The 70,832-nt window shown below is 43.8% G+C and overlaps 4 protein-coding genes across 4 annotated transcripts in view; 3 read left to right on the forward strand and 1 right to left on the reverse strand.

Moving 5' to 3' along the window:
- The window catches only part of LOC123030854 (calcium/calmodulin-dependent 3',5'-cyclic nucleotide phosphodiesterase 1A-like), a 41,267-nt gene extending 37,600 nt beyond the window's left edge, over positions 1 to 3,667 (reverse strand). Inside the window, exons 1-2 of the mRNA XM_044445142.1 lie at positions 3,615 to 3,667; positions 1 to 173 (exon numbers count right to left, since the gene is read on the reverse strand). The exon at positions 1 to 173 is cut by the window's left edge and continues 10 nt beyond it. Coding sequence (XP_044301077.1) covers positions 1 to 173; positions 3,615 to 3,667 — 226 coding nt within the window. The remainder of the gene's footprint in view (positions 174 to 3,614) is intronic.
- Positions 3,668 to 7,214: 3,547 nt separating this feature from the next.
- Positions 7,215 to 12,242, forward strand: ANKRD66 (ankyrin repeat domain 66). Its single transcript, XM_044445143.1, has 3 exons — positions 7,215 to 7,362; positions 9,452 to 9,680; positions 12,068 to 12,242. Exons 1-3 carry the CDS (start codon positions 7,224 to 7,226, stop codon positions 12,240 to 12,242), a joined length of 543 nt encoding a protein of 180 aa, XP_044301078.1. The 5' UTR covers positions 7,215 to 7,223.
- Positions 12,243 to 24,602: 12,360 nt separating this feature from the next.
- Positions 24,603 to 46,152, forward strand: LOC123030856 (meprin A subunit alpha-like). Its single transcript, XM_044445144.1, has 13 exons — positions 24,603 to 24,662; positions 24,765 to 24,789; positions 24,905 to 24,961; positions 27,397 to 27,437; positions 27,522 to 27,597; positions 29,903 to 30,020; positions 32,511 to 32,686; positions 34,220 to 34,441; positions 35,561 to 35,707; positions 40,690 to 40,905; positions 41,611 to 42,078; positions 44,291 to 44,458; positions 46,124 to 46,152. The coding sequence occupies exons 1-13, from the start codon at positions 24,603 to 24,605 to the stop codon at positions 46,150 to 46,152; spliced, it is 1,803 nt and encodes a 600-aa protein (XP_044301079.1).
- A 2,968-nt stretch (positions 46,153 to 49,120) lies between these two features.
- MEP1A (meprin A subunit alpha) overlaps positions 49,121 to 70,832 on the forward strand; it is a 25,750-nt gene continuing 4,038 nt past the window's right edge. The window contains exons 1-11 of the mRNA XM_044445145.1: positions 49,121 to 49,175; positions 53,981 to 54,028; positions 55,147 to 55,187; positions 55,285 to 55,360; positions 57,011 to 57,128; positions 58,690 to 58,865; positions 62,523 to 62,744; positions 62,922 to 63,068; positions 64,198 to 64,413; positions 68,494 to 68,967; positions 69,776 to 69,949. Of these exons, the coding sequence (XP_044301080.1) occupies positions 49,121 to 49,175; positions 53,981 to 54,028; positions 55,147 to 55,187; positions 55,285 to 55,360; positions 57,011 to 57,128; positions 58,690 to 58,865; positions 62,523 to 62,744; positions 62,922 to 63,068; positions 64,198 to 64,413; positions 68,494 to 68,967; positions 69,776 to 69,949 (1,747 nt within the window). The remainder of the gene's footprint in view (positions 49,176 to 53,980; positions 54,029 to 55,146; positions 55,188 to 55,284; positions 55,361 to 57,010; positions 57,129 to 58,689; positions 58,866 to 62,522; positions 62,745 to 62,921; positions 63,069 to 64,197; positions 64,414 to 68,493; positions 68,968 to 69,775; positions 69,950 to 70,832) is intronic.

Genomic DNA, 70,832 nt, shown 5'->3' on the forward strand with positions numbered 1-70,832 from the left:
AAACACCAGTGTGGACTGTATATGAAATAGCTCGCACACTTGCTGTTTCCTCCAGATTGTTTCTGTATGGGTTTTTTTTCTTTGCAAAAGTGCCAGTCAACCACTCCCGCACGTCCACAGGCATAGAATCCCACTGGATGTTGCAAAGTTCATCCTCCGTGTCCAGAAGGCTCCTGCAAGGAACACACCATTTTCCCCCCTTGCTCCATTCATTCAATTAATTTCAAAATGGCTAACAGAACAAGCAAAACATGACAGCTTTAAAAAAGTGTTAAGTAAACCAAATATAAAATGCAGGACCATCAAACAAGGAAATAACCTAAACATCAGAAGTTGATTTTAGAATGCCCTAGGACACAACTTATGGCCTCCGGACATTGTCTTGACGTTAGAAGGCCATGATACTAGTTAGAGTACCTGCTCCAAGATCCTGCAATTTTGAGCAGGATCCAAAGGCCAAGCCCCCACTTTGTCCCTTGCCACCAGCACAGAAAGAAATGCATTGGTGCCCCCAGCCCAAGGTTGTAACTGGGTGTTGGAGAGGGCAAAATGGGCATGTCACAGGTTGGGAAGGGGAGGAGGCTGGGGCCAAGTGCTTATACCAGTTCCTACTGACGCCGCAGCCTCCTTCCTTCCCCTTATCTGGTGCTTTATATAGATGGCCCATAATGGCCGTCTAGATAAAAGATATGGCATTCCACGCACAAGATGCTCATAAACCTCCAAGTTCAGAGGCTTGGTTGCACTGAAGGCACAGGGCACGGGACTGCACCCTTACAGAATGTTTTGGAAAAGAAACTTCTTGAATGCCCTTTTAAAGGTGTGAAAGGAAGGAAATGCTGAAACCTCATGGTAGATAAGGCTCCCAGTGGCTGCTAGTCATGATGGCTGTGTCGCCGAAGGACTGTGCTTCTCCAAAACAAGTGCTGGCAAATACAGGCGGGACAGTGCTACTACATTCTCAGTGTCTGAGCTTCCCATTGTGGCATCTAGTCAACTGCTGTCTGAACAAAACTCTGGACTAGACAGGCCTTTGATCTGATTCAGCATGGTTCTTCTTACGTTCTTATGATCTATCCAAAGACAGAAAATCCCACTGCTGTGGTGGCACTATGAAAAATCCCACCAAAAGAATTAGAAACCCAGTGACAAAAGTGCATCCCCAAATTTCTCACCTCTCTTGATGCAGTGTGCATTAAACAGGAAGGCATTGCCACCAAATGACCGAAGAACAGTGCTGCTTTTTATAAACCCCTAAATGTTGACTATGCAAATAGGAGTTTAATAAGGTGGATCTGCAATCTGATGTGGAATTCTATCTACAGTCTTTGGACTGGGACTGCAACACTGTGGGAGGAAATTTTTCCAGTGAAAAGCCTTCCTCTCAAAGCTGATCTCCACGTGCTGGCAGCAGTGACCTAGGCAGAACTCTACTGCCACTGTGTTTTCGCCCAAAGCATCCCTTGCATTATACTAGCAGCCTGACTTAAGCTTGACTAGGCTAGGCCCACACAGGGCAACTCATGCCCCTCCCCATTCTGCCCTGGCTCTGTGGAACAAAAGGAAGGGAGACACAGCCGGTGTGACTGCAGCCCAAAGGCCTGCAGTGGTGGCAATTTGGGGGGCACAGAACAGGAGCTCAACCTCAGTGCAAGGACTAATGCTGGCTCCTGCCCCCCACTGGCTCGACTGCCCTCCTCCCAACCCACGATCCCTTGGTGGGGTTCCTTCAGGTGCTGCTCAGGGGAGGTCAGGAGAATGGAAACTAAGCAGCTGTACTTTAAAATGATTGCACTTTGATCAGATGTTATAGCATTGGAGGTGTTGCACATTGCTCACATAGCATTGGCTACTGGGAGGCATAGAAAGGAAAATACGTGTAAGTCTAATGATAATGATGATCATAAAAGCAGCGCAGTGCTGTGCTTCCCCTGGAGGAAGTGCAGCAGCAGGTGTCCCAGGACCTTTCCCTCCTCTGTGCAGCTGGCACTTACCTGAGGTGTGTGGGAAGGGAAGCCAAGCTGCCTGGCACTGTCTTTCCCGCTGAGGAAGCGCAGCACAGGGCAGCTTGGGACTTCTCCCTCTGGGCACCTGTGCTTGCCCAAGCAGCAGCTGTGCACTGCGAGGAAGGCAGGGCTCTCCCCTGGCCTCCCTGGATGACACAGCTGGAGGAACTGCTTCCCGCTCTGGTCCCTTGCCTGCCCTTGTGTCCCCTTCCTGCTATTTGGCTGAGCCACACAGAGCAGCGGGGAGGGGACCCTTCCTTCCCTGGGCTCCGCTGTGGTGCCACATCATGGCTTAGTGGCGATGCGAGAGGCATGGCCTTCGCATGCCAGGCTTGGAAGCACAGCATGAGGCAGCCCATTCCTTCCCACAGCTACCCAGGCATGGCCTAGCTGAGCTGCCGCACAGCTGAGCGATGGGAGGGTGGCACAGGCCACCCAGCCCTTGGCCTCCAAACAGCATTAGATGGCCTGAACACCCCGCCCCCCGCCCATCTTTTCCATGCTCCTGCCGCTGCTGAGAGATTCCTGGTATTGTCAGGAGCACAGGGCATGGAAGCAGATGACAGCCGCTGAAAGTGATCACCTTTGACCCCTGTCATTGTTGCACCCCCTGGTGTTCCTGCATCGTCCCATGGGATACCAATATGAAGACTTGGGGGGAAAAGGAGGAAGCAGTGCCTCAGGAGCGATTCTCTCCCTGAGCATTAGCTGGGCTCAGCAGGGATCTGAGACAACTTTTCGTCCAGAGTCTTTGTGTAGGACGGCTTAAACTATCATCTGAACCCACCCAAGGGATTGCTGATGTTTGCCATATCATGTGCAGTAGTGGCTGTTTTATTGGAACAGTTTGTTACGGTAGTATTCCATTCATACACACACACATTGTGAATTTTTGTCTGTCACTGATAAACACAGTTTACAACTTGAGGGGCACTCTTCTGGTAGAGGTCTCAGCAAGCTTACAAAGAGTTCAAACACAGAATCAGACATTTTTTATCAGTCGGACTGTGAAAAACACAGAACCATACTGAAATACCATGGCAGGGCAACAGGACAGACGATCCTGCCCAAGAAACCACCATGCCTTGTTGTGTCATGCAAACCCTCCCTGTGTCCCTTAACAATTTGAGTGTCCAGGGAAGGGGAATGCTTTACTGGAGACCTTTCACCACACCCTCTCAAACGTAATGTTGCTGTACTTACAACAGAGTGGCAGAAAGTTTCTTTTTGGCTCTTTGATCACAGGTTTTTGATTTTGCTGAGTTGTAATTTGTTCTGATACCACTCTTCCCTCTTTTATCTTGTGTCATATTTGCAGCTGTCTTTTGTGCCTTAGTGTAGTAAGTTGCTACATTTAAAAATAAATAAGCTAACAGTAGCTCCCTATTCCTGTGTGTGTGTCATTCTTACAAGTTCCTGTTGATGTCAGTTCAACAGAAAAAGTCCTTCCAGAAGTATTGTGATGTCATTCTGACATAACCACTCACAACCTTTGGGTGATCGGTAGCCTGATTTTACATCATGGGACTGTTTCCCTCCCCTGCCCTTATAGCTTATCGAAAGCCCTGTTTGTGGTCATGAGTACTAGGGGTGAGCCCTGTAGGGTACCTGCTAAGGCCCATGCCCCAGCAGAGGGGGCTCTGCCAGCCCTGGAGGCCCATGGTCCTGCCATTCCTTCCTCTTGCTGTTACTGTCCATTCAAGCATCCCCTCCAAAGGACAAATGGCAGGAACAAGGAACGGGGAAGGGAGCAACAGCCTCTGCCCCCCATTGCTCATCCCTCTAGGGGCCTTGCCTGGAGATAAGGGAGGAGCTGCAAGGAGGTGGGCGCATGGATTAAGACTTGCAGAAGCTAAAACTGGCACTGATAACAGCAAATACACAAATGGTTAAATCCACGTATTCAGAGGCCCCTTGACATGTCCTGGATGTTAAGGTTTCCTAACCCTAATTCTAAGTGGACATTTTCATTGAAATGAGAAACCATAGAGAATTCCATAGAGAAGCCATAGAGAATTCAGGTGTACTTCCCATTTGAACCATTCAGTGTGAACAGTTTGACTGCTACATTCAGCAGCCACCTCCCATTGAATTCCAGGCCCCTGGGACTGTCTGTGGACCACAGTTTTCTGGATCCACCCCTAACCTGAGATTTTCACTGCAATATTTCCCTGCCATTCCACTGCATGTACAATCAGAGAAGTACAACATGCATCCATCTGGCCCTCCTTTTGGTTCATTCTAGTCCTGTGCCCCTGAGCAGGAATTCTGAGACCCCTGTACCACTCCTGGATGTCAGGGTTGCTTAACCCTGTGTGGACATTTTCAGCAAACTGAACAGGAATAAAGAATTCCCATGAATTCAGGGATTTGTGCCGATTTGCACCTCTCCATGTTGTCATTGTGGTGCCACCTTTGGCAGCCCCTTCCCATTGATTTCCAGGTCCTTGGCCCTGTCTGCAGAGCCCTGATTTCCCAACTATATCCCTAGCATTAGACTTCCCCTGCTAGATTTCTATGGTGTTTTAATGTACAGTCACTCAAGTGCAGATCTGCATCTCTCTGGTTGTGCTTTTAGACCATTCAAGTTGCAGGCCCCTGACCGGGAAACATTAGGCTCCTGAAGTTGTCCTTAATGTCAGGGTTTTCCTACCTGAACCCTTTGTTTATGCTTCTCCAAAACTAGCAGCCATAGAGAATTCCCATGTGTTCAAATATACTCCCCACTTGCAGCTCTCACTTTCATAATTTTGGCTGCTACCTTTAGTCACCTCTTTCCATTGATTTTAACATCTCTGTGACTTTGTAAGGAGTCCCATTTTCCTAACATGAACCCTAACCTCAGATTTTCCCTGCAATATTTGTAAGCCATTCTGCTTTTTTTTTTTTTTTTTTTTGGATGGCTCAAGTTCTGTTTACTGAATGTTTACTGAATGGATACATAAACTTATATTTATGCCCCTGCACCTTTCCTGTATGTCAAGGTTTGCTAATGCTAATCCTGCACTAGCCTAATCCAACACAAGAGATGACATATATGGTTTTTATTCTCAAGAATTGTCCAATCAGAAGCAAAAGGGCAATTTTTGACCTATAACAATGGGGCACTCCAGTTTTATACCTTCACTGACCAGGCAATAATGACAAAGGTTCATTGGTATGGATTTCCTGTCATGGATGCTGATTGGTGCATTTGAATTCAGGTGATTCCCATCCTCACCTGCTCAATCGTGCCTGTGTTACTTAACTCATTTTCCTACATGTCACCAGGATGAAGTAATAACTCCTTTATTCAAGGGATCTGGCATGCCTGGGCAAATGTGGGCACCCCCCTACAATACCTACATGAACCCTAAGCTGAGATTTCCCCTGCCATATTTCCCCTCCCCTGCAGCACCAGCCCCAAAGATGATCTTCGGTCTTTGGGTTCTCAGGTGATGCCGAAGGAATTGTGCAGACTGAGAGGGGCAGAGATAGAAGGCCCTATAACAAACCATGACTTATCTGGATGTATAAACCAAAGTTTAGCCTCCCTGCAAAAACATGCCAGGTTGGACAATACACTAAACCTCTCTAGCTTCAAAGCCAGCATGTTCTGTGAACTCAGTCTCTCTCTGCTTTCTGCTCAGTGTTTCTTTTATTTTGCCAATATCCCTCTGCAGCTTTAACATGGGAGGAGCCAGTTTCCATAGAAAGTAACAACAGTCTTGAGGCATTAGGCGTCACTCAGTTGACCCTGCTTTCTTTGTTGCAGGGGCAAGATTTGGTGTCTTATTCCTCTAAATCCTGATATGAATGGGACATGCTTCATAGGGCTGCAGCATAAGCATAACTGGTAGGCAAACAACTGATTTATAGGGAACACTGTTGCTTCATTTGGAAATGTCTTTAGTTCTCCTTTTCTTCCTTGCTTCCAGTCTTAACCACCAGAACTGCCTCTCCTTTAGTAAAAATAATTTGTACAAGCTATGCCATGGGGTACCACAGGGCTCCATTCTATCCCCTCTGCTATTTAACATCTATATGAAACCGCTGGGAGAGGTCATCAGGAGGTGTGGGCTGCGGAATCATCAATACGCTGATGATACCCAGCTTTACCTCTCATTCTCCACTAATCCAGGTGAGGCAGTGGCTGTGCTGAACCGGTGCTTGGCCAAGGTAAGGGAATGGATGAGGGCCAATAAACTGAAACTCAACCCAGACAAGACGGAGGTCCTGTTGGTCGGGTTTCGGAGAGGGTGGATTTGACCTGGTCCTGAATGGTGCAACACTCCCTCTTAGGGATAAGGTCCGCAGCTTAGGAGTACTCCTCGACCCGGAGCTTTCTTTGGAAGCTGAGGTGACAGCGGTAGCGAGGAACGCCTTCCTTCAGCTTTGGCTGATTAATCAGCTGCGCCCCTACCTGGAATACGACTGCCTGGCAACGGTGACACACGCGCTGGTGACTCCCCGCCTAGACTTCTGTAACGCGCTTTACGTGGGGCTTCCCCTGAAGACAGTCCGAACACTTCAATTGGTGCAAAATAGAGCTGCCAGGTTGCTGACGGGGACGGGGCGTTATGCTCACATGACTCCAGTCCTCCATCAGCTTCACTGGCTTCCCATTGAAGCCCGGGCCCAATTCAAGGTGTTGATTATAACCTACAAAGCCCTAAACGGCTTGGGTCCTGGCTACCTGAACGAGCGCTTACGTCCGTATATGCCCGACCGCCCTTTGAGATCTGCGGGAGAGTCCCTTCTCCGGGAACCCTCCATGAAAGAAATTAGGAGAGTAAGTACCCGGAGGAGGGCTTTCTCTGCGGTGGCGCCCAACCTATGGAATTCACTCCCCAAAGAGGTCCGCCTGGCACCATCGTTACTGGTTTTTTGGCGCCAGGTAAAGACCTTTTTATTTAAACATCATTTCAATTGTTAAAACATATGATCTGGCCTGGGCAACTTCTTCTTCCTTCTCTTTCTCCTCCTATATTTTTATTTTATACTGATAATTTTAATTTTGTATTTGTAAATCAATGTATTTTTTGTATTTTTATATTTAATGGTAATTTATTATGTACTATTGTATTTCAATGTATTTTATCATGTTGTAAGCCGCCCCGAGGTTTCGGCAAGGGGCGGCATAGAAATGTTATAATAATAATAATAATAATAATAATAATAATAATAATTTTACAAGATAAGTTATTGTTATCTTGGTTTCTATTAGCAGATTACTGAATGATGGAACTTCACGAAGCTGCAGCTCTGGGTGACTATCGCATAGTAGAGGATATCCTGAAGAGGGGGCTGTGTGACCCAAATTGCAAAGATGTGGATTGGGGTGACAGAACTCCTCTCCACTGGGCAGCAGCAAAAGGTAAATAGAAAGGCTTTCGCTCCAAGTGATGTGGTGGAGGTAGAAGCAAAAGAGCCTGGGAATGGGAGAGTCAAGGCTGGAGCCATTTGCCTCCCCCATATATCCCACTGAAGACATCTCATGACCTTTGCATGGTTGAAATGACTGGACCAACCCCATCATCATAGTTAGGCTCCAGAGTCTGGATGGAAGAGGGCACTAGTTCCATTGTTCAGCTATGAACAGTCATAGAAGAATGAGCAGGTCTCATTCTGAGGTGTATTCAGTAAAATATATGCAAGACACCACATCAGAAACCCCTGCCTAGAAGTCTTCTCTTTCAGGTCCTGTATTGGAGAGATCATGTTATGAGTTGGGACTATTCCAAAACATTTGATTTCCACATAAGATGTATTAGAATCTACATCTTATATTCTAATACTGATTCAAATCTCCCTGTGTTCACAGAGTTGAAATAAATAAGAAAGCATAAGAAAGAAGTATCAGTTGACTTGGGAAAACCCCATGAATCCATGCATCCATCCACCTAACTATCACATTAGGGTAAAAAGATACTTGAAAATAATTCAGGGGGCGGTGCTAATCTCCCTTTCTAAGGCCATGAGCCAGCGCTGTCCGAAGATGTTCCCATGGTAATGTGGCCAGCGTGCTGTTTCCTCCTCACCAAAGTGGTACCTATTTATTTACTCGCATTACATGCTTTCAAATTGCTAGTTTGGCAAGAGCTAGGGACAAGGCAGCAGGACATCACCCTGTCACTCAGCTTTGAACTGCCAACCTTTCGATTGCAGCTCAGTGGTTTAACCTGCTGCACCACCGCGTCCCCTCAAGTGGGTTAATGTCGTAGATATTACCTGCTTTCAAAGTACAGCAGGCATCGGGCCTTGGACAATGACCCAAAGGGGCTCCCAGCAGACTTTTATTTTTCCCTTTTGGAATTTACAGCAGGAAAAGTGAGCTTACCCTTAGTTAAAGAGGGGAATTAAAAGCAGGGCGGGGGAAAAAGTAGCATCTCACTGCAATGGGAATGTAAATCACTTTTCACAAGCAAATGAAACTCACATTTTGGGTTTCCAGGAGAAGCCCCTGCACCTCCGGAAGATCAGATCAACGTCTGCTCAGATACAGAGCTGGCTGGCTTTTGAGGAAGCTCAAAAGCCTCCCGGGAACTTCTTTGGCTAAATTTAGGGGAAATGCTTTCCTCCCCAACTACAGGTGTCAAAACTAAGATGATTGTCACAAACTGTGCCCCTTGCCTTTTCTGGTCATTTGACCTCAGTTTGTACAGTTCCTTTCCCTTTTAACAGGGTCCTGCCAACTTCATTCATACAAGGAAGAGAACTCTTATCCATGAAAGTTTATGTCAGTAAATAATTTATACCTGGCTGTGATTAAAAAAACATAAAGACTTTGTTTCACAGATGTTGGGGTGGTTCCTCCTCTTCTTTGAAAAGCATGCAGCTTTCACTCAAAGAGTGTGGATTTGGCTTTCCAAATATTATATGCCTGGTAGGACTTATTTGCTGACCAGTTCCAAATGTTCACCTTCCCCATTCAGATTAGATATACACATCCTTCTAAATTATCTACCTGGTGCATGGAACTTATCACAAGGTTGGCGTTCTGCTTCTTTTTAAAAGTTAAAGTACTTCTATTACTTCACTGGAAACACCTACCTACTGTAACAGAGTGGATTGAGGATCTAACAGAGTTTTCAATATTTTAATGGGTTGTAATGAGACACTATCAGCAGATGGAAAAATGGATGGCTCTTTCTTCCTTATTAGTTGTATAACACACACATTTATACCTATGGATACACATTACATATACACTTATTGTGAATTATTCTAATTGCTGTAAGAAAATTGTATTTTTCCCATGTATGTGTCTTCTCATTTTGCTTTGTTTTGATGAAATGCGCACTGACATTCAGCTTTAAAAGTTTGTAACAGATAATTTATAAGATGCCAAAAGGCTTTTTGTGGCAGACTGACAGAGTCCCTGGACCATGTCTGTAAGTAAAGCGCTTCCACTGTCATCTGCTTTCTGCTTTACTTCCGATGTCTTGTGTTTATGTTTCCATCAGGACACTCAAAGACGGTAAAGCTACTTGTGGAGCATGGTGCCCAGCCTTGCTTAAGAACTGAAGCGGGATGGACCCCGGCTCATTCTGCTGCCGAATTTGGGAGACTAGGAGTGTTAAAGACACTTCATGCTTTGCATGCATCTATTGATGCTGCAGATTTGTATGGGGACACACCAAAGAGGATTGCAGAGATCTATGGGCACAAAGATTGTGTTAAGTTCTTGGAAATGTAAGTATTGGTTAAAGCATTAAAACAGTATTTAAACGTATCATTCAAGATACAATGAAGTTACAAAAAAGAATGTTTTAAAACATTACAGGTCAGAATAATTCAATCTAAAGGAGCCATTACAATAACAATAGATTAGAAGAGAAGTAGATTGAAACGGTTCCAGTCTATTGGAAAAATGTGTTTCTCTCCAGGTCACAAAAAAGAGGCAGGGAGAGAAAATGCTGCCAAGAGCTGTAGCACTACCTCTGGGAAGGCCCTGTACTTTGGCAACTTGGGCTGAGGGCAAGTCCTTCTGAGATAATTTCTAAAGCCTTCCAAACTCACGTTTCTTTGAGGCTTTAACGGTAGATGCTGGTAGAAAAGAATAGGTCACCAATTCACTTGAAACAAAAATAGAAGTGTCTATGTCTTATATGCCCATCACATTTCTTAAACCTCATTGGTAAGAAAAGAGTTTGCAACTTTCAAAATTTCACTCCTGTAAATTTGGGCTGCAAGGCATATGACAGATGTTAGGGAGCAGTCCCTCTCGTCTAACTCCCTGAAAGCAAATCATTGTAAGCAGAGGCTTTGTTGTGATGGGGGCGGCATAAAAATGTTTTAAATAAATAAATAAATAAATAAAATGAAGTTTGCAAGGCTGAAACCTGACCTGGGAAAAGGAAGGAAAGAAGGGAACTTAAATGCTCCTGGACAAAACAGAGGGCTCCTTCAAAGGCAGCTCTCAGCTCCATTGTCCTGCCCATTACAGAGCTTTCTGCATTGTGCTGGCTGGTAAAAGCAGTGGGTTTCCCCCATGGGTGTATCTACATGACAGCCCCTTCCATGTATTAGGTAGTGCTGCCGCGGTATTTATGGAAATGCATTTACCACTGTGGATGCTAATGAATATAATGCAGTTTCCTCAGCTGAAAATGTGATCCTGTGTCACACAGAAATGCAGTTGCAGGACAAACAGGAATATTTGGAAGTAGAAATGATCCTTTACTGAAAGAAAGGCTTTTTGCTTTTTTAAAAAATTCTTTAAGCCATGTGGAAGTGCAAAGGAGTGAATCAGTGGACTTAAAATGGAAGAGGAAACCACTGGTAGGGATGGGGGAGACAGAAGGGGAGGCTGTGGAACTGCTTGCTGCTGTTCTCTGACATCCCATGGGGTAAAGCCATAAGGATCAGTACCCCCATGCCCCTCCATCCCAAAGTAATTCCTGAATGCAATTGAAGCTCAGGCTGTTGTGCTGACTTTCTGAAGAGTAAGTTTCATGGAAAATAATGTGATTCACTTCTGAATAGGTATCACTGATGATAGTGTGTGCCTCTGAGTAGAATCCTGTCCAGGCAAAACTGTATTTTATATGCTGGTTTAGAATCTTGTAAGCCTCCTAGAGAACCCTTGGGTTATGGGGTGGCATAGAAGCATAATGAAGTAAATAAATAAAATGTGTATAAGCACCACTGAAAACAGTGATTTACTTCTGAATGGATATGTCTGTGGGCAGTTCTCAACTCATTGTTCCTTATGGGGCATGAGGGGCAAGTCTGAGAGAGAGAGAGAGAGAGAGCGAGCGAGCAAGTGAGCAGGGAGTGGGATGAGAGGGATGAGACAGCAACTGAGGCCTGATCCAACCTGTCTCCTTCCCAGAGTCCCTGCTGTTTTACCAAAGCCTGCAGCTTTGCTCCCCTCCAGCTCAGCCCCGTTGAGCCAGACCTTTCCACATTACAGTACCACCAGCTTAGCACACACTGGAATGTACACCTTGGAAAAAATGCAACATCTAGAATCAGGCTGAAAAAATCTGGGATTTCATCTCTGAAACAGGGCAAGCAGAACAGTTGGAGTAAGCATCATGAGACAAGCCAGTGGTGGGTAAGGCCTTACAGTTCCTAGTGTAGGTTCCCCTACCATCTTCCAATCCAGTTACAAGTCTCATGGGGTCTTGAGGTAAGTATCAGCAGTATATTTTTGCATTTTTGCATAGCTGCTCTTTCACTGTTTTACTCCAGCAACTCATAATTCAATTTCAAGAACAGAAAAACCAGTAGAAAGATATTCATTCCAAAATCTATCAGCATAGCTTGGCTGTAAACACTTATGTAATGCTTCTATATCTAGTAGAAGGCCATCCACTGCAAAGCTCTATAAAGATGCAGGCATCAGTTATTTTTTTTTACTGGGAATTAAGATTTTATAGTATCACAAGCAGATAAATTTAAATAAACTATAACCTAAATCTGACATCAAATATGTATGCCATAATCCATAATGTGAAATAAAGTGCTGAACACATTACATTGCTTTACTGAGGGAATGTGCCAGATCAATTTCGTATGCTGTGAGAAATGTTGCTGTATTTTATAATGAGGCTCTTTCTTTCCCTTTCATCTAGGGCTGAAGGGGAGCACAGGAGGTACTGCCAAAAATCAAAATTAAAGGGAATTCAGCTGGATGAAGATGATGACGACTGGGAAGTTAAAAAGAAAGAACTATTGAAAAATAAATCCTATGCTCAGAAGAAAGAAAACAAAAGAAAGTATGCGGGAAAAGATGGCAAAGTGAAATAGAATGAAACAGAATGGTGCTTAGCTGATAAATTCTTTGTGTTGTTTGGCAGATTATGGATGCAGGCTCATAGGACATACATCTGCAGGTGCTATATATGCAAATTTAGAAATGATCAATAGGATGCATTCAAATTTCACAAGAAGCAAAGGTAGCCAATTGATTTTGCAACCAATACATTCTTAATTTGCACCCAACCTATATCATCTCAAATCAATCAAAAAAAGTGTTTTGCTAACCCTAATTGCCACATGGTGGGCAGGTTTTGCAGTATGTGCAAAGGGGAAAATAACTCTTCCCTCCCCATCTGAAATCCCCCTTGCGAAGGGCCCAATCTGACACTTAAGCTGAGAAGATTTTCAGCTGGCACCAGTGCACACTCAGCACTTTGTGGAATAGTCCGGGTAAATAGATCCAAGGCAAGGAACCATGGAGCCAGGCCTAGCAATACCATTGTCCTGCAGTAGGATACCTGCTATCTTGATTCCCTTTCCTTTCATCAGCTGCCCACATAATACAAGTTTTCATGCCTGAAATAACTCATGTTCCTATTAAGCTTGACTCTCAGCTGTCAGTCTGCCATAGACTGGCATAGGAAGATTCTAGAGATTATAAATGCTCCACCTGTTGGAATCTTTTCATTAACACAGTGATCCATAGAAGCCAGTAACAAGCCCTTGTCGGACTAATGTTATTACATTTCTTTTTTAAGGGTTTTTTTGGTATTCCTTTTAATATTGTGGAAAACCTGCAGATTTAAAAGCTCTTTAAAAGATTTCAGCAAGGCATTTCAGAAAGTGCTCCATGATGCTCTGTTTCGCAATCTAGTTGAGTGACGCCTAGGAGCACTTTACTAGGTAGAGCTACAGTTGACTGGAGAACCATACTCAGAGTGTGTGTCTTCATCAAGCTGGAGCTGGGCTGCATAGGGTTTGGCCTTGGGTCCTGCATTCTTCAATGTTTTTGTGTATGGTTTAGAAGAATAGATGGGGAAATGCTTATCAAATTTGTAAAGGATACAGTTAGATGAAATAGGTAATATCTTAGAAGATAGAAGCAAAATTAAAAATGATCTTGTTAGAAAACTGGGAAGAAAAGAAAATAAAGTCTAACAAAGACAAATGCAAATGTCTTCATTTAGGGAATAAAAACCAAAGCATGAATATAAGACAGGGAATGCCTGGCTTCACAGTAGTATGTATGAAAAAGATTCTGGAGTTGTAGATGACCACATGCTGAATACAAGTTAGTCATGATGGCAAAAAAGGCAAATACCATTTTTGATTTCATTGATAGAAACAAGGCTTTTAAATAATGGGAAATCATAGTTCCATTCTACTCTGCAGTGGGCAGACCTCATTTTGCATATTAAGTTCAGTTTTGGACAGTACAATATAAAAGGATTTAGATAAACGGGAAAAGTTCAAAGAAGAGAACTGTTAAGTATCACTCCCCGTTTTGGTTCATCTGCAGATTTTGGTTTCCCTGTACTTCCTCATCTTAATCATTCATAAAAATATGGAAGAGCACTGGGCCCAGGACTGAGTCCTGCGATGCTCCACTTGTTGCCCCTCCCCAGTTTTAGAAGGTTCCACTGATGAGCACTCTTTGAGCCTGATTCTGTAGCCAACTGTGGATCCACCTGATAGTTGTTCTATCTAGCCCACTTTTAGCTAGTTTGTTAATCAGGATATCATGGGGCACTTTGTCAAAAGCTTTGCTGAACTCAGCATAGATTATGTGCACAGCATTCCCACAGTCCAACAAGGAGGTTAATCAATTAAACAAATGAAATCAGATTAATCTGGCAGGATTTGTTCTTGACAGATTGATGTTGGCAGATGTAGTACTCTTGAACTGCCAACAGACCTTGACAGATCTAGTAATCACAGCATTGTTTTCAAGGTGTTTGCAGAATGATTGCGTGATAATTTCCTTTCCTGAAGATGGGGACAACATTAGCCCTTCTCTACTCATCCAGCACTTTCCCTGTCTTCCATGATTTCTCAGTGATAGGCAATGGTTCTGAGAATGCTTCCACCAGCTCCTTTATGACTCTAGGATGGAATTCATTGGGCTCTAGAGATCTGAACTCATTTAACACAATTAGAGGATCCTTATTTGCCTATCAATCTTGAGCTGCCATTCTGTTTGTACTTCATCAGGAGGGTTGTACATCTTTCGAGAGCAGACTGAGCCAAAGTAGGAATTGAGCACTTCCGCCTTTTCTCTGTCATCTCTTATTGTAGGATCTTCTGCATACAAATCATTCGCACACTCACTGCTCCATGGCCCTGACCTAGACATGCCTGTATATTTGTTCTACTCCCTTTAACAACTTTAAATAGTTGTTAATGTCAGTTTAGTTAAGATGAATAGAGTTATGTAGGTGGCTAGAGTTAAAATTGCCTTTACCATCGTAAATGGTAAGCAAAGGGAAATTCAGTTATACAAGATTGGAAAAATAGGTTAGTGAATAAGCAGAAATGGTAAGACTAACTATGTAAAAAGATAACCAAACAGTAAAATTAATAAGTGTAAAAGGAACAGAATTTTTGGGAAAAGTATTGGAGACTGATGTTTGCATTGAGGCTTCATTTAGGAACTGCAATTTAATAGAAATGTCAATGAATGTTAACGAAGTGACTGATTACAGAGGATAATGATTATTGACTTTCAGCAATTTAAAAAAATGTGTATTACTTGAAGTTCTGTGTGGAATCTGTTTGAGTTCCCTTGGTGTTTCTTTGCTACATTTTCTTTACTGTTTTTCTTTTTATTTCTTAAACTGCACTGTTATTTAAAAGAATACTAAAAATAGGAGCTCGGTGTTAATGGTTATTTCAGTCCACCTGTACTTGCTGAGAGCTGCAAGTCATTCTTAGGCTTATGAAGTTGCACCCCATCTCGCCTTCCCAGCGCTCTGGCCATCTGGCTACTAGTCTGGGGCATCTGCACCTGTGCTGGGCCAGCAGGATAAACTGCTGGTGTTCGCTGGCGTCCCCCCAGCTGGCCCCTGGCCTTGGACACTGAGATCCACCAGACAGCTGCTCCTGGGGGCATCAACATTTAGCACTGTTCAATATGGCAGCCTGTTGGTTTTCCTCAATCTTTCAGCCGTTTTCGATGCCACTGACTGGAGTGACCGCCTAAGCTGAGCATGGGGGACAGTGCTGTGTGGGCTGGCTCTGCTCCTACCTGGATGGCAGGCTCCAGAAGGCCATTCTTTGCAGATACTTGCTCTGTTCCACCCCATAGATTTCCTCAGGCATCACTGTCCTCCCCCATGCTAGTAAACATGCGTGTTAAACTATTAAGTGGCTGCTGGAGCGTGTTGCCACCAGGGTGCTGATGACATTCAGCCCCACTTCCCATTTCATCTTCACTGTCAGGATAAGAGCCCGACTGACCCTGCAGGTGCCTACAGAACCAGGAGCTTCACAGGCCCTTTCTGGGCACAGCCATGCAGTGCAGCTGGAGGGCCCGGAGACCAGCAGGAGAGGCCTCCCTGCACTGCTGCTCTTTGCCCTGCCCTGCCCACCGGGCTCCTGCCTTGCTCCATCTGCTCCTGCTGCAGTCCTTGACTCCAGCTCAGCCCTGATTCCCAAGCACCTGCACCCATCTTCCCTGCTCCAGGACAGTACTGTCCTTCTGGAACTTGACCTCAGGACTGTGCTGGTGGGTTCATGAGATCCTGGACTGTGTGGCTTGACTCTGTCATCTCCCTGGCTGTGGGAAGCTACACAAACGTGCCCCTTGCTTCTGGCCCTCTGGGCCCACTGCAGGAGTCCACCCACACCTGCGCCCTGCTGCTGGCTTTCCAAGCACAGTTGCCTGCTAGCCATGCCCCTGGCCTTCTGTTCATCAGAAGAAGTGATGAAAAACAAGCAGCCATCCATGACTGGATGCTACAGTGACTGCGTGAGGGCTGATACACTGACCAGATGAGAAGCTGTGCTCTCTGACATGCCTAGTGAGCTGTAGAGTAAGTGCCATGCTGTTTCCCTTCCGTCGTTCCTCTGAAAATGTCCCCATAAACCTGTCTACTTAGATGTAAATTGCATTGCCTTCCACGGCACGTACTCTTGGAAAGCGAAGATAGCAGAGGGGTTCTACTTGTTTTCAGGAGCAGCTTTTGGGTGGAGGGGGATGGGGGTACGGATCCTGCTGGCTCCCTGCTGGCCCCACCCCACGGGGTGGGAGAATGGGAACATGCAGCACCACAGCTGCCCTCCTTCTCTCCATCCCCTCCTTCTCTATGCATTTTTTGTGAAAAGGGCAGGAGGAGCTTCTCTCTCAGTTTGGTGGGGAAGAAGAAAAGGGAAGAATTCCAGGCCGTTCGCAGGAACTCTGGCTGCTTTATTGCTTCGTTTTCTGTGACATCATCATTGTCATCATGGTCCCTTACAAACATATGTTTGACAGGGTTTGCAGCTGAAGATGAAACTGAAAGACACAACAGAAGGAGAATGAAGGCATGGTGAGGCAGGGGGGAAATATGTGATTGCTTCAGGTAAATAAGGTGGTTCAGCATATGTAAGTGTACAGTGAGGCATATTAGCGGGGGAGGAAATCTCAGTTTCCCACATATATAAAATCGATGCATCACCCTTTGGCACTCATTCAGCACTGGTTCAACACAGGTTTGGGTACCAGGCCCTTTTGTGGGGACAAGGCCAATTATTATAGCAACGTAATACTTGTTTTATTAATGTATTGTTGAATGTGTTTTACTGTAGACCACCCAGACGGCCCTCTGGGCTATGTGGTAATGTATATGTGGTTAATATAAATGTTAACCATAAATAAATAAAATACAGTTTTGTTTGGTTAAGATGGGGTATTGGATGTTTCAAAGATGCTTGGACAAGGTGAGTTTTTCTGGAAAGCCGTTCCATGTACAGGGGGCAGCGAAGGGGAAGGTATAGGGCAGTATTGGATAGCTGAGGAGGGTGGAGCTGGAAGAATGAATGTCCCAGACCAAGATGTGTCAGGTTGCGAGAGCAGAGAGGTGTGTGGGCAAGGCATTGGAAAGCTTGATGGTCAGGATGAAGTACTTGGGCAGGTTTTGGTGCAGACAGGAGGTGGACAGAAGTGATGAGAACAGTGAACAAAGTCAGCAGAGGGCTGGCTGGCTCAGAGGAGAAACGGGTGAGACAATGGAAGGCCACTTATTTTATTTATTTATTTATTTATCTATCGATTTATATCCTGCCTTTTTCCAACAAAGGGCTCAAGGCAGCTTACATCATTCTCCTCCTCCATCTTATCCCCACAACAACCCTGTGAGGTAGGTTGGGCTGAGAGGCTGTGAGTGGCCCAAAGTCACCCAGTTGGCTCCATGGCTGAGCGAGGACTAGAACCCAGGTCGTCTGAGTCCCAGTCCCAGGCTCTTAACCACGACACCACACTGGCTGTTTTCACATTTCACTGTGTTGGCCAAGCTAGCATGAGACTTTCAACTCAAAGCTGTCTGTGTTTATCCTGAAGGAAGCCCTTCTGCCTTCCCTACTCCCTATCAAGTGCGATTAACACTACATCCAAATAATCAGACAAGCACCTAACACAGAGAACCACACAAGAGTTGCTAACACAGCTATAAACTTCACAGAAAAATGCAATCAAAACAATTTTGGAAAGTACTCTAAAATGCAAGTCATGTTTCCTCCAAACTGCTGTGCATTGAAATGCCACGTTTTATTTAAGTGGGAATTATACCTTTTTCCTTTTGCGTGTCATAAATTTGAGGTCAAACTTCCTTTTCTTCTCTATGTTGCCAACCCAGGCAAAAGGGTTCATATAACTGCTGACATGATCACACTGCTATCTGCTACCACTAACATAATGTCAGCAATACTTACTTTAGCAACAGTGCTATTGATATTTGATAATATAAGATTAAAGTCCATTTTACATAACAGTTTTAAAGAGCAGCAACAACCTTCCCCAGGCCTTGCACGTGAATGTGAAAGAGGCACTAACAATGGATATCCCCACACTGCCAAATCATCTCCAATGTACGGAGGTCTTCTGAATGAAAGTCTCCTGTCCTTGGCAGCCCTGCTCAGCTCTTGTAAAGTCAAGGTTGTGGCTTGTTTTATGGACTCAATCCAGCCTAGCGCTGGACTTCTTCCTCTTCTTCTTCTTCTTCTTCTTCTTCTTCTTCTTCTTCTTCGACTTCAACTTTCCCTAGCATGATTGTATCCTCCAGGGAGTTTTTCCTTCTCTTAAGTAGGACAGCTCAGCTTTGCCATTTTTGCTTCCAAGGAAAGCTGTGGCTTAATTTGACCTGGAACCCACTTGTTCACCTTTCTGTTGGTGCAGGATATTCACAAAGCTCTCCTCTAGCACAATGTTTTGAAAGCAGCTGTCTGCTTTCTCCACTGTCCAGCTTTCACACCCACACAGTACCTGGGAAGATGAAGGTGTGGATGAACTTGGACTTTGTCTTCAGTGAAACATACTTGATCATCACTTCTATTTCCTTCATTGCTGCCCTTCCAAGTCTTAGTCTTCTTTGAATGTTGTGGCTACAAGCCTCCCTTTGAACTGATGATTGAGATAAAGTACACAAAATCTTTCACAATTTCAGTTTCTTTGCTGTTGATATTAAAGTGTCACTTTTCTGAAGTAATGATTTAGTTTTCTTAATATTCAGTTGCAGTTCTGCTTTTGCACTTTCCCTGTTATTGCTGCTTCCTGCCAATAGTAAGGTAGCATCTGCATATCTTAAATTGTTGGTGCCAATTTTCACTCTTCCTTCTCATCCTAATCCAGGTTAGGGTTTGGATTAAACTAAAACCACTCTAATGGCAGAAAGTGAAGAGGAACTAAAGAGCCTCTTGATGCAGGTGAAGGAGGAGAGCACAAAAGTTGGCTTGAAACTCAACATTAAGAAAACTAAGATCATGGCATCCAGTCCTCTCACTTCCTGGCAAATAGATGGGGAAGAAATAGAGGTAGTGACAGATTTTATTTTCCTGGGCTCCAAGATCACCGCAGATGGGGACTGCAGCCAAGAAATTAAAAGATGCTTGCTCCTTGGGAGGAAAGCTATGGCAAATCTAGACAGCATACTAAAAGCAGAGACATCACCCTGCTGACAAAAGTGCGTATTGTCAAGGCTGTGGTTTTCCCAGTTCAATGTATGGCTGTGAAAGTTGGACCGTAAGGAAGGCTGAGAGCCGAAGGATTGAGGCCTTTGAATTGTGGTGTTGGAGGAGACTCCTCCGTGTCCCTTGGACTGCAAGGCGATCAAACTGGTCAGTCCTAGAGGAGATCAACCCTGACTGCTCTTTAGAAGGCCAGATCCTGAAGATGAAACTCAAATACTTTGGCTACCTAATGAGAAGGAAGGACTCCCTGGAGAAGAGCCTAATGCTGGGAAGAATAGATGGCAAAAGAAAAACGTGACAGCAGGGTATGAGGTGGCTAGATGGAGTCATTGAAGCAGTCGGTGTGAGCTTAAGTGGACTCCGGGGGATGGTGGACGACAGGAAGGCCTGGAGGAATGTTGTCCATGGGGTCGCAATGGGTCGGACGTGACTTTGCGACTAAAAACAACAACTGGAATCCACCCTCCCCACACCCTCTTCCTTTCATGCCCTGCTCAGATTTGCACAGTGAGCTGCAAGAAGTCCACGACTGACTGCAGAATGAAGACTGCACAACCAGCAACGTTCCCCCACATCAGGGGCAGCTGCACAAAGGCTGCTGCGGGTGGCACAGAAGAGGGGCGCTACTCATGCAGCGGTCATTTGGAACTCTGTCCCTGGTGAGCACATCCTTTTTCCACATCAGGTGCAGCAGTGATGTTTCCACAGCAAGGATGCTGCTTGGTCGCACAGGTCTGGCCAGGAATGCAGCCCCCATGGCCATTGCCCAAGCAGCACCCCTCTTCTGCTTCAGGCGCAGCACCATAAAAGGCTGCTGCATGTGGTGTGGATGCTGCTTGCACAGCATGGGGAGCTCCCAGCCTGGCAGCGTCCTGCTAATGCTCATCAAGAACCTGGACCCAGGACTGTGACAAAGCAGACCAGAATCTGGGGAGCTGAGCCCAGGGAACCCAGTGGATTCCCATGCCCAGTACGGATCCTTCCACCTCCCTAATCCACCTTTCTTTATGATGTGTTCTGCACACAGAGTGAACAGATAGGAAGGGAAAATATAATACATCCATGTCTGATGCCTTTGCCTATAGGAAACCATTCACTTATGTGTTTACATGCATTTAAAAAGGTAAAGGTTTCCCCTTGACGTTACGTCCAGTCATGCCTGACTCTAGGGGGCGGTGCTCATCTCCGTTTCCTAGCCGAGGGAGCCAGCATTTGTCCGCAGACAGTCTCCGTGGTCATGTGGCCGGCATGACTAAACACCAAAGTGCACGGAACGCTGTTACCTGCCCACCGCAGTGGTACCTTTTCACCTACTTGTATTTGCATGCTTTCGAACTGCAAGGTTGGCAGGAGCTGGGACAGAGCAACGGGAACTCACCCCATTGTGCAGATTCGAACCAGCGACCTTTTGATCAACCAGCCCAGCAGCACAGCAATTTAAACCACTGTACCACCTGCATCCCTGCATTTACAAGCATGTAAAAATGTAGACAAAAACCAAACCAAGTGTTCAGAGTGTGCAAATATACAACAAGTTGCCAACATAAGTAAATCACAGTCCTGTTAATGGGGTGTATACACAAGAGATTCGGAGTCTGTCCATTTGAAAATCATGATGAAACAGATCTTTCCTAGATATGGCTCCTCATATTCTGTGGAGTGGACTGACCCCACTTCGTTCAAGGGAATAGATTTTTTTAAATGACCTGTCTAAAGACATCCATGTGTATTTTGAACAACTATCAGGGCTGGTTTAAGTCAGGGACTTGACTTGCACTCTGAAGAGACTTGGAAGGAAATGCACTTTGCATATGGTCTTCTAACCTCTCTGTGTGTGCACACTTTTTTGTGGTTTCACTTGCCTGTGAAACATAGTCTGAATGCATAAGGAATAGCCTATTTGCAGTTCCCAAAATCAAATCTCAGTGGAGCCATGGAAAGAGAGAGAGGTGCTTGGAAGGATGCTTACTGACCTTCCCAATGTGGAGAAAGACAGGCCTCAGGCTGAAACTTGCAGAGCCTGAGTGAAGAAGATGTGTGCAAGTGTGTGACTTATGTCTTCTTTTCTTGCTGAACTGAAGTGCCCCCATGCCTCAGAGTAAGCAGAAGAGGGAAGAGTGTGGTGCAGGGGATGTCTTTCTCATGTGGAGATTGGCTGGAGAAAAGAGAAACTTTCTGCAGTCCTGCAGAGGTTTGAGAAAGGTTTGTGAGCTACGTGAATGGGTTGGAGTCTTGGGGGAAAAGGTATACAAGCCCTGGACACAAAGCAGACCCATAGGAAAAACTCTACTAGCAATCTCAGTGATGGACCAGTGAGCAAAAACACGTGAACCCTAATGATAAAAACAGGACACTATTCCTGTTGCAGAGCCCCCTGGGATATGTGCCACTCCCTCTCTGGAGGTCTGGGGGAAGGAGAGGGCAGGAAAATACAGGCCCAGGATAAACTGTTGTGCACATGGGAATTTTAACCACAGTGCATGGTTAAAATTCTCAAGGGGTTAAAAGTGTTGTTTAAACCCAGTGTGTCTTGCCTAAGATCACTTTGTTATCATGTTACTTGAGTGGAAAACCACATTAGCTCAAGGTCAATACAGAACTCAAGATCCTGTGCAGTACAGTGCCGCGAGTGTTAGACTGGGAGTCAGGAGGCCTGGGCTAGCTCCTGCATGGCCCTGGAGCTCACTTTGGGCCAAGCAGTGGTTCTCACCTCAGCTACCTAATAGGGGAGGAGGAAGACAATGTGAGCTGCCCTGCGTTCCTTGCAGGAGGAAGGGTAGGGTTATAAATGTAGTAAATAAAATTTTGCAAAATTTCTGGACTCAGAATTAGCAAGGCTATACAGAGGGCATTTCACTGTGGCATTTGTAGCTTGCACAGCTCTTTCTACACTTCCTCCTATATTGCATCTCTTAGCATATACTGCACAAACTGCAGGATGATAGCATATCTTTGCAGGGTAATATCATATTTTGCTGACAGTAAAGCAAGGGTTCTGTTGCCCTTTCAAAATGAGCTGCATTGATATTAAAATCAGGCAACTATGATGGAGTCCAGGACAGTAAAAATCCCACTATATCTCCCCTCTCTTCTACTTGTGACAGAACTGGTTCAGGTAGCATGATTACTCTTCCAAAGTTGTTGGGTCTGTTTGCCATTTTGATGTTACTGAATGTGTGTTTGTATGTTGCCAGGGGAGGGACAGTCATTGTCAGCTGCCAGACTCTTTCACTGCATCTCTAAAGGGACGCCTGCTTCCATATTTGCCCTCCCGCCCCCTGAGATGGGCAGCAGAGGCCCTCCTCCGGGAACCCTCTGTGAAAGACATTAGGAGGCAAAGTACCCGGAGGAGGGCTTTCTCTGTGGTGGCGCCCCACATATGGAATGTGCTCCCCAGAGAGGTCCACCTGGTGTCGTCGTTATTTGTTTTTTGGTGCCAGGCCAAGACCTTTTTATTTAAACAATATTTTAATAATTATTAATATTATTTATTGGTTTTAAATTTTTAGCCAGGATGAATCCAGATTTTATATGTATTTATCTGTACAATTGTTTATTTATGATGATAAAAGCCATCCCAAGGGATTATGCAAATGGGACAGCATACAAAAATTCCAAATAAATAAATAAATAAATAAAATCTCCTTCTGGAGAAAGCACACAGTTGCCTTATTAATTTCTGTATACTTCAGTTCATTAAGAATTGAAGATGGGGGTGGCCTTCATTTATTTCAATGAAGTACATATTCCAAATGAACTATCAGTAGCTCTGGTTTTGCTTTCTAGTGCTTTGCATGAATCAATCTGACAGCTACTATCGTTAAATAGAAGGAAAGTTTCTGTTTTTCATTTCTTTAATTTCTTTGGAAATCACTTGGTTTGTGCATATGAAGACAAATGGCATAACACCTAGGAATAAATTCATGTTAATAAGTAAAAGGAATGAACAAACAAAAAGAAATAAAAAAGCAAAAAAATAATTAAAAAGAAACTGAAGGCAAAACAAAACAAAGCAATTTTACCTTGAGAGCAAAGTCTATCAATCCCAGTCTTCAGTTCTTCCAACAACGAGCACCGCATCCTTGACACATTTTGGGGAGTTTACTGAATGCTGTGCAATCATTTAATAAGAGTACTCCCTTGCAAATTCAGATTAAGGCATTTGCCCCTATCTACAGTATAAAACACTGCTTCTCTCCCAAATACAGAAAAATGAGATTTTTGATAGTGCCCAGATTTAATAAAGCTAAATTCTGGCATGGGATTAAATTTTAAAGCTAAATAAGTTTAGAGCGATGTTTTGTCCTGTTTTGCCTTTTTCGATCACCACTGAGCACTGGGCCGAGCTTTACATGCTTCCAGGCCCAGTTCAAAGTGGTGCTGCCAACCATTTAAACTAGCTAGCCAGATGAAGGCACATCTGCTGTATATGCCTGCCTGGCCTCAGAGATCACCTTCAGAGGCCCTCTTCCACATGTGGTGAGGAAGGTGGCTCGAAGAAGTGAGCCTTTTCAGGGCTGTCCACCCTTAGCTATGGATCGTCCTCCATTATATTGTGCAGCTGCCATTCACTGCTGTGCCTTTCATATCTGCATTTGGGTACACCACAAGGCAATTACAAAAATGTGTTGCTACTCTTTTGGGATTTTTTCCTAAGTGGACCAACATTTTTCAAATTGGTCCTACAACCCATGTCTTTAATGACAACAATGCCATTGTTACCCTTCTGATTTCAAACAGTTCTTACTGGTTGCCCTGCTTTCTCAGTGAACGTGTGCATTGTTTGCTCATTCCTATTTGCTTTTGATCTTCAAGACAGGCGGAGCGGTCTCTAGTGTTTACTGCAGTTTTGTCAGGCATGATTTATATGAAATTTAGGATTACATTTAGCATTTCTATGTGTAATACTGAGAATGGAATAAGCATAGGATTGCCCATGATTAAAACTGCACACAAAAGAAATGCATACATATTTCTAGCTCTAACATGTGAATAAGTGTGGACTGATACCTCTGAGAGAAGCATAATGCAAAAGAAACTTAATGAAAGTTAAATTTAAGTGAACTGTGGGTAGGATCATTAAAGAACTAGGGGATATCATTAAGAAATTGGAGGGTGGCTTAAACATTAACTTATGGTTGACTCATTCTTAATGAACATCTTGAAATTGTGTATAAAGTCCAACTGCATATACTGTATAGGCTATTTATATGGGTACCCTCAGTCAGACAGCCAGAAGCCTCTAAGATGGCTTTGTTTGGGCTTCTCAGTCTGGCAGCACTGGTCGCAACATCATCTACCTTTACAGTAAGTTAATATTCTTGATATTTTCTGACAATGTAAAGCCAAGATTGTATTCTGCTTGCTTGTTTCTGTTTGGGTTTCTAAAGCTTCCTCTTGCCATTACAGATCAGAAGGACAGGCAACAATGAAGGTATGCCAGACTATGAATCTTAATCCATTTCTGAAATGGTGAGATGCAGAAATTGAAATAATTGTCTGGAAAGAAGTACATATCTTGATATTATAACACCTGTTTATCCATTTAGTACTGCCCACCTTAGATGGAGGAGAACCAAGATGGGGCATCCCAGAAATCAATACAGGTAAGCAAATTTACTGGAGTGGGGGGAGATATGTAGATATGTAAATAATTTGATCCTTCAGGCTCAGAGAGTTAGTACTTAGCTTCGTCTTCCTCCTAATGCATGTGCATCATTCTTTATGCATGGTGAATTAAGATTAAGATGTCACTTGTTTAACAGCAATGCCTACAGAAGGCTTTAAATAGAGAGTTTATGGCTGCCATCCTATGTTTGCTTGAGAGTAGGATCTACAGAAATGTAGCTGCTAGATAGGATGTAGAGTCACAGCTCTTTTGGACCTCAGGTTAAATCAGCTACTCTCCACTTCCTTCTCTATTGAGTTCAGTCTCCCCTAGTGAGGGAAAAAACCACTCTCTTGCCACATTCTGAATACAAGCTGCTCTTTCTTTTCCCCTTTGTCTCCAGACTCATGAAACTTGTTCTTTGCTTTCATGCTGCAAATTTCTCCTCTGCACACTTGCCCCAGTCCAGCTCTTCTTTGGCCCCTCTGCATGTCCACGTGCTAAAATTACAGAGAATATTCTCAGAGCCAGATTGAAAGATTTCTCCTCTGTCATCCTGCTCCCCAACAGACACAACTGCTTGTATTCCCTTCCATTCTTAATTATTTATACTTTAACCTCCCCCCATTTTTGCTTCTGTTTTTAAACCAGTTTGTAGAGTAAGAAAATGGACTAATTGGGGCCTGGGTGATGGCAAAAAAAATGCAATTATTCATTTTGTATTTGTGCTTCAGTGCCACCTGGAGCTTATGCAGCAGAAGAGGGGAAGGGAAATGCTCCTTGTGTAGTGCATGGATCTTACTTATGCACTGAACCTGAATGCAGATACAGCAGATTAATCGCCTCATGTAGAAAAGCCCTTCGCTCCCTGTGCTGTCTTTCTTGTTGCCAAAATTAGGCTTTAACCTCAGGTTTTGTCTCTTGCTCATGTTACACTGAAAGGGGCCCTGTGCAATGACGGGGCTGTATAAATAAAGGTGCAGTGTCATCCTGTCCATATCAGCTCCTATGCAACTCCCGTTGAGTTCAGTGGGACTTGCTCCCAGACAAGCAGGCCCAGGATTGTAGCACATCTGTCAGAACCCATCCCTGGCTCTAGACTCACCCGGTCTGCTATCCTTTTGCTCATACAAACGCAGGAGCCCACAGTTAGTAGCACCTGATGCCAGATTTTTAACTGCTCATTGTTTGCTATTTTCCCTCTTGCACTACCTATTCTGTGAGCCACCTAAGGAGGCCATTCTGGCAGTTACAGGCAGCATATAAATATGTGAATGAATGGATAAATAAATAAAGCAAAATCTAGATGAGACTAATAAAGACAAAGCTCAGTTCCCTAATCCCTAATTCAGTAAATTTCAGGGATAATGGGTCAGCAGTTTTTTCATCAAGTTTTACGAGTGTGTGTTAGTGAGATTGTTTATACTTTGGACATTTGCTTTCTAACATTTATCTGAAAAAAAAGATTGTTCAGCTTTCAGGATGTGTGATCTCTTTAGCTTTCTGCTCTATAGATTATATAATTTCCTGAGTTGGGATCATGTTTAGGACTTTAAACAGAATATATTTCTCAGCCTCTGGAAAAGGCCTCAAGGGCAATGCAGCCCCATTTATTTGTGTTATTCAGAAATCAATCCCACTGTGTTAAGTGCAGTTTATGAATTAAGAAGTGTCTTTGGCTTGTTCATCTTCCAGTAATTTTAGTGTTTGTTCCTGAGTATGACAGGATTAATTTGAGTAAGAAATCGGTAACTACCTCTCTCTGCCCACTTTTCTGTTCATCCCATGGTTGAGCCAATAATATATTTGTTTAAGCATTGTGATATGCAGTTGTACAAAATGTGAGGTATTGGGGACTAGTAGGAGCCTGTCTTATATTGAGTCAGACCACAGAAGACAATTAAATTACTATGCCAAATTGGTAGTATAATTTCATCAGTCTCTTCAGCACTGGGTGTAGTGTGTCTTGTCTGTCTGTCTGTCCGCCTGCCTGCCTGCCTGCCAGCCAATCCATTTGTTAGATGGTCGGTCTCCATGGCTCTTCGTATCCTTTCCGGGTTCAGAACTGGGTGAACTACAGAGCCCCTTGAGGGTGTGCTCCTTGCAGAGAACAAAGCAGGTGTGTGTGTATTATTGCTTCAACGGTAAATGTGAGAGGATAGACATACTGGCCACTCTTTTTACTCCAAAAACCATATTTAAAATCTGCAGAGCTTTTACACTGTGGAATGAATAAGTCTGCTTGACTGAAAATCCATGATTCCATAGTTTGTTTGTGTAGTTAGGTTTGGAAATAAACTTAAAAGTAATTACAAGATCAAATAGTGATTTTCCTCTATGTAGCCAAGTAAAGAATTTGATTTAGATAATAAAAGCAAGTAATCCTTTGATAGAATATATTACTTTTGACTATTTAAAATTATCTCCTTTTAGCAACAGAAAGCAAATTCTTTGAAGGTGACATCGTCTTGCCGGTATGTTTGCTTGACCTTATTATTTGTGGAGGTTTTCAAGAGTGACGTATTTTTTAAAGCTCACATTCTTAATTTGCTTGACAGCTGGAAAGAAATGCACTGAGGAACACATCCTACAGGTGGAAATTTCCAGTTCCTTATATAATGGGCAACAGCTTGGGTAATACATCTTTTGTATTCTGCACCTTAACCAACTGGTACTTTGTTATTACTTTGTTCAGTTTTGATGGGTATCATAGATTACTGGGTGAAGTCCAGTGTTGTGCAACATATTCCTGCCTACACCCTTGAATCTTGAACCCCCTGAAAAGCCTCTCCAGAGAGTCAGAGACCTACAGAACATTGATAATTATATTATAATTATATAGAGCAGAAGAAGAGAATCACCAACATCAAGCACCTCACATGAGTCTTGCAAGATCCCACTTCTTGATTAAACGTTATCCTCCCCCCATTTCGTGAAATTAGTGAGTTGGAAGGAGCCAGAGGCCACCAGGTCCAACCCCCTGCTCAATACAGGAGTCTCAGTTAAACCAACCCTCCATTTCCCCCACTGTAGCTCCATAAGACTGCCCAAAATGGCCCTGTGCATGAGGGCACCACACTACCATTCTGGAGAGGCCTTTTTAAGGCATAGGGGACTGAAAGGAGGAGGAAGGAAAGGTCCATTGTACAAATGGCCTTCCCTTACTTGGATTTATAACTGGCATGAGAATGTTCTAAAGTCCATGTCTGCTCAGAAGTAACTTCACCTGACTTTGATGGAAAATACCCCCAGGGAAATAGGTGTTCAATTGCAGCCTCAGTAATTAGCCTCCAACAGTTGCCTTCCCTGAGCTAGTTAGGGCAGTCCCGTGGCTGGTGTTGGAGACACCTCCACTTGTTGTGCTGCAGGATTTCAACTTTCATGCCAAGCTTGCCCTGTCAGGAGTGGTTCAGGGCTTCATGCCTGCCGTGACAACCATGGCTCTGTCCCAGATATACCTGGCCTCATCCACCTTGATGGGCACACTCTGGGTGTGTACTGGATGGAATGATAGTGCTCTAAGTGTACAGGAACTCTCCCTAGTTTCATTGTCATGGACTGATCATGACCTGCTCAGGGTTAGAGTTGCTGGTGCTCAGAAGCTCTGCAGGGGTGGAGGGCTGATTAAGATGATCTTCTGATGGGTCTGAATGGTTTCTTGAGGGTTAGGGGGAGTGTGTCCCTGTTGGTTTTTCTGGATCTCTCAGTGGCATTGGACACCACTGATTATGATATCCTTCTTGGACACCTTGATGGGATGGGAATTGGAGGTGCTGTTAAAGTGGCTCCATTCCTTCCTGGAAGGGCGGACCCAGAAAGTGGTGCCTGGGGGACTCCTGCTTGGCTCCTTAGCTGTTGATCTGTGGAGTTCCTTGGGGTTCCATGTTATTTAGCTTATATATGAAGCTGGAAGTTGGAAAAGATTACCTAGGATTTAGGGTTTGGTATCACCAGTAGGCTGATGACACCCAGCTCTATTTCTCTTTTCTATCACATTCCAAGGAAGATGTTTTAGTGTCAGTCAGCAATCATGGAATAGATGAGGGCAAGCACATTGAAGCTCAGTCCAGACAAGTCAGAGGTGCCCCCAGTCGTTTGGAAAGCAGATCAAGGAACAGGGATTCAGCCTGTGCTGAGTGGGGTTGTGCTTCCCCTGAAGACACAGGTTTGTGCTTGGGGGCACTGCTGGACTCAGCCCTGAGCCTGGTGTTGGTGGAAGCCAGGAGTGCCTTCGCACACTTGAAGCGCATGTGCAGCTTCAGGGACCCAGGCATCTGATGTCTTTGGCCGCAGTGACAGTGTACCTCAGCTGCACCCTGTTTCGATGGCTGTAATGTGCTCTTTGTGGACTGCCTCTGAGGAGCATCCAGAAACATCAGCTGGTTCAGAGAGCTGCTGCTGGAGGGCTGACTCCTTTGCTGAAACAGCTTCGCTGGCTCCCAGTCCTTCTCTGGTCACAATTCAAGGTGTTCCCGCTGGGCCATGAAGCCCCGTATGGCTTGGGTCCAGGCTATTTGAAAGACACCATTCTCCCCTATGGGTCTGCCCATACCCTAAGATTTTCAGGAGAAGCTTTCTTGGTCCCACCTCCTCCAGTCTTACTTGGTGGGACCACAGGAGAGAGCCTACTTGGCATCTACCCCAAGGCTTTGGGACTCCCTTTCCAAGGGCACTAGGTTGGTGCCCTCCCTGTTAGATTTTTGAAGGCAGGCAAAAACGTTTGTTTTGACAGGAATAATCTGGACCTGTGAGATTTTTGTTGGACTAGTTCTGATGTTTCTTGCTATCTTAATACAATTTAGGCCAAAAAAAGAGAAAAAGAAAGGAAAGTACAAGCAGTTCATAAATCAAAGGAATATTACCTTTTTTTCCTGAATATCAAAGACTTAATCTAGCTGTTACATGTATGAGGATATAGAATTTTGCTTATCTCTTTCAGACCTGAATACTAAAGGTGTAATCCTGCAGGCATTTGAGATGTTTCGACTCAAATCTTGTGTTGACTTCAAACCTTATGAAGGAGAAAAAACATATCTCCAATTTGAAAAGCTGGATGGGTAAATTCAGTTAACCATATGACCTAATAGCCTAGTGTTTGAAGAGATCATGTGAAATATATAAAAGTGAATATGCTTGCTTATGCACATGAAAATGTCTTGCGCTGCTTCCTGAATGCTTTGCTGAATCATTTGTTATTGTAAGCTCTGTCTCCTGCAAATGAAAGGTCCTTCGGTCTGATTTATGAGATCCTTCCTCTCCACATGCAGCCCAGTTCACCCCATTCAGCAGGGCCTCCTGCCTTTTTGGCTGGGTTTGATCATCACATTAAACTATCTGTACAGTTACCACATTTCACCATCTTTTATTATGAAGATCAGCCTCATTGTGGTTACTCTCTCCCTACCCACACCTCCTTTCCTCTCAGTCCTCCAGGCAGTATCCCAGGAGGCACTGCAGGGAGGAAGGAGTCTCCTTTCTAGGAAGCCATGATGGCCAGTTGAGTTGGGGGTGCTATGGCCGTTGAGCAGGCTCTACAGTGCAAACGGGGTGCGCTGAAGCATCCCAGAGAGGTCAGAGAAGCTGCTCTGGTGACCTCAGCAGGGGTGCCTGGTCCACTCTCAGGCAAAGGTATGGGGGGATCAGCTGGTTGGTGCTGCACAAGGCTGTGGCTGAGCTGATTCCCCACTCCTGTGTAAGAGGAATCATCTTATGCATGGGTGTGGGGGGAGCAATCAGCTGAGCAGGATTGCCCCATTCAGGGCAGCACCACCTGGCTGACGGCCCAGTTTCTTTCCTGAAATGTCCCCGGGTCAGGAAGCAGGAGGAACTGCGGCACCTCTGATGGCCCTGCACGCCTGCAGCAGCCATCAGTGGCGCCCTCGGGCTCTCTGCTTGTTCTTGGCTTCCTGCCATTATGGATTGTGCTTCCTGGGCATGGATAGCCCAATAAGCCTTTGTAGTACAGGGAAACCAAATTTCCTATGCTCCAATACCACAACTGGATTCAAAAGACACAACAGACCAACCATGGTAAACACCCTCCACAAGCTCTTGGAGGCTTGTCGTGTGTGAATCTAGCCTTTGTGTCGCAGTTTTAGGGGCTGAAACATCTGCATGGAGAAGAAGCAGGCAGGAAAGTCCACTTGGGCAAATACCTTTGATCTAACTTAACTCTGAATCCAATAAGGCCACTGGGTGCTCAATCTTAATACTGTTTTCCAGTTATACATTCACTGTAGGTACCAGAATGTATGAACAATTTTATTGAAATGGCCTTTGTTTTTAAACATATGGTAATGTGCCTTTAGATCTTTCCCTGCTGCTGGTTTTTCACTCTGGTTTTAGTCTGTTTTAAGCTTTTAAATATGTTAAATATGTTTTGTTTTATCATGATGTATTTAGGGTTTTAATTTTCATGTACAGCCTAGAGAGTTTCAGTTAAATAGACTTCTGTCTCCTTTTTGCTGACAATCTATCTGCAAATCCTGCTGGAGCAATTCCCTTGTTTTCTCTCCTAACATAAAGGGTAATCCTATATAGGTTTACTTGGAAGCAAGTCTCATCAAATGAATGGGCCTTGCTCCTAAGTGAGTAGGCACAGGATTGCTGTCTTAATCAATTGTTATTCAAGTTAATCAAGGGAGCAGCTTTCATTGGCCGAGGAGCCACCTTGCTGTATATAATTGGACTGGCCCACGCGTAGCAAGAGATGCTTCCTGAACATCCCCTCCTTCTCCTCCATGGTTCAAGGGCTGCTCTGGTGGCTTCCAACCCCTCAGACAGACATCACAGGCAGGGCATGGAGGTCTCCAAGGCAGCTGGGGAGGGTGGCTGCACGGAGCCCATCCCCACCTCCGTGTCTTTGCTTGGATCTCATTCCTTCTTCAATGGTAGATAGGGAGCTGTGCCCCCAGGGTTCCACCTGAAGGCACCATATCAAGAACAAAACATATAGTACGCTGAAAGCAATGCTATGCTTCAGTTCCTTGTTTTTCATCCTGCACACTGCATGGTTCATACTTTGTGTGCTGAACCATACGCACAGCAATTCTGTGAAGCAAGCATTAGGCCTAAGCACTAAAAACACACATCTTTCTTGGTTTGTAGGCTTTACTGCAGCAATCCACTTATTCTTAGAATTCTCTGCTGGGTTGTTTCCTCAGGTGGGGATGAAGAGCAGTTCCCCAGGGGCTGGGACATTAGGTTCTAATCCCACCCCCAGAAAATGTTTCCACTGGGTGAGCTGGGTTACTTCATCATGGCTGAGAATTACTAGTGACTGCGTAAACTGAATAAGCCAAGCAAATTATGAATCGTTTTTGGCATAATAAGAACTGATAGAATAGCAATTGGGCACTCTGCTTTGGTTCTATAAGACAGCACCAATAACTTTATTGAATTACTAGTATATATAAGAAAGGCGGCATGGTATGTTGGAGTGAATGAACTGTTATAGTCCTCACTGTGATCTGGCTCGTCTTCTTACTCCAAATTGATGCAAGTACTTGATGCTGTGTTAAGGGAGATGATTTTGGACATGTCCACAGATGCTGGTCTTATGTGGGTGATTTTCAGACTGGTCAAAATGTTTCCATTGGAGCCCGTTGTGAATATAAGGATACTGTGGAACATGAGGTCCTGCATGCTCTTGGCTTTTATCATGAACAGTCACGCACTGACCGAGATGATTATGTTAATATTTGGTGGGAACAAATTATTGATGGTAAGTAATAATGGTGAGAAGACATTAAAAAATCTGGCCTTTTCAGATATTTTGTGGCCCATTTTGAAATCTTATTACTTCATCTAGGTACTAAAACTGGATCTCAAAACTCTAGACTTTTCTAAAATCTGGTTTAGTAGGAATTTACTGGCAATTGCAGCTTTAGCATGGACATTTTGTCCTAGGCTACCGCAGCAGTGCCATGCCATGGGAGTTGCTGTTACATGAACAAGAAGGATGCAGACCGACAGATGTATTTTTACATCTCTCTCCCAACCCTGCCACTTCAGAGTTAGGGAGATTAAGTGTGACATTCCGTATTTTTCTTGCCTAAAAGGCAGAATGGTGGAATCCTCAAAACTTCTGCCTCAATCAGAAAAGGTGTTTTTAAAGAGTAATGTTTGGGTTTCCTCCTTATACCTGTGGCCTCACAATTTCTAATGCTGGGATTTCACTATTTATATGCTTCTGATTTGTTTTAAATATGTATATCTTACTTTTGCAATTTGTGAATTGCTCAGAGTGCCTTTAGCTAAACACTGAAAGTTATTATCAACAACAGTTATGTAAAACTATCAATATCAAGTAGTAGAGCGGATAAAATGAGAAAAAATGAATGAGAAAAAAACAAAGTCAGCTAAATGTCAGTTAGGCCAAATGCCTGTTGAAATCAAAGGTCAAATGATGCCAAGTTCTTCCAGGGCAGCATGTTCCATTGCCTGGATACTGCTATTGAGAAGATCCTCTCTCAACACCAGCAGCCAAACCTCTGATGGCAGTTGGAATGGGAGAAGGGCATGTCCTCCCTAACTGATGCCTGTTCAGGCAAGCAGTCCAGTAGTTACCCAGCTCCAAAACTACATATGGACTGAGGCAGGGAACTCTGAAAATAATCAAGCTAACACAAAATGCGAGCCCCTGCAGAAACTGTCATGGCTGCATGCTGCACTATTTCAGCTTTCTCATTGTTTCAGCAATAGCTCTTTTCAAAAAGCACATACCAAACTAGCGATAAGTAGGACATGGCCAAATACACCTTTTTAGGAATGGCTACTAACTGAAGCTGTTTCCACATTTCCGGTCATGGCCATCATCTGACCAACTAAGAGCAAATTTGAACCCAACATCACACCCACACTGAACATCAATCCCATGGATGATGAACCCAAGATGAACCCAAACCTCTTGAAGCAGCAGCCCTACTGTTCACCTAGTAGCCTGTCTGTCTTGACTGTGTTGAACCCCCATCCAGTCTGTTGCTTACCTCACTGCCAAGTAGTCTGAACCACTATGGCCTTGCTGGAATATCATAAAAAGCAGACAAATGTGTCAATCACTCCAGTTTCTCACATTAGCTCTCCCAGTGGTTGCAAGCAGGTGTTAAACAGCTTAGAGTAAGATGGAGCCATGCAGGGCACCAGGAACCAGAGAGCATGTGGCGCAATCAGATCTATGGCAAACCTTTGCGTGTATAAGAAGACAATTCTTGCAGAACCATTCCTAAAAGACAAATGTAATGGTATTTATTCCTAGGTCAGGCATATAACTTCAACAAATATGATGATGACTTCATTACTGATCTAAACACCCCCTATGATTATGAATCAGTCATGCATTATGGACCTTACTCATTCAACAAAAACAGCAGCATCCCTTCAATTACGACCAAAATTCCTGAATTCAATGATGTGATTGGCCAAAGCCAGGATCTGAGCAAAATAGACCTAGAAAGGCTTAATCGCATGTACAACTGTGGTAAGTTGATATTTCTTTGTGTACTTAAATCCTGATTTTATATATATTTTTATACACACACACACACAAATTGGGAATGACTAATCTAACCTTGTGCCTCTTGTTATACTCTAACCATGAGCAGCAGGTGGGAATCTGCATTAGTGCGCTGTATGCTGCTTGTATAGGCAACCAAATACCTTGCCCCAGAGCAATACTGATGGATAGTTATGAATCACTTGCAGCAAAGGAATTTCTAGCATTACCACAAAACGATACTAAGAAATTCTCTGTTTCTAAAACTTGAGTGTGATGCCTGAAAGTAACAAAAATACAGGGAGCAGAGAAATACAGGGAAGTATTAATATTGGGGAAATCGCTATGGCAACACTATCTGGAAGATTCATGTTGTTTTTCCTTGTACACCTATTACCTGGTCACCAGGAAAAAGCAGACTGGTGCTTGAGAATGCCCTTTTAATCTCTGTACTAGCCTTAGGGAAATTTAGGTGTTATATACATTATAATTAATAAATATGAGTAGAGTGTGAGAAAAGGGAAGATTAGCAATCGGCATCATTGTCAGGGATTTTGAAAAAATGCCTGGTTGTGCAAAGGAGGCTCAGACCACTTTCTCCCTTAAACGGCATTTGATAAATCCTGGATCCACATGGGCAGAATTCTTTCTGCCTGGTGTCATAAGCGCATATGGGCGAGAGTCACACGGACAGGACAGCACTCATTCATTTCCTCAGGTTGGAATGACTGAACATTGTTCCAACAAAAATGATTGGGAGAGTTTGGAGACCCTCTGTCTTTAAGCTCCATCAGGGAGATCCAAAGCACTTCAGCTGAATCTCTGACATGCGTAGATGAGCAAAGCAATAAGAGGCTGCAGCATGGGCTTACTTGCAAAGTCGCTACATCTCTTGAGAGAGTTCCACTGGACGCCACAGTGAATGTATGGCTGTGGTAGAAGAGATGGAACATCAGGCCTGCAAGCAGTGGGTAAAGTGGTCAAGTGTCCTTGCAGTGGGTCTCTGCCCGAACCTGGGGGCTTCTACGGCACATTTGGATCTGCTACCATGTTTTAATGTAAATGCTGTATTTTCACGAGAACACATATTTGCCTATTTCACAGCTTCCAGCCTGACCCTCCTTGACCAGTGCTCGTTTGAGTCCATTAACATCTGCGGCATGGTGCAAAGCAAAACAGATGATGCTGAGTGGCAGCGAACCGCAGTCGCAGCCAGTGCGAATGCCAGCAACTCGGAGCCCCGCTGCACAAGTAGGACATCACTTTGGATTTTTAATAGAGTAACTGATGAGGAAAGTTAACTTTTAATTTTATAACTTAGAAATAAAAGGCACAATGCAGCCAAAGTTATGTAGCTATTGCTCACATTTATTTTAGTGGGAGAGATTAAAGTATATGCTTAAATCTCTCCCAGGGAAACAAATGGGATTTCAGCACTGAATTTTGCTGGAAGTTTCTCAGAAGGTCATGTATATGGCTGAGCCATCAGCAAAGAACATTTTTGCTTTGGGGGGCACCAATATGTAAACCAAGGGTCAAAAATTGCCCTCCAATGCTTTTGCTGTAACCACATAATCTAATTTCAACATGATCTAATTTGGAATGTAGCACTTACTTTAAATGGGAGAGCGATGCAAACAATAGTCTTCCAATAGTCTCCTGCTGCTGGCCAGCCTCATAACTTACCTGCTGCAACAGGTAGATGTGGGAGTCACCTGAGAAGTCAGGTGTGCTCTTAGGAGGCAGCAACTCTCAGGTCTACTGTTCCGTAGTTCCCGCTAAGCAATATGGCCACATATGAGCCATTCTTAAAGATGTATGAGTTTTCATGACAGTCTGTGGCAAGTAGCCTTATGTAGAATAGGTACTGCAGTGCGAGGGAGGGAGAAAGAGAGAAGGAAAGAAGCGGCATCTCCCCCTTTTTTCAGAGAACCTTTTCAATGCTGATGGAGGAAGTAAATGGTCTCTCACCCCTGGGCGGTGCTGTATATATCAGTGTATAAGACGACCCTTGAAACCACAAACAGCAAAGCAAAAATTGGGAGTCATCTTATAGGGCTAACATACCAGAAAAACAGGCCAAAATATTCACCTTGTCTTATATGTGAGCTGTTTTATACACCAATATATACAATGTTTGTCCCATTTTCAAGAATAGCTGCAGTCTCCAATGCTTGCAACAATTAATTATGTGAGCAGATATGAAATATTTATATCCATGGAATCGATGCACCAGTTACCTTTCTCAGGAATATCCCTTACCTTGCAGTTTTAGCTGTAATATTTAATTTATTTCTATGCCAACCAATAGCCAAAGCTCCCTGGGCAGTGAACAACAATAATTAAACACTGAAAAGACAATATAAAATGATTTTAAAATGCCATGAAATCACACTAAAAAGTTTAAAAACACATTTGTTTTAGTGTTATTTTTATTATTTTCTTGACATAAATAGAATACAGAAAGAAGAAAGGTATATATGTAAAAGTAAAATAAACTAAAATAGAATAAAGTTGCCAAGGGATTTTGAACAAGTATAACCAATAAATTTCAACCGGCAAATTTCAAAGATAGCAAACATACCTATTTTTCCATCATTCAGTACTCTACGGAAGTTCAGCAAAGGGAACTATTATCCTATATGCTAACATATTTTCCAATTGCTTCATATCAACGATAACGATCAACTACTTTTTAAAGGCCTGGAAGAATGTTGTCCATGAGGTCTTGATGGGTCGGGCACGACTTTGCGAGAAAACAAAACAGAACAAAACAAAAACTTTTAAAAGACATTCATTTTACATCCTACTAATTATATTGTTGTTGTTGTTAGCCTCTGTGAGGTCCCTGCCAATTTGGTCCTTTATCATGCCCATCTTTGCATGAAACGTTCCCTTCATATATCCAGTTTTCTTGAAGAGATGTCTGGTCCTCCCTATTCTATTGCTTTCTTCTATTTCTTTGCACTGTTCAGTTAAGAAGGCATTCTTATCTCTTCTAGCTATTCTCTGGAATTCTGCATTCAGTTGGGTGTATCTTTCCCTTTCACCCTTGCCTTTCACTTCCCTTCTTTCCTCAGCTATTTGTAAAGCTTCCTCAGACAGCCATTTTGCTTTCTTGCGATTTTTTTTCTTTGGGATGGTTTTAGTTGCTACCTCTTGTACAATGTTGTGAACCTCCATCCAAAGTTCTTCAGGCACTCTGTCTATCCGATCTAATTCCTTAAATCTATTTGTCACCTCTACTGTATATTCATCAGGGATATGATTCAGGTCATACCTGAGTGGCCTAGTGCTTTTTCCTACTTTCTTCAATTTAAGCCTAAATTTTGCAACAAGAAGCTCATGAGCTGAGCCACAGTCAGCTCCTGGTCTATTTTTTACTGACTGTATAGAGCTTCTCCATCTTTGGCTGCAGAGCACATAGTCAAGCTGATTTCTGTGTTGACCATCTGGTGATGTCCATGTGTAGAGTCATCTCTTGGGTTGTTGGAAAAGAGTGTTTGCTATGACCATCGTATTCTCTTGACAAAATTCTACCAGCCTGTGCCCTGCTTCATTTTGTACTCCAAGGCCTGTTATTCTGGTTATCTTTTGGCTTCCTACTTTAGCATTCCAATCCCCCATGATGATATGGACATCATTTTTGGGTGTTAATTCTAGAAGGTGTTGTAGGCCTTCATAGAACCGGTCAACTTCAGCCTCTTCAGCATCAGTGGTTGGGGCATAGACTTGGACTACTGTGATGTTGAATGGTTTGCCTTGGATTCAAACTGAGATCATTCTGTCATTTTGGAGATTGTATCCCAGTACTGCTTTTCCTACTCTTTTATTGACTATGAAGGCGACTCCATTTCTTCTGAGGGATTCTTGCCTGCAGTAGTATACCTGATGGTCATCTGAATTAAATTCACCCATTCCTGTCCATTTTATTCACTGATTCCTATGATGTCGATGTTCAGTCTTGTCATCTCTTGTTTGACCACATCCAGCTTGCCTTGATTCATGGATCTTACATTCCAGGTTCCTATGGAGTATAGATCTTTGCAGCATCGGACTTTCCTTTCACCACCAGATACATCTGCAACTGAGTGTCCTTTCGGCTTTGACCCAGGCGCTTCATTCTTTCTGGCGCTACTAGTACTAGTCCTCCGCTCTTCCCCAGTAGCATATTGGACACCTTCTGACCTGAGAGGCTCATCTTCCGGCGTCATATCTTTTTGCCTTTTGGTACTGTCCATGGGGTTTTCATGGCAAAGATACTGGAGTGGGTTGCCATTTCCTTCTCCAGTGGATCACATTTTGTCAGAGCTCTCTGCTATGACCTGTCCGTCTTGGGTGGCCCTGCATGGCATAGCTCATAGCTTCATTAAGCTATGCAAGCCCCTTCGCCACAACAAGGCAGTGATCCATGAAGGAGCCTATTAATTATACTGAGTATAATAGAATTTCCATTTGACATTAAATTCTTCAATTGGACTTCAATTTACATAATTGGTTAATTTTGCCATCTTTGTGTATTCTGCCAACTTATTTTTCCAATCTTCAATTGCTGGGGATTCTGCTCTTTTCCATTTGAGGCAATTGTAATTCTTGCTGTAGTTGTCATGTATTTAAATAACTCTGACATATTCTTTGAAAAAGTCTCTGGCATTATATTCGAAAGCATATTCTTAGGATTCATAGGAAACTTTGTTTTAATGGTTTTTTATATTTCTGCATGTATTAATTTCCAAAATCTTTTAATAGTTTTACAAGTCTACCACATATGGTAGAAAGTCCCATCCACCCTGTTACATTTCCAGCATTTTCCATTATAGTTCTTATCTATTTTTTCTATATCTTTTGGAATAATATACCACCATTAAAACATCTTACACAGTTTAAAAACACATTTCAACAATTTATCGAGATAAAACTAGTCCATACTGCTGGGCCTGCTAAAAAAACAACTGACAATATCCACACCCTCATGTGCTATTTGGAGCTGGTAAATGCCTCAGCAAAGCGGGCAGTCTTAACCTGGTGCCAAAAAGATGGTGCAGTTAGGCTTCGGTGGAAGATCATTCTATAATTTGGAGGCTACCACAGAGAAAGCCTTCCTTCTTGTTGGCACCTTTGGAGGTGTCATTTTGTGGAAGACCTCAGTTGCTGAGCATAGTATCTGGGTACACTGTGGCTGGGAGAAGTATTCATCAGGTATGGTAGCCCCAAGATTTGTTAAAACCAGCACCCTGCATCAATTCAAGTAGCCCAGGATAGATGTTATAAGTTGGACCATCTGGTTCCTGTTTTTAGTCTGGCTGTCAATGATTTCATGTAGGAGTTAAATATAATGGGGGTCAAAAATGACCACTTAGGAGCCCCACAGTCTACAAAGCTGAGCAATGACAAGCACCACCTTCAGGAGCCAGCCCTCCACATTGGATCTGGACCACGGCAATGCAATAATGTCCACTTCCAACTCATCCCCCTACAGCAGAAGGATACTGTGGCTGATGGTACTTAAAGCTGCTGAGAAATTCAGGGGTATCAAGAGGGTCATACTCCCCTTGTCACTTTGCTGGCATACGTCATCGTGCAAGGGAACCCAAGCCGTGTCTGTATCAGTAACTGGCCTGATTCCTGCCTGAAAGTTCACCCAGAGGAGCAGAGTGCCTGAAGTTGGTTGGCCACCACCTGCTCTAGGACTTGACCAGGAAGGAAACAGTTGCCGCGGCCTAAAGTTATTGGGGCCTTCCAAGTCCAAAGCATATTTCTTCGATAGTGGTCTCAGCAGTGGCTCTTCAAGGCAGCATGGGAGCATGGAGATGTAGGGTGGCCCTTGTGGTGCCCTCCAAAATGGCAGCCCCCCCCCCCATCACCCTGTGTGGAGGTGACTCCAGGTAAGAGCCATTTGCAGCCCACCTGGTATGAGCTGCCGATGAGTCACAGCACAGGGAAGTCTGTTTGTCATTTCTGCTCCACTGCTGTTGGTGATGCTCCCCTACACTAGAAGCAGCAGAAGGTAAGCAGCAGTCCTGGGCAGGGCATGAGATGGTAGGGACGGCTCAGTGTGCAGTGCACAGGAAATAGCTTTCTTGATGTCAGAGCCCGACTAGTATTTTGCTTTCCCTTGTGTTCTATAGTCATCATGAAGATACTCATGTTGTGGTTAGCTTCTACAATTATTGTCCAAAAGTCACACAAGTCTAATTATAATGTTAAACCATGTATTTGCATCTACTTTCTAGAGAGGGGCTATTTTATGCACTTCAATACCACAGTAGGGCATCCAAATGAAACAGCTCTTTTGGAATCCCGTATTTTCTACCCAAGGAGGAACACAAAGTGCCTCCAGTTCTTTTACAAAATTGATGGCAGCCTGAAAGATAAACTCATTGTCTGGATTAAAAGAGATGATGGAAGTGGAAATATTAGGAAGATGGCGCAACTGCGCTCACTCTCTGGTAAGTCTTGAAGTTTCCCTTAAAACCTTATTTACAACTAAGCATTCAAATGTATGCTTTAATTTCCAGCAAGCTTGCTAGATATCCTTTGGATTTTTTATGCTCTGAGCCTAATCATTGGGTCTAGTCATGGGACTTCCACTGCAGGGACCTCTGCAATGAGAATTTCCATGTCCAGAACAACAGAGCTCTGTGAAAGCAGCTGTCAGGTGGACTCCGGGGGATGGCGACGACAGGAAGGCCTGGAGGAATGTTGTCCATGGGGTCGTGAAGGGTCGGACACGACTTCGGAACTAACAACAATTACTCCACTCACTAACTTGTCCCATGATGCTCACTCCACTCCATCCTCCTTGTGCTATGTCTGCCATGATATCCCAAGATTTCTTCAGACCAGCTGTCTAGTGCTTTTTTATATGCTGTGTTTTTTTCTCTGGTATATATATGAGTGTGTACTTGCTGGGGCCAGGAGGAGTGGTTTTAATAGGCTGGTGGGGAAAATAAGTGTTCTAGCTGGGTTTCAGCAAAACAGCTGCAATTTGGAGACCTTTCAGTTCTGTATGTATGTTACTGAATTCTATAGAACTGATACTCAGATGTTCACAGGATTGCAGCTTTAACAGGCATTGATGCTGCAAAACAAAAACAGAAAACAAAAAAACCCCAACCCAAAAAAACCCCAGGTTTTTCTCTTTCCTTTTACAGCTGATGGAGAACAGCACTGGAAGTTTGCAAACATTCCTTTTAACAGCCAAGCCAAATTCCGCTATGTTTTTCATGGCATTAAAGGAGATCCATCGACTTCTACTGGTGGCATTAACATTGATGACATTAGTCTGACGGAAACACAGTGCCCCACTGGCGTCTGGCAGATAAGAAACTTTACCTCTGCTTTACAAAATACAGCCAAAGGAGATTATATTGCCAGTCCGGTATTCTTTAACTCGGAGGGCTATTGCTTTGTGCTCAGTCTGTCTCCTCATGGCCCAGTCAACTCAAGTGGAAGTTACCTGGGAATCATGTTTGCTTTGTGCAGCGCTGAAAATGATGGAGGCCTAGAGTGGCCAGCAGGAGATAGGCAGGTGACATTCACCATAGTGGATCAAAATCCCGATATCACCCAAAGGATGTCCGCAAGTCGGAGCTTTGTCACAGATCCTAACCAAATTCACAGTAAGTCTAAGAAGTGCCCTCTGTGTCTCTGCATGAGATTCTCTGCCTGCCTGCTAGCAGTCTCTCCACAAACTTAGCATGTGTATTAAGGGGGTCCTTCGTGTGTGCAGCCTGGGATAAACCTGATGTCTGTGTAGGTGGGCTGGAAGCCTCTCTAGTCTCTGGCCTCCCTAAAAAGCAGGAGGCTACACAGTCACTTCCACCTGAAGCCAGAGGGAGGAGTCCGAGGGCTAGAGCCATGCAGCTGCTCCTGCTCCTGCAATGAAGTGGGCCTCCTCTTCAGATGAGGCATAGAGAGGGCCCTCCAATGGGGCAGGCATAAGATACCAAACGCTGACAGCTACTTAACTCTGCGGTGTTCCAATCCATGCAGTCTGTCCTTTTGTGAACACATTATTTATTTACTGCATTTCTGTACCATCCCATAGCCCACAGGACTCTCTGGGCAGTTTACAGATATTGAAATCATAAAAGCAATTCTTAAAATTCTCATTAAAACAGTACAAACAATATATGCCTGAAATACAGTAAGGCAAAAGTCGAGGACAAACAAGCAGGCACAACAGCAATTTATGAACAAGATTTAAAGTGGTTCAGCAGGAAGACACATGGGATTAGCTATTTAAATATTTTAGAAACAAAAAGGGTTTTTCGTGGCACTGAAAAGATGTCAGGGATGGCATTAGATGCATTTCCCTGGGGAGCAATATATAAAGATCTAGTCCTAGACTATATAGCTGATTTTTGTTAGCTTCTGCTTCCCAATATTTTCTGAATGTATTTTTCATCCAGAATTTTTCTTGTGCACATTCCTAATAATTAGGAGATTATTGGCATCTATATGTTGTTTCCATTAGACAGAGAAAAACTTCTGGCAATTATGAATGTGAAAATTGACTAGCAAACATATTGGATCCTACAAGGAAATAAGATGATACTAAAAACTAGTTATTGTTCATCTTCTAATATTTTATAGTATCAGTGAACTAGGAATGCCAGTTCAAAAGAAAATCTGGGCCAAATTTTAATATAAATCTGGAGTGAGCAACCCCTGAGAGGTTAGCAAAGTTGTGTCTAAATCAGACTAAGCCCGATCCTGCCTTGTTGAGTCCTGCATTTAAGGCAGCATGTCTTACAACATCAGCAGATTCTGCAAAAGTACCAACACCTAAAAATGAACAAGACAAGTCCAGCCAATAAATAAAACCCAAGCAAGATGCCAAACATTACCTGAATATACAAAAACATTTTCTGGGAAACAAGTAGGTGCTGCCAAATATGCCAAGCAGCAATATTCAAGAGATTGGATGAAAAGGTGATACTTCCTCCCATTTCTAGAATACTTGTCCCCTGACAGTTTCATAGTGCTATTAAATATGGGGAGGGGGGACTTGTAGCCTCCTGTAGCACACAGCTGCCAGAACCACCTTTTGGAATGGACCTGCCAAGAATCAAGATAGACACAGCTCCAATTCCTATCCCTATCAGGTGTTATCACAACTGATAAAAGCCTTGGAGATCTACAGAATTCTATCTACCGTATTTTTCGCTCTATAAGACGCACCTAGTTTTTAGAGGAGGAAAACAAGAAAAAAAACCTTCTGAATCAAATGGGCACATAATCACAGGCACATTCCCCATCACTTCCCCATGGGCTGCACATCTGACAGACTTACTGCACACATATATTTGCTCTAAGACGCACAGACATTTCCCCTTACTTTTGAGGGGGGAAAAAGTGCGTCTTATAGAGCAAAAAATACGGTAAATGGCTAGCTTTATGAAGAGAAACAAGTGAAATCTTCTCACCCTGCCTCTGTCTTAGCATCTACCATATATCAAGGCAGTTTCAAAACTGGGTGAGATGGTGTACAGAAACAGGATGAGAAGATTTCGCTTGTTTCTCTTCATAAGGCTAGCCTGGTCTGTTTCAGCCCTAGCAGTCAGGCCTGGACATGAGCATGCATGTCCAAGGACAGAGTGTTTAAGAAAAAAGCAGCAGCAATGCAATTACCTCTTCTGCAGCAAAGCACACCCTGAAAGGTTGCCCTTCTTCTCAATTGCACGTAGGCTAGGTATTGCACTTTTAGTGCTCGTTCAACGTCTATATATCATTATTAGGATTTCGAATCCTTCCACACATGCTGAAAGTCACTCTCAGGGCACACTGATCTATTTTGATATCTTTATGGTCTTGTTTTTTGTATTGCAGATGGCAAACTACTTTGGGATAAACCCTCTATTACTGGATCTGTAGATCCTTTATATGGCCGCTACATAGGTCCATTCTGGGGCTGGAACTACATCTTACCACACAGTGAATTACATCGGAAGAGTTTCCTTAAAGATGATACATTGATGGTCTTTGTAAATTTTGAAGGTAACGTTCCATGTTATTGCCAATATTTTATTGACCTCTAGAAAATATGATGGTAGGAAACTTGGGGAAGATGTAAAGTATTCCCATTGTGTGATTATTTATCAGAGCTGGGCCAGTTTTCTTTTAATTATCATCAAGGCATCCTTTCTCCCTAAGCCATGTTGCTATTTATTTATAATATTTATATCCCACCCTTTCTTTCCAAGTAACGCAAGGCAGCTTATGTAATTCTCCTCTCAGTCGTGTCATCAGAGCAACAACCCTGTGAGGTAGGTTGGGCTGAGAGTCTGTGCCTGGTCCAAAGCCACCCCGTGAGCTCTGTGGCTGAGCAGGGACTCAAACCCAGATCAACTGAGCCCCAGTCCTGCACTCCTAACCACTGCACCACCCTGCCTTTAACAAGCCCACAGAAAATGAATCCGTGTCCTGTTCTTTCCCAAGTAGTGCAGTGGCAGTTTTTTTTTTAGCTGAGTTTTCACTTTAAAACATGCATGTGCAGTGCTTACCTTGTTTTCATGCAAATGTGTGCTTATTATATGCATCAAAGCAATCTGTGTGCTTTCCTACTTTTAATGTGAAAAGCAGCTTTTTGTCTCGGATGAATTGCTGCCAAAATTCACTGCCCATTCAGTGGCAGAATTTTTTCCAGGGGGAAGACAGCCAACAGGCTTCCCATAGTTCAAAGTGTCCCCACACCTTCTGAATCGCTTGCCCCAGCTGGACAAAGACTTGCTAGCAGGCTTGAGAAGGAGAGTGCGGCAGTGTGTCTGTTCAACAGGGTGGACAACATTTTCAGTACAAAGGAAAAGCATAGGAAGAGAGGAGGGCTTGGGAGGAAAAGATAAGTTCATTCTTGGGAATTCTGACTCTGAGAGGAGGACAGACTCTCTAAAGAGAGAGAGCAGAAACAGATGTAGGACTGGAGTGCAGGTGAGAATTCAGCTTGCACAGCCACCGTATGGCACAGTAGTCTGAGTCAGACTGACTCGAAGGAGGAGGACAGGGCTGTGCACAGCCATGTGGCTGGTGGCTCGGGAGACAGAAGCACAAGGATCTACCTGGGTGTCAGCAGTCTGACTTGCTCTAAGCCAGGGACCCTGCAGCAGCACTTCCACGGTTTTTACAGTCGCAGCCTCTCTGTGCTCTGGACTCACACTGCAAAGGTGAGACTAGCAGTGAGACTTGGAGGAATCCATAGAGAGCAAGAGGACTGTTATGCTCCAGGTCTACCCGGCCCAAGACAGTGCATAGGAGAAGCAAAGAAAGAGACCAAGAGAAGATGGGAAGCAAGTCCGTCAAAGTAGCTGCAGCGATCGAATGACAGATGAGTTGAATACGCTTTAAAGAGAGTGTGATGAACATGCATATGTAAAACACCTTGTGGTCTAAGAGGTTCTGTCAAAGGCCATTAGGACTGAGCCTGCATAATGTCCTGGAGTAATTCTGGGAAATGTTGGCTTTGAACACAGTAGTGTAACAAGTGACCACCATCTAGCTTTATAGATACATGCCAGCATCAGTTGCATGTATGGAAGCCTGTTTCCACATGCAAGCCCATCTTACTGGAGTGCAGAAAAGATGTTGAGCTGCGTGCTAAAGAGGTCCCCTGGCTTATGCAAGCAAGAACAATAACCCCATATTTTCTCTTTTTTCTTGTATTCGCAGTTGTTGAAGATCCAGGTAGCGTTTTATAAGCTTTCTGACTTCATATATCAGTGTTCTCCCCAAGCAAGTGTGTATCTCCTGTGACTTCTTGGAGGCCAGTTTTCTGGCACAATATGAATTGTGGATTGATGGTTTGAAAAGAAGCAAATATCAAAATAGTATACAAATGCCTTGATTCACATGTAGTTCTTTTGACGTTTGAGACTGTACCTCACTTCGTGGTTATGCAAGTCATATCTTATAGCCATTGTTGCTGCGTGCATCCTACAAATACATTGTGTTTGAAGTGGTTCAAGAAGATGGCAATAATGGTGGTGGTGCTGCACTGGCAGTGGGTCCTGCAGGCACAAGGTTATCAGCAGAGGCACAGCTGATGCTTCTGAAAGCAACCCCAGAAATGCAGCACAGTGCCCATTCCTGGGACTGGGCCAGTCCCTCCTGCTACCTCCACTAACCTGCTCCATCCCCAAAACAAGCTGGTACCTGGGCAACTGTGGAAGATGTATCATAACAGCACAGACAACACACAATATCTAACATGTAGCATTTAAAATAAAATTATTCAAAACATTACAGAAGTTTAAGTAAGCATCAGATTGTATAGTTAGAACCATCTGTAACCAGCAGCACAGACATTTAAAATGCTCCACAAATTCTGTGCCAAGGAAACTTCAATTATGCGTGTAAAATATGTTACTATAATTAATATCAATGTATCTACTTCTTTTTCATAATATATTCTGCCATGATGATAGCGGTTTCAGCATGTTTGGATTTTTGAAACAGTGGTAGAATAAATAGAAAAGACAAAACAGGCATGGACTCCTGTTTTATAAGTGCATAGGCAGCACCTGTTTTGTTTTTATTATTTCTACAGCGCCTAAGAGTTGCAATTCTCTTCATAAAAACAATACCAAGCTTTTAGGGGCAAAACCTATGTACCTAGATATAGCAATCTGTTTAAAATTTCTTGTAAACCACCCTGGGACTATGGGAATAGAGTAGTGTGTATATATATATTAAAATATATAATATATAGATAAAAGTAAAATAAAAGTTGGCTCTTTGTGAGGCATCTAAAACAGTGAGCACCCCTTTTTGAATTAGAAGACCCCCAGTTCAAGGTTAGCAGGGTCTCCTTTCGACATCCCTTACTCAGGTTGGGACCCCACACCATGCCTGCATGATTTAAAGCCAGAGACTGTAGTCAGGTCAGTGCTTTCACCACCTGTTTCCATCTCCTGTCCCCAGCTGTCTGGTTCCCACTTTCCCCAAGATCATTATTTCCTCCCCCACTTGGGAAAGCAAGAAACTGATATGGATCAGAAGAAATATGGAGGAATTGATTAGCTCAAGTATTACCACTGAACACATGAAAAACCCCTCAAGATTTTTCCAGAGTGCTTCAACTAACTAGGTTTTTGGGCAGTCAGATAGATAATCATGTATCCCGAACTAGTACAAGTCCAAAAACAAAAAACAAACCCCAAAAAATCCTCCACACATTTTGGCTTCTAATATTGCACTGCTAATGTATTTTCAGGCTTTCTACCATAGGTATATATCCTAAATAAAGTTAGAGATGAGATTCTCTGAATGACAAGGCCATACGCGATGCCATAGCCTTCATTATTTAGTTAACTGTTAAATTTATTTCAATGTTAACATGGAAGTCTGTGAGAAGGCATCAGGAAGGATCAGCCATGCATCCATCCACCACTGACTTCTGCTTCCAGCATACAGACCTGTTTATTTGCAGACTGCTGGACTGTTGAGTGCTTCCAAGTGACCCCATGCAGGACCAATCAAAAGACACTGTTCGGATAAGAAACAGTGGGAAAAATTCACTGAGTTCACTGAAAATGATACTGCTGTCTTTTGTTGCATTTTATTCATGGTGTCTGTCTAAGAAAATAAACTTTTGTAGGAGCTGTTCACACATAACACAAATGGTTACTGTGCAGTTACCTTTCTCACCTTGTATCCTGTACACATTTGCTAAGTAACTACCCATGAGTAGTCTCCATGCACCTCCATCTTCCCTCTGGATGGCTGACATGCATCCCATCAGCCCCTGCAGCTGGGAACCAATCCCAGGACACACACTCCTGCCTTTGTCTCCTGCCTCTCCCCCATTGGCTCACACACCTGCCTGGGCACATTCTCAGCTGGTTGCTGCTTTTCCTCACCCTGCTGTTCCGTGGAGGCCCTGTCTACTCATTAGAGCAGCACAGTGGTGCCGCCCCACACTCACCGTTGCTGGAGACACTTTCTGTCCTCCCTCCTGGCAGGTGCTCCTCAGTGCCCTCCCACCCCACCGTCACCTTGTCTGCTGCCTGGCCAATCATCCACCTACCCACCTTCTGGCCGAGTCACCCACCTTGTACCTTCCCGCTGCCTGGCTAATGTCCAAGATGCCTGGATTCTGCAGCAAGGCAATGCTATTGTCTCATGACCTCCCACCCTTTGTGCTTGCTCTCCCACGCTGTCCCATCCCTTGCACAGAAAATGGGGATGGTGCGTGTGGATTCGTGTGAGAGGCAGGGACTTGGGGGCAGCATGCAAGAGTTCGTGTGAAGGGTAGCTGCGCATGAGGCAATAGCAGAGTGCTTACATGTGACCCGGACATCTCTGTGATTGGCCTGGCAGCAAGTGAGGTGAGTGACCTGGCCAGGAGGTGGGAAGGCAGGCATTTGGCCAGGTTGCGTGTAAGTGGGTGACCAGCTAGGTGGTGGGTAGGCAGGCAATCTGCCAGACAGCAGATGTGGTGGCAGTGGGGCGGCTGGGCATTGGAGAGTGTGTGCTGGGAGGAAGGACTGGGAACACAGAAGCAGCCAATCAGCACCCTCTCTGCTAGCAACTCAGCTGTTAATAGGCAAACAGGGCAGCAAAAGATGGTGGCAGAAGCCACTGCAACAGGCTTGCCTCCAAACTTGCAGGCCAAAATGGGCAAACCATGGAAGAACATTGTAATTGACTTCACTCATAATGGGAAGCATGCGGAAATGTGAAAACCTTACCACAGACTGTTGGTTCTCCATGGTGATTCAAGGTAACATAACATGCCATGTTTTACCATGTTTCCAGTATGCACACATACAAGCCACCCCTGCCATGGTTTGTCATTATGTGTGAATGTAGCCATAGTGTGCTGAATTTCTATTTTCATAATCAGGGTTAGTTTCTAAATTTGCATCTATATATAGGAAATGGCAACACACTCCAGTATCCTAGCCATGAAAACCCAACAGACAGTACCAAAAGGCAAAAAGAGGGGCATAAGACGCCGGAAGATGAGCCCCTCAGGTTGGAAGGTGTCCAATATGCTACTGGGGATGAGCAGAGGGCTAGTACTAGTAGCGCCAGAAAGAATGAAGCAACTGGGTCAAAGCTGAAAGGACACTCAGTTGCAGATGTATCTGGTGGTGAAAGGAAAGTCCGATGCTGCAAAGATCTATACTCCACAGGAACCTAGAACGTAAGATCCATGAATCAAAGCAAGCTGGACGTGGTCAACGAGATGACAAGACTGAACATCGACATCTTAGGAATCAGTGAACTAAAATGGACAGGAATGGGTGAATTTAATTCAGATGACCATCAGGTATGCTACTGAGGGCAAGAATCCTTTAGAAGAAATGGAGTAGCCTTCATAGTCAATAAAAGAGTAGGAAAAGCAGTCCTGGGATACAATCCCCAAAATGACAGAATGATCTCAGTTCGAATCCAAGGGAAACCATTCAACAGCACAATAGTCCAAGTCTATGCCCCAACCACTGGTGCTGAAGAGGCTGAAGTTGACCGGTTCTGTGAAGGTCTACAACACCTTCTTGAATTAATACCCAAAAATGATGTCCTTATCATCATGGGGGATTGGAATGCTAAAGTAGGAAACCAAAAGAAAACTGGAATAACAGGCAAGTTTGGCCGTGGAGTACAAAATGAAGCAGGGCACAGGCTGGTAGAATTTTGTCAAGAGAATACGATGGTCATAGCAAACACTCTTTTCCGACAACCCGAGAGACGACTCTACACATGGACATCAACAGACAGTTGACTATATGCTCTGCAGCTAAAGATGGAGAAGCTCTATACAGTCAGTAAAAACTAGACCAGGAGCTGACTGTGGCAAGGGAGAAAGAGAAAGATACACCCAACTGAATGCAGAATTCCAGAGAATAGCTAGAAGAGATAAGAATGCCTTCTTAAATGAACAGTGCAAAGAAATAGAAGAAAGCAATAGAATAGGATCAGACATCTCTTCAAGAAAACTGGATATATGAAGGGAACGTTTCATGCAAAGATGGGCATGATAAAGGACCAAATTGGCAGGGACCTCACAGAGGCAGAAGAGATTAAGAAGAGGTGGCAAGATTACACAGAAGAACTATACAAGAAAGAGCTTAACTTCCCTGATAACAACGATGGGGTGGTCACTGACTTCGAGCCAGACATCCTGGAATGTGAAGTCAAATGGGCCTTAGGAAGTCTGAGCAACAACAAAGCTAGTGGAGGTGACAGTATTCCAGCTGAGCTATTCAAAATCTTAAAAGATGATGCTGTAAAAGTGCTACACTCAATATGCCAGCAAATTTGGAAAACTCAACAGTGGCCACAGGATTGGAAAGGTCAGTTTACATTCCGATCCCAAAGAAGGGCAATGCCAAAGAATGTTCAAACTACCGCACCATTGCACTCATTTCACATGCTAGCAAAGTTATGCTCAAAATCCTACGAGCTAGGCTCCAGCAATATGTGGACGGAGAACTACCAGAAGTACAGGCAGGATTTTGAAGAGGGAGAGAAACTAGAGACCAATTGCCAACATACGCTGAATCATGGAGAAAGTTAGGGAGTTCCAGAAAAACATCTACTTCTGCTTCATTGACTATGCTAAAGCCTTTGATTGTGTGGATCACAACAAATTGTGGCAAGTTCATAAAGAGATGGGAGTACCAAACCATCTTATTTGTCTCTTGAGAAACCTATAGGCGGGTCAAGAAGCAACAGTGAGAACTGGACATGGAACCACTGATTGGTTCAAAATTGAGAAAGGAGTTTGGCAAGGCTGTATATTGCTGCCCTGCCTATTTAACTTATATGCAGAGCACATCATGAGAAAGGCGGGGCTAGATGAATCACCAGTTGGAATTAAGATTGCTGGGAGAAATATCAACAACCTCAGATATGCAGATGATACCACTCTCATGGCAAAAAGTGAAGAGGAACTAAAGAGCCTCTTGATGCGGGTAAAGGAGGAGAGTGTAAAAGTTGGCTTGAAACTCAACATTAAGAAAACTAAGATCATGGCATCCGGTCCTCTCACTTCCTGGCAAATAGATGGGGAAGAAATGGAGGTAGTGACAGATTTTATTTTCCTAGGCTCTAAGATCACCACAGACGTGGGACTGCAGCCAGGAAATTAAATGATGCTTGCTCCTGCGGAGGAAAGCTATGACAAATCTAGACAGCATACTATAAAGCAGAGACATCACCCTGCCAACTTAAGTGCGTATAGTCAAGGCTATGGCTTTCCCAGTTGCAATGTATGACTGTGAAAGCTGGACCATAAGGAAGGCTGAGTGCCAAAAGACTGAGGCCTTTGAATTGTGGTGCTGGAGGAGGCTCCTGTGAGTCCGTTGGACCGCAAGGCGATCAAACTGTTCAGTCCTAGAGAGATCAACCCTGACTGCTCTTTAGAAGGCCAGATCCTGAAGATGAAACTCAAATACTTTGGCCACCTAATGAGAAGGAAGGACTCCCTGGAGAAGAGACTAATGCTGCGAACAATAGATGGCAAAAGAAGAAGGGGATGGCAGAGAATGAGGTGGCTAGTTGGAGTCACTGAAGCTGTTGGTGTGAGTTTGAGTGGACGCCGGAGGATGATGGAGGACATGAAGGCCTGGAGGAATGTTGTCCATGGGGTCACGATGGGTCGGACACGACTTCCAAGACTAACAACAACAACATATACCTCAGCATTTGCTAATTTTATGGAGACCAGTACCTTCTTTTGTCCTCCTTTTTGGTGATGCATTTCCTCTTTGCTGGTTATTCCTCTTTGCCCTTATCCTACCACCAAATCTTTTAATGCTCCTGGTTAATAACTAGCCATAGTGGGAATTACTTTCTTCTGCTCTTGTTACCATGCTGCTGAGTTGGCTCACTCCCGAAATGCTAAGGAGAGATTTCTGTAGAAATTGAAATCTGTTTTAGCTATTCTACAGCTGAGTCAACAATTTATGTTTGGCCATTTGAAAGATGACTGTAGAAATTGATTTGTGCAGTCACAGTGATATGAAAGATGAATTTTAAATATTGTGTTCAAAAGTTCATCTTCTGACCTGAAATCATTCTAGAGGGCTGGGTTTAATCAGAAACAATGAAAGTACATCAGAGCATATTAGGAACCTAAATATATAAGAACTATAGCAAGAAGAACAGCTGAGCAAAATGCTTAGCATTATGGTCAATGCTGCCCCTGTAAAATTTCAGGACCGTTCTTACAGGTTCTCTTCAGAGGATGATTTACCTGATCAGGCCTTATCGCCACTGTGAAGAAGGAATGCATTCACATATCCAACAGAGCTCTCTTCCCACATAACCAGTATTAATTACATTCCCCAGGACATCTGGTGCTCAAGACAGAATTGACTGTGTGTCTTGATTTAATCAAAGAGGCACTTGAAGAAATGAATGTTTTGTTCAGAATATGGTCACTTCAAATGCAGATATAATCTCACTTTCATGGAAATGTTTACGAACATCTTATGCCTATTTCAACTCACCTACCTATCATAGAATCATAGAATAGGAAGAGTTGGAAGGGGCCTTCTGGACCATTGAGTCCAGCCCCCTGCTAAGTGCAGGACTCCAAGTTGAAGCATCCCTGGCAGATGGCTCTCTGTGGAGAACCCACAATATGCCCAGGTGATTGGTCCCATTGCTGTTCTGTTCTAACAGTCAGGAAGCTTTTCCTGGTGCCCAGCTAGAATCTGGTTTCCTACAATTTAACCCTATTATTCCATGTCCTGCACTCTGGGGATGATTGAGAAGAGATCCTGGCCCTCCTCTATTTGACAGCCTTTCAAGTATTTGAAAAGTGCTCTCCTATCTCCCTTCAGCCTTCTCCAGGACAAACATGTTCAGTTCTTTCAATCTCTCCTCACAGGGCACTAGTTCCAGTCTCCTGATTATCTTTGCTGCCCTTTTTCCAGGTTGTCTGCATCTTTCTTGGAGTGATACCCAGAACTGAACTGAATACTCAAGATAGGGTTTACTAAAGCTGAACAGAAGGGAACCAGTACCTCATGTGATTTGGAAGTGATCCTTCTATTAATGCAGCCTAAAATAGCATTTTCCCCTTTTGCAGCCATATCCCATTGAAGTGTTTTTGCATGTGGGCTTAAACCCATGGTTTGAAAATGCTATGAAGTGACAACTGGTTGCTCATATTTTGGCAATGTCCAGTAGGTGGGGGCGGAGGGAAGAAAGCTCCCAGTTTCCCTAAAGTATTGCCGCTACAAGTTGCTTTATATAAGAGATGAGATCTGTTTGTTCCAGCCATGTCAGCCACGTCTTTTTATAGAGCCTTCCCACTCTTCAGCTTCATAATAATTTTTGCGTGTTGCACATCATTTTCAGTAAGTCTCAGTGCAAACATGTCAACCTTATTTTGTCTTTCTGTGATTGACAAGGAAAAGAATAATTTTCCTTCTTTTTTAGGTAAAGCACCTACAACAGAAGGATGGTAAGAATTCTTGAATGCTCTCTCTTAATATTTATTTCTCCCTTCTTTGAGAGTTAAGAATGAAAAGTCTGAACTAAAAAATTAATAATATTCTTTTCATTGAATAGATGCTGATGCTGGTGAACTAAGAGAAGATATTCCAGAAATAAATTCAGGTGGGTTGCACTGAGAAAAATGTTAGGTTGGTATCATCCCCCTTCCCCTCCCAAACCCATAAATGATATTTTTAAACTGGTATACAGAATGAGGAGGGATCCTGTTCCCTGAATCTCTATCAACATTCTGCCATTTCACCCAGTGGCTTTACTTGTTTTTTGGCTTTGATGGAAAGGACATTGCCTATGTACAGTGCATGGTGTAATAACTTGGTGAGCTAGGTTAAGATACCTGGGAGACTAATGCACTCCAATTTTCAGGTATTCAAGAGATACATTCTCAGTCGAATTGAGTAAGGGGGTGTAGCAGGGCACCCAGGATAATGCAGAGGCCCAACTGCCTCTCCCCTATCCTCTTGCAGCTGGCATGGAGAGTCCAGGGCTTGATTCCAGAGAAAGAGGGAATTCCAGCTGGCGGGGAGATGAGGGAGCAAAAGCAGCCAGGATATGAGTTATCCTGAACCTTCTGCAGCCTTTTTCTCTCTCCTCCAAAGTGCCTTCAGTAGTAAGGCAGAAAAGTCTGTCTGGTGCAAACACTAAGTCTGGAGTGTCTCTCTCTCTCTCTCTCTCTCTCTCTCTCTCTCTCTCTCTCTCTCTCTGTGTGTGTGTGTGTGTGTGTGTGTGTGTGTGTGTGTGTGTGAAAATACAGCTTTCTATGTATCAAAAAATTCAACAAAGGTAGACCAAATAGTCAAGCAAGGGGCCATTTGCAGATGGCACTTAGATACAACCTGTTCAAATGTGTTGTAAGATTCTCATTCCACTGCATTACAGGAGATGTGTGGTTATCCATCGAAAGCTGTAATTGCAGTCTTTTTGTGCTGGTGCTACATCCCTGCAAACCCGGGCTCTGTTACAGCTCTGATAAAAGCAGAGATAGATTAGATTAGATTCAGATACATCCAGCATTATTTTGTTTCTCTTCTACTTAAGAATGGCATTCTTATTTATGGCCGTATTGCATATTTTAGTTTTACTTTTTTGTATAGAAATAGTAGTAATTTTGTCAAAATTGTTCTGTAAACGTCTTCAGATAGTGAAAAATTAGCTTAAATGATCTGAGACTTTGTTTTTTGCATTTGATCAAATCATTGCCATCTTCATACCTTTCCTTCTAGCTGCTGGCCTCAGCCTCTTCCAGGGGGATATTTTACTACCTGTGAGTTTTGTTTTTTTAATCTCTTACATTTCTTCAACATGGAAGTATTTTGAGTGCTGAACAGCAGACTCCAATCATATTTCCCCATTTTCAACAGAGGAAACGCAGCGCACTGGGAGACGAGAATTCCCGATGGACAATTCCCATTCCGTTCATTCTGGCTGACAGTCTGGGTAAAATCAATATTACTGTGGTGCTGTAGGGGCTGAAATCTGACCCAATTGTGATTTGGGAACAATGTGATCCCGGAGAAAAATGTATGCACATGTGTGAGAGAGCATCTATGGGCAGCAATTTATGTATTGATTAAACTGATATTCCACTTTATTGGCCGAAGGGATCGCTAAGTGGATTACAATAAAATAAAAACATCCTATAACAACAAAAGTAATAAATTAAAACACACAAGAATAAACAAGAAAAAACTATAAAACAAAACAGTACACAGCCAAGGCATAATAATTTAAAACAGTATAGATAAAAACAGCAATACCAGTAAAGTTATCAAGATAAAATCAACAATTAAAATGTCTAGAAAATAAAGTTGCTTTTGCCTGGCGCTGAAAAGGTTGCAATGAGAGCAGCAGGCCTACTGCTTCCGGGAGGCTGCTCCATGGACCAGGCGCAGTACAGAGAAGGCCCTCTTCTATCCCAGTGAAAGCGCAGAAGAGACAAGCAATGGGGTGGGGGGTTTCAGGAGAAGGAGAGCTGGCCTTCCATGAAACAGATTACTGGTGGTTCGGAACACTGCTGGTTGCGAGGCATTATTATTACATGTCCTGCGGTTTGCTCCCCCGCCGCCTTGCGTAGAGTCATTTGGACATTTTATTCGATTTTTGTAGCTAGCTGTGCCTGACAAGGCAGCCCTTTTGTGGTGGTGCCCATGACAGAGTATCCAGTTGCCTGATGTGCACATGGACTAAAAAGGTGGTCCGCTGCCCTCCCATAGAGCCAGGGCAGATGCCTGGATGCCATTTTGAGTTGCCAGCTGTGCATCAGGCTTCCTTCGCCTTTGTAGTGGAACAGAAGGGGTTCCTCTTTGATGCACTTCTCATATGCCTCTCCGCAACTTATCTGTAATCCTTTTCTTTCTCATAATTATCCTTATTTTGATAGGATAGTCACCTTCCTATTTTATTGCACAGGATACAAGCCTGGAGACTTTAATGTGGTTACGTAATGGATGCCTAGGCTTCATACTACAATCCCTGTCATCCGCAGTCAGAGGGGAATGTCCTGGCACTTGCACAGGACCGCCCTCCTCAAAGTAGGTGAGATGTGGCTGAGACTTTGGGGCCAGAGACACATTTGGCTGTTTGAAAAGCTGTCCTGGACACCACCACAAAATGGCTGCCAGGGAAGTCATGAGGAAGGACTGTCAGCCTGAAAGACTGAGGACAAGGCAGAGGCGGGGCTCAACTCCAACACACTGAGCACCTCCTTTGAACCAGGCTTCAGCACAAAAGCGTCTCTCAGAGCAGTGCCAACCACTGGTAAAAAAATGCCTTTTAAAAAAAAATGTGTGATTTTTTAAAAAAATGTTCAGGCATATTAGCAGCTACCAAGGGAGGTGTTTTGTGAACTAGTGTTACTTGGAGGTATCATGTTGCCAATCCTTGGAATAGCTACTCAGTGTCTCAGTATATAGACATCTTAATTAAAAACTCTCTGCACTAATAAATAAACTCACATGTTAAGTATTACCTCAAAATAACTTAAATGGAATCAAATGTCCCTTTTTGTCTGCTATAGGTAACTTTCAGAAATATAAAGGCTACTAAAAATTGTCTGTCTGTCTGTCTGTCTGTCTGTCTGTCTTTCAGATTTAAACGCCAAAGGGGTAATCCTTAAAGCATTTGAAGGATTCCACCTAAAATCTTGTGTAAATTTCAAGCCACGTGATAGAGAAAGGTCGTTTATAATATTTCAGAAGCTGGATGGGTAAGTAAAAAGCCCTTAGAAATTTTACTTGCATAATTAAGCCACCTTGTCCCCTGGAGATATTAGGTTGAGGCACAGCTGTGGGGCTTTTCTAGGGGTCTTCAATCTGCCCCTTTCCTGAGGCTTCTGCTTCTGGATTCATTGTAGAATTAACACCAGCTCCTTTTCATGTCCAAATCTGAGATGGGTCAACTCCATGAAGGAAGCCACAGCCTTGAGTTTACAGGAGCTGAGCAGGGTTGTGAAGGTCAGGCCATTTTGTGGGGCTTTCATGCATAAGGTCACCATAAGTTGGAGATGACTTGAGAGCCCACAACAACCACCACATTTCCATGGGTTCTATTTCTCTGGCCTTCTATATGTAGTGTTAAACAACCACAAAGTAGCAATATAGCAAAACTGTGAAAATATACAATAACATGATCTCAAGAACATGTATGCGCATGTGCATGTGTGTGTGTGTTGGGGAGGGGGAATGATTCAGCAGCACGGAAGAGGCCTTGGAGGAGAGCAATGTGCTGTAAAGCACCCACAAATGGCCATGAGTGAAGAATTACAAGCACACAATAAATGCCTAACATAGAGAAGCTCCCTGTTTCTTCTCAAGAGAGGAGGTAGATGTGCAATTCTAAATGTCCTAAGTACTATAAGTACTCTTGCTGGCCATGGTTTGATGCTCTCCCCCCCTGCCCCCTCCCCACACACACTGCTGCCCTCTACCACGCTTCCTTTTGCCTTCCCAAACCTTCTTAGACGTAGCCCTCCTTCCACATGGTCCTTCTGATTTTGAGGGTGCATCTCTCCCCTTCACATGGCATGGATCACTTCAGACTTGACCCGCTCTTCATGGGATCCAGAGTAGAGACATGCTTTGGAAACCTGAGGTTTTGCATGTCTCCCCATTGACTAAGATGGGCTATAACTTTTTACATAACTGGATGGACATTTCAGTAATTCATTAGGAATGGGAGAAGGCTACTAAATGTAAGAGAAATAAAGGTGCATCTGTTCTTTGCACATTTACAGTTGAGAGTGAAAAATTAAAAATATTTCAGACAGACTGGGGCAAGAAGGCTTGCTCAAGAGACATCTTTAGGTTTTGCAGGAATGGGATTATTCACTTGGGGGTGGGTGAGTAATCTATGTGAAGATGGTATACATCACAGAGAAGCTCACAGGTAAGTAATCTTCACATTTCAGAGGGACTTATGATAAATAAAAACCTGTACTAGGGGTTTTGTTTGTTTTCTGGTCAACTTATTTATGGTATTTATACCATTTGTTAAGAACAGCAATGCTTAACCTCACTTTAAGGTTAAAATGAAGATTAATAGGTTCTCTAAAGGTAAAATGCATCTCTCTAATGTTGTCTTGAATTCTTTATCAGTCTTAGTGCTTCATGGATAGAATAAATTATTTCAAATTAATGGCAATTGCTAGTCTGCATTTAAAATGGAGTAACATTCTTTTCAAGGTTGCCAGTTCATTTTCTTCCATATGCATCAACAAACTCAGTACAACTCTATGACTGTCAAACACTGATTTCTGTTTGTGTTTTCAGATGTTGGTCTGCAATTGGAGATGCAAAGCACGGCCAAAACCTTTCAATAGGTGTAGGGTGTGACCACAAAGCTATTGTAATGCATGAAATCTTACATGCTCTAGGACTCTTCCATGAGCAGACAAGGACGGACCGAGATGATTACGTTAAAATATGGTGGGAGCACGTGCTTCCAGGTTGGTTTCCAATCTAATGAAAGGATTTTGCATATAGAAAATACAGCTACCTTTGCTCTTCTGAAGACATTTCAACCCATGCTCATGGCAGGCTGCCCTCTAAAATGCTAGTTGGCATCAGCTGAAGTGTGCTTCTAGCACTAGCACTTCCAGTCGGAAGCATCATGCAGCCTTGCAGTTGGTAGTGTGCAGACTTTTTCACCTTAATGTACTTTTCCTTGAAAGAAAATGACCCTGAGGTCATATTCAGGGGTCCTTCTCCAGGAGTTGCTTCCAAAGCAAGTGAGGCCAGTGACTACCAAACGGTGGGCCTTTTTGGTTGTGGCACCCTGGTTGTGCAGTTAACTCTCCAAAGAGGTGCATCTGGAACATACTTGATATTCTTTTCAGCATGCACTGCAGAGCTTTTAATTCTTCTAGCATTTTAACCATTTAACTTTTTAACTTCATTTTTTTCATATTGCATTATATACTGTACTACTGCTGTGCTTCTGTGCTGATTCAGTTGCTACTGTGGTTTTGCTGTTTGAAAGCTTTAAGGTTTTTTTTTAACTTTTGTAAACTGCCCAGAGTGCCTCAGCTATTGGATGGTATAAAAATGAAATAAAATCAAATGAAAAACAAAATCAACTGAAGGACTAGTGCAAAACATGGAAGAATTACAAATAGAAGATTATTTTGTTTGGACCCTCATATCATTCCATGAATGAAGCAGGGTGAGGGTACAGCACAAACCTTGACTAGAATGATCATTTTGGGTCGCTGTCCCTGGCTTTTTTTCAAATGGTGAAATAGCAGTAATTCAAAAAGGAAGAAAACATAAAGAGGTGAAATACATAATTAAAGATTCTCATATGGTAACAGCAGCTAACATCAGACCAATTTAGAGAGGCCAGTCTAAACATTTTCGCTTCTAACCCTCCCTGCCCCATGAACGGGAACCAGTTTGAGCATGCAAAAAGCTGGTGTTCTGCTTAAAGGAACAGGAGCCCTGGAAAACCTTACTAGCTCTTTGATTGATACAAGCTGGAGCTGCAATGTCCTTTTCCCACAATCTCATCACTGAAAAAACATGGGTTGATTACCAGAAAATGCATTTTGATTTGTTAGCTATAGTGGCCTGTGGATGTTTCATGCGAAATAAGTTAATAGAGAATGCGAATGGCTAGTGTGAAAGAACCTTCTGTTTCTCTATATTCTCCCAGGGCACTTAGATAGAAAGGGGCTGTAAAGGGATAACCAGCTTGTCATCCTCCAGAAGCTTTGACCTACAACTCTCATGAGACCCATGCGGCATCACCAATGGCCAGGGATCATGAAAGTGGTACCTGAAACATCTGGAGGGCCACAAGCTGCCCATTCCTGCTACTGTAGGCATTACGTACAGAGCTGCCAGGTTGCTGACGGGGACGGGGCGTTATGCTCACATGGCACCAGTCCTCTGTCAGCTTCACTGGCTTCCCATTGAAGCCCGGGCCCAATTCAAGGTGTTGATTATGACCTATAAAGCCCTAAACGGCTTGGGTCCTGGCTACCTGAACGAGCGCTTACGTCCGTATATGCCCGACCGCCCCTTGAGATCTGCGGGAGAGTCCCTTCTCCAGGAACCCTCCATGAAAGAAATTAGGAGAGTAAGTACCCGGAGGAGGGCTTTCTCTGCGGTGGCGTCCAACCTATGGAATTCACTCCCCAAAGAGGTCCGCCTGGCACCGTCGTTACGGGTTTTTCGGCGCCAGGTAAAGACCTTTTTATTTAAACATCATTTCAATTGTTAAAACATATGATCTGGCCAGGGCAACTTCTTCTTCCTTCTCTTTCTCCTCCTATATTTTTATTTTATACTGATAATTTTAATTTTATATTTGTAAGTCAATGTATTTTTTGTATTTTTGTATTTAATGGTAATTTATTATGTACTATTGTATTTCAATGTATTTTATCATGTTGTAAGCCACCCCGAGGTTTCGGCAAGGGGCGGCATAGAAATGTAATAATAATAATAATAATAATAATAATAATAATAATAATAATAATAATACGTGATAGATGGCAATGATAATCCGTCAGTGTGAGGGCTGCAAGAAATAGATGGCAAAGCAGGAGTACTTGCATCAAGTTCGACATGCTTGAGTGCCAAACTAGACGTATCATCAGCAGATGTAGGGGTCATAATTTGGTCCCCTAGAAGCCCCTCAAAGCAGTATTGGGGTGATGTAAAGAACATGGGGTGATATAAAGAAAGTAGGAGGCTCCCCCCACCTCTGGATGTTTGCTTTACTGATTTTGTTTTGCTCACTGAGCTGTGCCGAGCACTGAGATGCCACATTGCTTGTGTGCTTAGCACCCTAACGAGATCCAGCCACTGGGGCCATGTTGTGCTCTCAGGTCCTCGGGTGCATGTGTGGTGCAGCTGGCTCCAAATTGTTCCATCCTAGAAAATTCTAGGCAGGATCTAGACTTCCTGCCCTGCTCTCTCCACCACAGCAAGAATGATAATTGATGAATGGGAGATTTTTATTTTATCTGAACAGAGATTACAGGATTTATCTGATGCTGTGCATTATTATTGTCTAGAAAGAAGGTTCTGTTTCCTGGTACATCTCCTTGTGCATTTTTCTTTTTAAAATCTTAAGTGACATTTTTATGAGTATATTTCTGGAGCTGAAAAACATCAAGAGGGCGGTCCTGTGCATGTTCAGGCAGAAAAAGCATCCCCTGGCCAGCATGGGAATTAGAAGTAACCTTTTCTGTCTAAATGTGCATTAGATGGCACCTCCAGGGTGCAGTTCCATGGCTGGTTGTCATCACTGAGGAGCCTGTAGGCTGCGCTCTCCGAGCTGGAACTCTGCAGGTGGAGTCTCTCCCCTCCGTGCAGCCAGTGCAACCCCTCTCATGCTAACTGGGTGCAACTGGGCCTCAGAGAAGGCAAAAAAGGCCTGCCAGTGGGCAGGGAGGGAAGGAGGTGGGGGCTGAGGACTTAGGCTGATTGCTGTCAGCAGTCCAGTCTCCTTCTCTCTCTGCCCTGGCTCTTTCACTGGATGGCGGAAGACAGCCACCTAGATAACATGGCAGTAAGGCCAATCTTGTTCTGGGCATAGGATGCTCCTATGCCCCTGAGTTTGGAGGTGTATGTGCATCGACAGTGCAGGGCATAGGATGGCACCATAAGTCGCTCAGCCAAAGTGCCTGGATGGAGTACTCTTTCCAGTGTTAAGCTTCAACCTAAAATGACAACACTGGGGAGTCGTCCCAGGATTCCAGAGGCAGGCATAAGAGCAATCCATGAAGTATTTCTGGTCGACATGCACATCATCCTGCATGTATCCACACAAGTTTACCTGGAAGAGCATATGTGTCTGCGTCGCTCTGTGTGTGTATGATATAGTACATTTATGCACAGTGAATTTTTCTAAGCAATAGAAGCAGGGAGTTCATGGCTGATATAAAACTTGGAACAGGAATCTCTAATTTATGCTTTTCACTTTCATACAACATCACTTCAGATTTTATCTTTTATATATTTGTTCATAGAATGACACTCCAAAGTCATATTTTTCATTAAAATTTACATCAGAATTACCAGACTCCTAATGACATCATGACATCTTGATCCATAATCAGTTATTAAAAATAACTGTGTGTTTATTTCTCTTATAGATCAAATACACAACTTTAAAAAATATGGAGACAGCTATCTCACTGACCTGAATACTCCATATGATTATGAGTCCATCATGCACTATGGTCCATTTTCATTTAGTAAAAATTCAAGCTTAAGAACTATTACTGCCAGAATATCTGAATTTAATCACATTATTGGCCAGCGCTTGGATTTTAGCACTACTGATCTAGCAAGACTCAATCGCATGTACAACTGCAGTAAGTCCATACCCAGACAGTGAATGTAAATTTGGGGACTAAAAGTAACAGATCACCTTTGAGTAAAATGGATTCAAATTGATAATAGCTTTTCATTAATGAAAAAGATGGGGGAGAAGTACTTCTGTTTGGGTGTTTCCTATTCATTTTTCTATTCTACCTGGATATTTTCCTCAGCGTCATCTCTAACCCTTTTGGACCAATGTGATTTTGAGTCAGCCGACGTGTGTGGCCTGGTTCAGGAAACCAGAGATGATGATGACTGGACTTATAAGAACAGTGATTCTCTGGGACAAGACCACACCTTTGCTGGACCATGTAAAGGTACATGAGACACATGCATACAGAACTGGGTTCTGGCCATGCAAAGAAGGGCAGGCTTGATTTGAATGCTGCAGCCTCGTGGGACATGGGGCAGGCATAGCTGAGCCCCTCGTGGGGTGCACAGGAGCATCCTGCTGCTGATGGAATGGAGGCAAGGAGTGGCGGCAGAAGATGAAGCCCTCTGCCTTCTTGCAGTTTGAAAGCGAACGTGGCTGGGCCTGGGTGGCATCCATCCTGGAGCTCTTGAAGAAATCGCCAGTCTTGTTACAAAAATACGTAGCATGCCCCCAAGATCAGACTGGAGGGCATCAGAGGACTCAAGAATGGCCAGTATAACACCTATTTTAAATAAGGGGGGATCCAGGAGAGATCTGAGGAAGCACAGGTCAGTAATTGGTTGGCTGAAACTAGTTGAAAGCATTATTAAAGATAAAATCAGTAAGCATATATATTAAGCATATATGATTCTTGAAAAGAATCAACAAGGTTGTTTCACAGATAAGCCTGTCTCCTGTCATTTTCGAGAATCTCAGTAGACGTGTTGACAGGGGGGATCCAGGAAGCATTGTTTACCTGAACTCTCAAAAGTGTTTTGACACAGTCCCTCTTCGAAGACTTGGCATAAGAAGAGATGGCTTTTTATGAATCAGGAACTGGTTAAAGGACATAAAGCAAAGCTAGATGGCAAATTCTTCCAGCAGAGATCTGTACTGGGACCACTGCTTTTCAGCATATCCATAAATCATCTGGTATTAAGAGTAAGCAGTGAAGTGGCCAAGTTTGCTGGCGATATCAAATTATTCAGAGTGGTTAAAACAAAAAAGGGAATTATGAGCAGTTCCCAAAGAACCTCTCTGAACCAGGAGAATAGACATAAAAATGGCAAATGCGATCCAATGTAAGCAATTATAAAGTAATGTTAGGGCAAAAAATCCAAGTTTCATATATAAACTGATGTGATTTGAGCTAGGAGTTACTGACCAAGAAAGAAGGCCTTGAACTGTAGAATAGTCCATTTGGAAGAGTTGTAATCCTGGGAGTTGTAATTTGGTAAGTGTCCAGATAATATCTAATGGACAGTGTGTGCATCATTATGCATGAGGTTGCTTCAGGAACTCCTTTTCCACAGATGCTGGCCACTTCATGCACTTTAATACCAGTTCTGGGATGAGAGGTGAAGCGGCTGTCTTAGAATCTCGCATTCTGTATCCAAAAAGGAAGCAACAGTGTCTCCAGTTCTTCTTCAAAATGACAGGAAGTCCCTGGGACAGACTTACCATATGGGTTAAGAAGGACGACGGTACTGGAAAAATTCGCAGGCTGGTTAAAATCCAAACATTTCAAGGTAATTTTGAAAACTAGGAAAGAAAACATTGGTGTATCTTTGTGCAGCCATCATACATGTTGGTTTTAAAGCACAGCAATGTTTAATAGCAGTTTTTTTCAGATTCTTACCATTAAAAGCCCCCGCCCCCATCTCCATGCAGGAAATATGTGCATGGTTATCGGTGAAGACTGCACACAAACAAGCACCTCTTCACCATGTGCACCCATAGAAAGCTGTGATTTGCATGTATCTTTGGAACAAAACAGATATGTGTATGGCCTCCACACTCCAGGGTGCACTTGGCCTGTTTCCCACCATGCTGAGCCCAGCCCACTAGCCATAGTGTCCCGGTAGAGTCTTTCCAGTCCCAATCCCACCCTGTCCCAAACCTGGTTTTGCAATTTCAGGCAGGCATCAGAAACAGAGACTTTTGTTTATGCCTTCTTGGGTCCTGGGACCCAAAAGTTAAGCATAATCAATAGATAATACCTGAGAGCCCCCGTACACCATTAATTATGCAGTCCAATGGCATCAGGACAGTTCGCAGTTCTGGCACCAACCTTGGGACTGGGACTCTACAGTTGGAGCAGGCTGGCTCTGCTGCTGCAACTGGCGTGGTTCTTTTCACGCAGGCTGCAGCTCTGCGGTTACAAGAAGGACTTTGGAGCTGGCATGGGGAGAGGATTGCTCTCGAACATGGGACGGGAGGTGCCCTGCAACCTTAGCGGTGTCTCCAGCTCCCTTTCCCATGAATCAGTGTAAAACAAAACGGTCCCAAACTGTGCTCCTTCTGCCTTCCATTAGATGGCCATTATCCTGCAGGTCTGGATGGTTATGGGCACCCACATTTACATAGCATCTTAAAAGACCATTAAAAATTAGTGTCTCAGAAAAGAGAAAAGATTTAAGCTGGCACCAAAATGGTCTCTGTCGGGAAATTATTTCACAGTCATGCAGCCACTACTAAAAAGACCCTCTCTCTTGATGCCATCTTCCAAACCCTCCTTGGACATGGCACTTAGAGGAAGTCCTCAAATCTTGCGTATAGTGTTTAGGCAGATTTAGGAGAGATGCTCTGACAGGAATTGTGGTTCCAGGTCATGTAAGGCCTTACAGGTTAAAACCAGTACCTTGAATTGGGCTTGGAAGCATACAGGCAGCCGTTGCAAGAGGTGCAGAACTTGCATTGTAAGCTTGGTCCATCTGGTTCCCGTTACCAACCTAGCTGCCACATTTTGCACAAGCTACAACTTCTCGATGCTCTTCAAGGGTGGCCCAGTGTAGAGTAGATTGCAGCAATCTATCTTGGAGGTTACCAGAATGTAAATTGCTGACACTAAGTTATCCCTATCCAGATAGGGACATAGCTGGGACACCAGCTGAAATGAATAGCAGTCAGCCCATGTCACGGAGTGCTCCTGGGTAGCAAGTGACTACAAAACTACATATCTGCTCATTCAAGAGGAGTGCCAGCCCACCCAGAACAGGCTGAGCACCCTCCATACCAATCAGGAAGGCCACCAACAAACAATAGATCAGCCTTGTCTGGATTGACATTCAGTTTGCTAGCCCTCATGCAGTCCATTGTCACAGCCGGCCACTGATTTAGCACATCGATGGCCTCAACTGATGGGGGGCGGGGAGGAGAAATAGAATGGCATGTCATGAGCAGTGCCCTTCAGATGCCGAACAATCCCACTCCTAGGGTGCATGTAGATGTTGAATGGCAAGGAAAACAGAACAGGCCGCTGAGGAACTCCATGCTGGAGAATCCATGGGGCTGAACGATATTCCCCAAGCACTCCTTCTGGAACTGGTCATCCCTGTAGAAGTGGGACCACTGCAATGCACTACTCCCTACTCTCAGTTTAGAGAGAACGCATGGCCAGTGGTATTGAAAGCTGTTGAGAAATACAGGAGTATCAACATGGTCACATTCCACCTCCCTGGCCCAGATTACCTTTCTCTTACTGCCAATTTATATAAACTAAGAAAGGCGTGGATCCAGTACAGAGGTAGTTTCACAAACCTGTCTAAGCACCTTGTCCATGTCCTTGAAATGGACCCAGCTGGAACTCATCCAAGAACACTGGTACAGAAGGTGATCTGGCTACCTCACCTGATTCAACATTGATGTCCCAGAGGAGGTAAGAGATGTTCTCCTAGAAGTGCCTAGCAAATATGTTACAGCAGGCTCCTGATGGGTCTATACTGTCTTTAGGACCAGCATGTAGTAGACTGAGGCAATCCTCTTGCTGGATGGAAGAAAGAAAATCTATTTGTTTCTACTCGATTTAAGAGAATCTGTTGAGGGGTTTTGTCCCCCCACTCCTGCAATTTTAATGTTTAAGACACAGTATTTATTCAAAAGGGGTACTTGTTCTGAAGACATGCTGGTTCAAGATAGTTACAGTATTCCATGTTTGCCCAAAGTGGAGCTCCCATCTCAGCTATAGACTTGGCAGCTAGAGGCTGAACTCAGCTGTCAGCCCTGCTTTTACTACCCTGCCTGGGGCAAGGAGGCATTTTCTCTTGGGAAACGACAACTGGCATAAAGGACAGGGCCATGGAAGAATGCAGAGGCATCTGGATGTTTGCATGTTTAAACCAAACACTCAAAAAACCCACTGAGATTTTTCAAGCATTTTACTTAAGCAACTGGACTGATTCTGAAGCCCATCACAGAGAAGAAAGTGATCAACAGCGAACAGAAAGTATTGCAATGTATGATCTCCAGAGCTGGAAGCAGGATGCGTCGAAATAACATTTCAGCATATCATGAAGAAGTTGGGTGGGAAAGTGCTTCTGCAGGCGTGTCCTACTTGTGGGCTTCCCATTGAGTCCTTTGCCTGAGCACAGTGTGGACAGAATGCTGTACTGGGGAGGCCTTTCCAGTCTGTAAATGCCACCCCTTCTACAGACTGTGCTGTGGGTTTTCATCTTCATACTTGGTTTTAATTATCATATTGATTTTGCATTACTGGGGGCTTTCCTGCACAATGATGTTAATCACTGTATTGTCTTTGAGTGCCATCTGAGCTTTACACAAAGAGCTCTACCTTTCCTGCTCTTCCACTATGTAACCTCTAGGTTGGGATGCATTATTAGCATTAACATTAATTGTTAGCAGTAGTATTATCACATTTCTTTTCTACCTCTTTACCTCTTGTGAGGAACCCAAGGTACCTTACATAGCTCCATTTTATCCTCACAACAGCCCTGTGAGGTAGGTTAGGCTGGGTGTGAGTGACTGGCTGAAAGTTGCCCAGTAAGCTTCAGCTCCGAGTGCAGATTAGAACCCTGATCTCTTGGGTCCCCACTCAAAACACCAAATTCTCAAGGAGAAACAGGACCATGCCCACCTTTATTATATAATAACCTATTTTTGTTTTCTCAAAAAAGTTCTCTGAAAAAACAGAACTGAACCTGGAGTGTTACAGCATTATATAAAGAACCCATAAACAACTGTGTGTCAAGAATCACAAGGGCCAAAGGATCTAAAGTCCTCCCAACCCCAGGCATGCCCCCAACCAGGGAGAAATTTTATGCAAGCCTGACAATAAGTAGGAGGGAATTAATAACTACCTCCCACAAAAATCAAAACAAAACAAAACCCAGAAAGGCAGTAAATGCCCCCCCTTCCTACTCTTTCCCTTGCCAGAGACTCTCATGACATTGAGTGGATCCACCTCAAAGTGCTCCAACTTCATTTATAAAATTAGCATCTAAAAACTGACATTCACATTGATTTTATGGCAAAAGATGGATTTTTAAAAAATATCAGTTAAAGAAATTGATATTCCCATACAAGTTACCTGCCTGAGGTGAAATGCACCCTGTGGGTAGTTTAAGGGACAATTCTTTCCAAGTTTGAAAGCATGTAATAGCTGAAAAAATGAGGAGGTTAATTTCCCTGTTCATGTTTTAGACTGGTATAGTCCTGCAAGGCTTATCCAGAGTTGAATGACAGCTCTCCATCATTCTGTGTTACCAGAAAACCTCCAAAGTGTTGATGCTTAAAACAATGAGCTTAATAAACATGGGGATCATTCTCATGATTTACTGTGGAAATCATAGTATTTGCCTTTTCTTCCATAGGGAACAGTGACCATAACTGGAAAATTGCCCATGTGACCCTCAACGTACAAAGAAAGTTCAAGTATCTCTTCCATGGACTCAAAGGCAATCCTGGTGACTCATCTGGAGGAATTTCCATTGATGATCTAACCCTGAGTGAAACCCCGTGCCCCAGCGCTGTGTGGCTTATTCGCAACTTCTCCCATCTACTCAGAACTGCACCTGAAGACTACTTGGTGCAAAGTCCCCTGTTTTATAGCGCTGAAGGTTATGGTTATGGTTTAACAGTGTCTCCCAGAGGCCAGAGTGATTCTGCCTCTGCAAATTACACACGCATTTCTTTTCACCTGATCAGTGGTGAAAACGATGGAGTTCTTGAGTGGCCAGTTCTAGGCAGGCAGGTCACAATCACTGTTCTGGACCAAGATCCTGATGTCAGGAGGAGGATGTCCTCAGAAAGGAGCTTCACAACAGATGCAACTCAGGTTTTTCCAGGTATGTAGAAATCCCTGAATAGAAATGGTTGTGGAACCAAGAAGGCAGGATTCTGTGTTTGCATTTACTTCCATAGCAGATGGTGAGTATAGCTGGGAAATTCTCCTGTGAATCTCATGTGGAGGATGAAAAAAATGCATGTCCCTGTGAGCAGCTTGAATGCATAACACCTGAGTGCACCTCAGACTCATGGGCAATGTTGCACAGGACGCTGACAGCTAAGGAAACTGCCTAAATGTCAGCTCCAGGTTTGTGCCTCCAACTTGACTCACCTCTCCTTACCACTGTCAATCACAGCTCGGAGAGGGCAGATGAGCAAGGAAGAGCCTCAGCCCCAGGAGATTTGGGCTTAGCAGTGGGTCCCCTGCTGGCATCAACTTCTCTTGATGCTGGAGTGGCCCTCTGTGATTCTCCATCCATCCATTTGTCCCTCCCTCCCTCCCTCCCCCCCTTCACAGAGCAATCACATGGCCCTTAGACAGCTCCAAGGTTGGAAAATTGCTGTGACTTCAGCACTGAGGTTCCATTCTTTGATCTTGCCTCTTGCAGTGTGCCACTTGCTTTTCCAAGGATGCAAAAATGCCTTCTGAGAAGGGCATTCTGGGAAGGTTTAGTGGGCATTCTGGGAAGTGGGGAGAGGAGGAGACCAGGACCAGCAACACATCACAAATGTTGGTGGTGCCTCAGCCTCCTTCCCTCCTCCTGCAGTTCCTGGCAGGATCCATCCACTTGCAGTTTTTACACTAAGAAGCCTAAACAATTCAACAATGCACAGAACACAAACAGCATGCAAATATTTCCTTGGCAGGAAAAAATCAGTCTTCCAGATGGGACAAGCCCTCTCTTCTTGGAAATTTTGATGCCTCGTGCAATTGCAGTCGGAGTAGAGACTGGGGATGGAGTAAATTCATCTCCCATTCACAGCTAAGGAGAAGGAAATACCTGAAAAATGATGACCTAATTATCTTTGCAGAGTTTGAAGGTATGGAATTTCTCATTGTAAGATGGGATGCATGATTTTTACAACCCTGATGCATTAGTTTAATAAAGAATGGGAAGTGATAACATGCTGCTATTCTGCAAAGGTGACGGTGGTAAAGAAAGCTGACCAGAAGAATGTTTTGGAAGGGAAGATGTGCGCACACCTCTGAGTAGGGAGGCTTCTGTGCACTGGGTGCAGGGCTGATGGGGTTGCTCCAAAAGCCCTTGCGTCGGCTCCTATTTGATCTCATGGTTTTGCCAGAACTGTAGGGAGAGGCTGCTGGAGAGACTGCCGGTCACGCTGTTTTGGAGAGGTCTCACAGCCCGTGCAGTCTGAGGATGCAGAGATTACTTGCAGTGCTCTACCCTGGGCCCCGTGTCTGTGAATCAGCACCATGGTAGCCTTTCTTCAAAACAGTGCTTCCCACTGAGGCACACCCAAATCGACAGCATGTCTGAGCGCCATGCTATTTTGCTTTATACTGTAATTGCAGGTGGTGGCAGTGGAGGAGGAGGAGGAAAAGATGGACGAGCCCCGTGGGGAAAGTTGTGTCCTTTGGCAGTGCCTGCATTCGCCACATGTTGCTGTGCAGGGCTCAGACTGCATTCGAAGTGGGCGAGCTGAGCTCTGTTTCTTGGCTCCTTCACTTTTGACTCAGCCCCTTCAATAGTGCACAGCAGTGGAGGGGAATATATCCCAGCTAGTTTTCCTGAACCTCTTGGCTGCTTCCAGTATCATCAAACAGTATATTCCTGGGTCACCCAGCCAGGGTAGGACTGGGGAAGGGTGGCTCATGGGCACCCAGTATTTTCAGAGGAATCTGCCTGGAAGATGGTGCTGAGGGACCTCTGTTCCACCACGTGGCCACTAGCCTTTGGGTTGC

The sequence above is a fragment of the Varanus komodoensis genome, unplaced genomic scaffold (genome assembly GCF_004798865.1).
Source record: "Varanus komodoensis strain SLA01 unplaced genomic scaffold, ASM479886v1 scaffold47, whole genome shotgun sequence".
Classification (NCBI taxonomy): domain Eukaryota; kingdom Metazoa; phylum Chordata; class Lepidosauria; order Squamata; family Varanidae; genus Varanus; species Varanus komodoensis.

Excerpts from the sequence above, each read along its gene's own strand:
- LOC123030856 (XM_044445144.1), top strand. The coding sequence starts at position 24,603 with ATGGCTTTGTTTGGGCTTCTCAGTCTGGCAGCACTGGTCGCAACATCA. Across the intron at positions 24,663-24,764 it reads CAACATCATCTACCTTTACA|ATCAGAAGGACAGGCAACAA; the intron begins GTAAGTTAATAT and ends TTGCCATTACAG. Across the intron at positions 40,906-41,610 it reads GCAACTGCGCTCACTCTCTG|CTGATGGAGAACAGCACTGG; the intron begins GTAAGTCTTGAA and ends TTCCTTTTACAG.
- ANKRD66 (XM_044445143.1), top strand. The coding sequence starts at position 7,224 with ATGATGGAACTTCACGAAGCTGCAGCTCTGGGTGACTATCGCATAGTA. Across the intron at positions 7,363-9,451 it reads CCACTGGGCAGCAGCAAAAG|GACACTCAAAGACGGTAAAG; the intron begins GTAAATAGAAAG and ends TGTTTCCATCAG. Across the intron at positions 9,681-12,067 it reads TGTGTTAAGTTCTTGGAAAT|GGCTGAAGGGGAGCACAGGA; the intron begins GTAAGTATTGGT and ends CCTTTCATCTAG.